Source organism: Chaetodon auriga, chromosome 8 (assembly GCF_051107435.1).
Source record: "Chaetodon auriga isolate fChaAug3 chromosome 8, fChaAug3.hap1, whole genome shotgun sequence".
In the NCBI taxonomy this organism is placed as follows: domain Eukaryota; kingdom Metazoa; phylum Chordata; class Actinopteri; order Chaetodontiformes; family Chaetodontidae; genus Chaetodon; species Chaetodon auriga.
Window position 1 is genome coordinate 15,296,516 of NC_135081.1, and position 60,752 is coordinate 15,357,267.

The window sequence follows — 60,752 nt, forward strand, 5'->3', positions numbered from 1 at the left end:
TTACCCACTCCCCCCTCTAACCGCTCCTTCTCCCCCTCCCCGACCTCCTCTGCAGGACATGAACCGGCTGGGAGGGGCGTCCAGGAGGGCACGGGTGGAAGGAGGGCAGCTGGGAGGAGATGAGTGGACGCGCCATGGCTCCTTTGTCAACAAGCCCACCCGTGGCTGGCTGCACTCCGACAGTGTGGTCAGCACCACCGGTGTGTCCTACACTGTACGGGTAAGCGACCGGCACACTCTCGCTAACCCCTCACTGAGGTATATCTGAAATATACATAAAATATCTCTTTGCAGTCTGTTTCTTTGCATATATACATGCCTCTTTCACATTTGTAGAAACTGACACAGAAATGAGGAAGGGGCGCCTCTTTCTTCCTCTGCTGTGCTCCACATGTCCAGTGGGACTCTGATGTGGGATATGTCTTATGCTAATGTGTCTCCTTCCTGTTTCCTGGGCAGTACATGGGCTGTGTGGAGGTGCTACAGTCAATGCGAGCGCTGGACTTCAACACCAGAACTCAGGTCACCAGGTGAGATGACGCACTGCTCATGTGCTGCTGGCTTTCTCTCATCTCATTTGGTGTTCGTGTATGTGGGGGCGAGATGGTAACCGTGTGGTTTGACTAGGAGAAACGTCGGTGGCGTACACTCACGCACACACAGTCCACCTCTTCTACATCTTTTTCTTTTTTTCTTCTGTCTTTGTCTGCTAGCTTACTCGCTCTCCGTCCCACTTCCGCTCTCTTCTTCTTTCTTGCTTGTTTCTTTCGGCCTGTATGTTCATGTGTGTGCGTGAGTGTATACACGCCTGCAGCTCTCCCGGCCCCGAAATTAGAATGTTCTGGAATCCTGGTGGTTTCCTTCTGGTTTCCGTGTGTTTGTCTCCGTGGCAAAGGCAAGCACCGTTGCCAGGAACGATAAATTCAATCACCCACTGCCAGATCTCATTTAATCCTCATAATCGTGAGTCCGGGAAGGTGTGAGGGTTAATGACATGTTATTGCAACACTTGCATGTCATTAATGTTTCAGGGAAGCCATCTCTGTGGTGTGCGAGGCAGTGCCCGGAGCCAAAGGAGCCCAACGCAGGAGAAAGGTACACACCACGCACACTAGCACACACCCTTAAAGGGCATTATTTATTTATACGGCTTAAGTGGGCGGCAGTGGGAAGGGTTTTCTGGATAAGAGCTAGATTTAGCTTGATTGTCCACTCTGTGGTCAGTTGGCTGTTCAGTCACACACTCTCCCTGAAACACACACAATCAGATCTGGATTTAGGCTGACTTTTGTGGTTAGCGGCTTACTCACAGGTAATTACCAATCACTCTCTGGTCTCTGTTTTCCTTTCCTCTTGTCACAAGGGAGGCTGCAGAGGTGGAGTAGTAGCTTGCGTGGAGCCAGAGTCAGGCCAAAGAAGCACTACGTCTTAGCAGACATAGCCACCAGTCTGCTGTTTAAAGACTGTGTGTGTCTGTGCACAGTTTTCCTGTAAAGCTAAAAACATCCACCCAAACAGTTCGTAAAACAGGTGGCTAAATCCAGTAGCCTGTTGTCCTCGCAGGTTTTGACCAAGGAATGTCTGGTAGTGCAGCACACCAGACAAAACACAGTTATAGGATGCAAACCAGAATAGATAAAAGCAGTCTAGTCCCTCTGATTTGGCTGGACTGAGGTTAATGTGGCTGAGTATGTGCATCCTGTCTTGATGCTGTTTTTCTCACAGTGTGCGCCAAATACTCTGGAGCAGATATGGATGAAAGCTGTGAGAATAAGCAGAGGATTGGGATAAATGGGCTGGCACAGCAGTGCTGGCGTGGTCGGGGCGACGCTCTTGGCCCAGCCTACAGTATGCGAACTGTCCTGTCTACTCCCCATTGGTCACAGTTGGCCTTGGAGACAGGATCACTTTCACAATCGCAGCTGTTCTTTCACTCCCACACACACAGGCATTTCCACACATACGCCCACATGCTCACGCACGGTCAGGGAGCACTCAATGGGCTATCAGGCCCTGTTGAAATAAAAAAAAAATGGCCAGTTGTTTTCTGTTTGCACAACTTGTTTGTTTATCACTCGTGTATCACTTCCCTCTTCTTCACAGCCTTCCTCTCGCTGTCTGACCTCCATCCTGGGGAAGAGTAACCTGCAGTTTGCTGGCATGACAATCAGCCTTACCATCTCAACCAGCAGCCTCAACCTGCTGGCCTCAGACTGCAAACAGGTTAGACTGAAACCAGCTTGCTCTCCAAGATGCTGTGTGTATTTTTCTCAAAAACAGTTAGTCAGAGATGTACCTGATGGTGACTGTCAGAGTTCAGTCTGTGCAGTTTTATCGAAGCAGAATAAACTGGAGGATGTCTCTGCTTAATGTGGTCTTAAGGATTATACACACTTATATTTTAAGATCAACTTCAGAATGGCAATTCTTATAAAATGGCTATTTTTATTTCATTGTAAATATTATTTGTCCTTCAAACTTTGTGTCACTGTGTAAACTGCATTTTTAATGTTCAGCATCATTATATCTACTAACCTGAATTATCCGCCCAGAGTAGATTTCAGGTCATTTCAGAGAATATAGTTTAAAGTTAGTTTAGTTTGCATGAATTTCAGCGAGGGTTGGGCTTAAATTCTGTAAAAATGTATTTTGACTTCCAGAAGGTACCTGGCCATAACCTACCACTCAAGGTACTATTTTTGTGATTATCAGTGCAGTGTGGCGTGTCGTTCTGGGGCATTCAGGGGATTCCCAGATAAATTTCAACCTTCTCCTCTTTGTTTGCCTCTTTTATCCTGGTTGCTGCATAAATCCCTTTTAACCATCATCTTCATTCCTGCAATGCCACAGGGGAGAATGTGATCCTCCTCCTCGACCTCTAATGAGTTAACAGCTGCTGAGAGATGTTTATTTCTTTACGGAGTTGGTATACAGCAGAGTGGCGTGTGCACCTTAGCACATGAAACAAAGAGACGTGCTGTGCACATACATCCATGCAGAAAAAAGCCTCAGATGTGAACCACACTGTGCACAGGGCATTAGCAAGTGTTGGTGTTGTTATTGATCCATCATGAGCGGTTGTTGCAGACTGTTAAAAAGGTGTTCCATCCATTGTCCTTACTTAGTTTTTATCTCTGGTGCAGTTGATGGCGCTCAATGGAGGAAAAAGCACTTTTCTCAGTAATGATTCCACATTTGTCTCTCCATCCGCGTGCTTCCATCTCACTTCCCACATACTTCATGTCACCCATGTGCTCTCCCTCTGTCTCTCTCTCTATCCTCTCTCTCTCTCTTCTTTTCTTTCTTTTTCTCCACAGATAATCGCCAATCATCACATGCAGTCCATCTCCTTCGCTTCTGGAGGAGACCCAGTGAGTCACCCAACACTCTCTCTCTCTCTCGCTCTCTCTTTCTCTCTCTCTCCCTCAGCTCAAATCTCACTCTGGCCTTTTTCCATCTTTCTTCAGCCTGCGTATCCTTCCTTCCTGTCTTCTATCATTGTCTATTCCCTATAAATACCACTCACTCCATTACTGCCTCGCTGGTTTGCGGTCCTCCTCCTCCAAGCTTGATCTCATCACTTCCTGTCATTTCTCTTTCAGTTCAATGTATGTTTTTAACTCTTGTCATGACTTAAAGAGTGCAGCTTTAGCTTTTATCTTTCTTCTTCTTCTTCTTTTCAAACTTTCTATCCTAAACCTGCCCTTCACCTTTTCCTTCCATCATGTTTCTCCCTCCCCTCCTCCCCTAACTGTCTCACCCTGTCTCCCTCAGGATACGGCTGAGTATGTAGCATATGTGGCCAAAGACCCAGTCAACCAGAGAGGTGAGCAAAAAGACACCTTCGTTCAGGCAGTATTTGACAATATAGATGCTTTAAAAATACCCGTATTACTGCTGAACTATTTTAGGCCCTCGGTTTAAGTAGAGCTCTGACCATGATCCCTTGGTACATAATTGCAAATGTTCTGTCTATATTCAGTCTCATTGGATGGTGAAACAGGTTTTGAGATTACACTTTCAGCAGATACTGTAAATAAATATGAGCAAGCTGTTTAATTAAAATCGAAATCAATCCTATTAAGTAGATGAGATGGCTCTATTCATTTATTTGTTCCCCTTTGAATTTGACACACCGCCCATTGGAGCAGACACATCACAGACCCACTGTGTAGTGTGGAGGAAGAAACAGTACGTTTACCACTAAATAGTCATAGCAAGTAACAGGACTGTTTTTAATTGTTAGGCAGGATCTGCTTTATTCATGATTATGTGTGAAAAGGTGGCTTGATTTTCCATGCAATGATGGCGAATGGAGGAAAAACTGCTATTCTTGGTTTTGTGCTCAGGAGCAACTGAAATAAAACCAGTTGCACACATGCACATTAAGGCCATTATTCATGTTCTCTATGTAATGAGAACTCAATGTGTTTGTCTAGCTGAGTTCATGTTCACGTACATGTTGCTGCAGCTTTCGTATGAGTCATTTGTGCCTCCTCTCCTTCAGCATGTCACATTCTGGAGTGTTCAGAGGGTTTAGCCCAGGAAGTCATCAGCACCATCGGCCAGGCCTTTGAACTGCGTTTTAAACAGTACCTGAAAAACCCTCCCAAACTGGTCACACCTCATGACAGGTAAATGTGAACAATGTCATTCACATTTGTGCAGAACATAACCTTATGTGTGCATTTGTCACCCATAATGTGTTTCTGTGTCTGCTTTCGCGTCGCCACTATTCTCCCAGAATGGCTCCATTTGACGGCTCTGCATGGGAGGAAGAAGATGATGAGGCTGCTCCACCTCCTGACGTCCCTTACTATAATAATTTCCCTGGAAAACAGCCTCCCCCTGGTGGACTGATTGACATGAGGACCCGCCCAGGTGCCACGCTGGTGAGAAATGTGTACAACACAACAGCAGAACAAGATACTCATATACGTTTCAGCACATCCGAACACTACTCATACTGCAATTAAGACATGACAGACTTGTAAGGAATCTAATAACTACACATCTTATGAATCAGAATTGCCTAGTTCTGAGCTGAGAAATGTAAAAGGGATAGTTTGGCTTGTGATAGACGAATCATCAACTTTAAATGGGAATTTCTTGCGTATGTACAACCCTGATTCCAAAAAAGTTGGGACTATACAAAACAGAAATAATACAGAATGGGATCACTTGCCACATATACTCAATTGAAAACAGCATAAATACAATATGTTTAGTGTTTCACTTCATCAACTTGTTTTTGTAAATATTTGCTCATGATTGGGTATGAAAGGGACATCCTCGAAAGGCTCAGTCGTTCACAAGCAAGGATGGATTGTATTCTGTTTTTATCTAGGTTTTAAACAGCATTTCATCTTTTTTGGAATCGTGGTTGTTGTTCACCAGAGTATGTCCACATGTGACTGTGACTCATTATTTGTTCATATGCCTCTGTGTTTGCAGCCTTATGGACAGCCTGGTCAGAATGACATTCACAAACAGCCGCTGCCGCCTCTACCAGGTGAGCTCTGTCTCTACCCATCTGTCTGCATCTAAATGTCATTCACTGTAAATCAGGAGAAAGGGAAAGTCGAAGGTTGACATCCAGTCATAATTAGAATGAAGTCATAGATTTAATGCACATGGCTGATGAGGAAATTTGAACATGAACCAAGCTAACATGTAATTTTCCTCTCTTTTTGTTTCTTTTCCCTTTGTTTTTTTCTCTAGTGGGAGCCAAAGAAGGGGCACGGGAACTGTTTGATGACCCTTCATACGTCAATGTGGATAAACCCCGCCCCCCAGTTGCAGCCAATGGAAATGCTCACAGAGATGCTTTTGACATGAGTAAGCGCCTCACCCGTTCTATCTGTGTTTGGAATATCAAACCAGCTTGACAAACCAAGCTAAAATGGACTGCTGTCTAAAAAGAAAGCTGCTGATTTCTTGTTAATAACAAAATGTGTTGGTTGTAATCAAAATGACCAGATTTCATGCTAACTCAAATGTGCAATTGTTCTACCATAAGTAAAGAATAGGGGTTAATTATTGACTAAAGAGATGAGCTGAGTAGTGTGCACTGTGCATTCTATATGACAGGCTAATTGAAGAGTGGTGCTGCCCACAGAAGGCAGTCTTGAAGGAAGATAAGGGAATTAGAGTGCCTTTGTCCATTACAGGGGCATTTTATGTAACATGATTGGTTGGCTGCGTAAAGCTTTTCACATTAAAGACAGTCCACTATCAGTGTATGGCACGCAACTGTCAGAAACCATGTGGTTCACTTAGATAATAGTTTTTGTTCTAAATAGGAACTGAAACAATAGGAAAGGACAGAAGTAATTTTTCTTCTATAGAGGCATTCATTTGAGGTTTTCAGCTGAGAAAACACTATAAATATCTGTGTATTTATTTCTCAAGAACCATTTGATGATGCCCTGGGGGTCTCTGGACACAGTGGCCCAAGCTCAGCAGCGCCCCCTCTGGTGCAGCAGTTGCAGTGTGAGGCCTGGTTCCACGGCAGTTTGAGCCGCAGGGAAGCAGAGAGGCTGCTGACCCGCGATGGAGACTTCCTGGTGCGAGAGTCTGGGACCACGCCTGGACAGTACGTCCTCACAGGACAGCAGGGGGGTCAGCCCAAACACCTGCTGCTAGTTGATCCAGAAGGAGTGGTGAGTCAGGGTGGGAGGAGGAGATCATGAGGGCGAGAGGGTACATGGATGAGCAAGGGCTATTTTTTAAGTAGTGTTGGATTAAACTTTTTTTTTTTTTTTGTCTTCTAGGTTCGTACAAAAGATCATCGGTTTGAAAGTGTGAGTCACCTGATCAGCTACCACATGGACAACAGACTCCCCATCGTATCAGCCGGTAGCGAAGTGTGTCTGCAACAGCCAGTAGAGCGCAGGGCCTGACGTTACACACACCAATGAAATACTCCACCAAATATACACACACTCCTGCAGCAATTCAACACAAGTCAAACACACCTTCATATGCTAGAACATATACAGCAACACTACACGTAAAACACACACACACACAAGAATCCATATACACATGCCATAGCAAAGAAAGCCAAAAAAAGAAAAAAGTCACCAGTTTCTCTGCAGAATCACTCACTTGCTGCTGTTGCCACATTTTCCTTTCTGAAAGCCAAACTGTGACCTGCAGTCCTTGACCCCACCAACTATCAGGCGCATCCCTCCACAATGGAGAAGCACTGCTGCAATTTCTCCACAGCCTACTGTGAACCAGGGAGGAGCCCTTCGCTAATTTCAGAATGGGGCAGATTTTTTTTTTTTTCCTTTTTTTTCCCAGGAAAAAACAAAACAAATATTATTGTGCGATTATGGAAAAAAAAAAAAAACAGAACAGAAGACTTTACTAATACATGGGATCGCATACAAAAGAATCGTGGAACTGAAAAGTGATGAAAGGAGCCTAAATGGGACATGGAATGAGATTTTCTGTGCTTGTCAGCACACGTTCTTTCATTCAGGGAAATGATTTCCCTCCTCAGACTGTTGCTGGTGCATATTAAGCAAAACACAAACTGGGTGGCAGTGGTTCCTTGTTAAAGAGACTGAACCAGGCTCCAACATAAACTCTCCTTTAAAGTGTCACTGGAGCACTTCAGCATCAAACCTGACTTTGTAAGAATTCTGCCTGGTGAATATGCATAAACTAGTTTGCTTCCAATCTAATCAGGAGGGCCACCCTACCCCCAGCCACTCCCCTTTTAAGGACTTTTAACAAACTTTGACCCCCAGAGTGATACCTGGTGATGAGGGAAGCCTGTATGCAAAACTGGGGACTGCTATGCCAATGACCGTCTTTTATGTTTTTGGTTTTCAACTGTTATCCTGGGACTCGTTTCTTATTGGACATTCTGCGTTCAGGAGGATTGAAAGAGCTGTATCTCCTTCTCCTTTGTAAACACTGATAGGCGCACCTTTATGCCACACACGGTCTGCACCAAAGAACATGAACTTGGTTGCTAACAGCAGAGAAAGCCATGGCAATTATCAACATTTATCTGTCTTGTGTGCTTACAGCAATGGGAGCAAATTTAGAGCGGAGGAAATGCATATTAAAATGGGCCTGTTTTAGAAGGGAGAAGAATCGAGGTGATTGTGCCTGAATGCTGTAAATTATTGTCACCCACAAACACAATAACTAGTGCATTTTGGGAAGCATAGGCCACATCACTTTTGGCCTGTTGCTTTTCATTGACTCCTTAGTATGTGTTTGCATTGACAATCTGTGGGTTCTATCTTTACAGAGCGTTCTGCCTGAAAGCAAAAGTAGAGTAGTTAAAGGAGATCCCTTTAAATGATGGCCAGTGAGAAATGTTGAACAGTGTGAGCAATGAATTTCCCTCTGCAAAATGATGCAAAGTATGTCATAGTAACTGGTTAAGTCATTTTTGTGTATTGTGATGTTGCTTTATTTCTAAATCACTTGAGGGAATAATGTCCTTTTAAAAAAAAACTGAACATAAGGACATAAATGTTTTCGGAGCATTGCTAATGATGAAGTGTTTAAGCCAAATGTTCCTCCTCAGTGTACTGTTTTCACCAAGTTTTGAGAATGCGGAGGGAGAATTCACACGGTCGTTTCTCCTCTCCTCCTCCTCCTCCTCCTCCTCCTCCTCCTCCTCCTCCTCCTCCTCCCTCAGTTCATGAAGTTGGGTTTTCTTTTGTCTTTTTAATCGTGCCTTGTTTCTTCAATGCAGTCACGTCACTTCAATGCAGTCACCTTATGTACTTAATTCAAATGTAGTCGACTACAGGAGAATCTCACACAAGCCTCTCAGTTAAACAAAGACTCTGCAAAAACGACACTCCAATAAACACACACAAACCGATCCAGTGATGGCAATCTCCTCTGATGCACATTCTTGCATTCAGCTTATAGTCACAGATACTTGATGTCACCATTTGGGGGGTTGTATTTCTTGACCATCTGTAAATAACATCGATTTTTGACTAGTCAGCTTGCTATCGGATTATTGTTTTCATTGTTGTTTATTTAATGACTTATTTGAAAAGTAAACACAGAGCCAGACACCACAGCACCGAGGTAGCTCTCCTTACAGCCAATTGAACTAGTCAAAGAGAAACATGAGATGGGATCTTTCAGCCTAAAGCTTAACCGTCAACTAGTACTCAGACCCTGAAGTGGGCTCATGTGTAATCTTACATGCACACTCACGCACACATACCAGAGCGACAGCTGGGTCAGTCAGAAACTCACACTCACAACTGCCTATTCAGGTGTTTGTAGGTCAGAGATAGGAAAACCAGAGCTTTAAGTTCTGCTGTGTGTGCCTATTTGTGTGTGTGTGTGTGTGTGTGTGCGCGCTGAAGCAGTCCCACCTGACCTTCTGCATCATTAGTGAACTCGTGTTATCATCGTTTCATCACAGATGCCTTTGTTGCATGAAAGTCCTTTCGAAACGTGTTTGTTGTTGGTGGTGGTGATCGTGTTGATGATGCTGTTGTATTTTTTTTCATTTGTGTTTTTGAAAGCCAAAGGTTACTTTCAAATAGCGTGCACAGATATTGATTTTTACTTTGTATGTTTTTGTTTCAATACTGTTTGTTGTTGTTGTTGTTTTTAGGGAAACATGTTGGTTTACACCTGTATCTGAAAATATAGATTGCATATATAAATACATATATCGTTCATCTCTCTGTGAGTTTGGTGTTTGATATAAGTGTGCATCCAGCCTGGGTATTTCCACTTTGTTTAATAGGCTTTTAAAAGATCCCCTTCATTTTACTATCAAAGAACGACAAAAAAATCCCCCAAAACTGCGATGGAAAATGAAACAACAAAGCACACACACACCCTGCTAGAAGGTATCACTGCCTGTCACATGCTGTCCTGAACAAAGAGTGGGGTGTAGTGGGGGGGCTGTACTGGAGCTACTGGAACTCTCCTATTTGTGAACAGATGAGGCTGTAACAGTAGGGGGCTGATTCAGGGCTTATTGGAGCCTGGGGGAGAGTCTGTACAACAGAGGGGAACAGCGCACAGCAAAGGTAAACAAGGCCTTTAATCAATCAGCGGATGTTTGAAAGCAGGGAACAGTCGAGAAAAAGCAGGACGTGACAGCCGACAGTTTGTATAGGAGGTTATAAGTAGAGGAGCTAACTGTGCCAGGAATACGAAGCAGACCTCAGCTGTTGCATGGGCCCAGTCTGATCCCATTTGTCAGACCTCACCTCTTACTTCTCCTCATCGTCTGACCTCCTTGCTGCCTTTGCTTGTTTTCCTCTCTGGAGCCATGCATCCCCAGCGTCCTCTTCCCCAGGCCATGCCCTCCTCCTCCCTGGGACAGCACCTGCGGGACATGGCCATGGGTCTGGGACGAGGCAAGAACTTCCTGGGTGGAAACTTCGCCTACAGTTTCATCCAGTCGGTTAAGGAGTGCCTCTATTTCCTCCTCTGCTGCTGGTGCATCAAAGAGATCCTGGACTGACAGACTGAGACAGAGTAGATCAAATGGTCAAACATTGATTTTCCCCTTTTCTCCGTTGGCTCCTGTAGTGTAATTTCAACCAGCTTTTATTTCATCAGGAATGGAGTGTTTGATCAGCGCTGCTGGCAAAGCATTGGCAAGTATGAGTCTTGTCTCATATGACAACAAACTACCACTTGAGCACATAGCAAAATCAAATCTTTCTAATTTCTATAATGCAATTTATGTCGGCTACTGTTTAAAGTGAGGTTCTCATTTTTCAGAAAGCAGCAATTTCAATGAGGAATTGTTTTACTAAAACCTTAAGTTGTGTTCAAATATTTTTATGTCTGTGTTTCAGTGTCTACACTCCATAGGATGCTCCTCTTAGGTTCAAGGACACACACTTGCACATTTCCGGATGCTACAAATGTTCATTCTGAGACAGGGTCAGAGATTCCTGAGTTCAACCCTGCTGATCTGAGATCTGGAGGAATGCCCCCCCTGATTTTCACTGTACAACACAAACTGGTGTGCAATGAATAAAGTAACTAATGAATAGAAAAATATTACCTTTACGTCTGCATTTTTGTTCATTTCTTTTTGACTAATCTTATAGTTAACATATACTGTACAGCTAAAAAAAAAAAAATGTTTAGATGTCGAACTAGCCTTTTAGTTTTGTATTTATTCAATTTAGCAAAGTTTGCAAAGTAGCAGAGATTAATGATTAATTGATTCATGTATTGAACAAAAATATAGGATACATGTACAAGCTTACATGGGACAAGAGGATAATGTGACTAAAGTACCAACCTGGAATCATCCCAAGCCTGTGGACTACCAGCATTAAATATCGAGGACTGGAGACGTGTGCGAAAAATAAAAAATAAAAATAAAAAACTTTATGTATGTAAGATATACGTCTTACATACTCGCCATCACCTGGCGTTTGTCAATCAACTTGGAGGCTTCCCCAGCGAAGTACAGTGACGCCGCATTGCCATTGGTTGAACTGGAGGATGAGAGGCGGGATCAGAGCGAATACTGTCTGTGATTGGACGAGAGGCGCGTGGCTCATACAAGTTCAGGAGATACATTCTAAGTTTCTAAGTTGGATGGGAAGACTCGGGAGTATCTGCTGTATCTTTGACAGACTGGGGTGTGAAGTAAAGCGACGGACCGTGGTAAGCATGACCTGAATTTGGCTCTAACTCACAAGTGTTTTTCTAACAAATTCACTGCATTTGTTCTGTTGTTTGCTCTTCCCTTGCGTCGCCAACGTCGTTTCAGGCACTTTTTCCTGGTTGCTCGAACCTAACGGTTGAAGTAGAAAGTCCTGTTTTAACGGCTAATGTTCACTATGTTTGTGTTATTTGAACGCTTTAGGGATTTAACCTGCTCACTTCCGCTGGGGTTCGACACGTCTAATGAGTGTTTTATCTGAGTTCAACTGTTTTTTTTTTTATTGTTTTTCGAGCCCATATGACATGAGCAGTCAAAGGCTTCACACCCCCTCCACTCTGAAGAGTTAGTAAAGCTAATGTTAGCTAACGCTACATAATCATTTGGTGGACTGCCTTCTTTTTTTCAGGATGTCTGTGTGTGAGCTGCCGTGAACAGGCTTGTTATGGTGCTTTTGCTGACAGCCTTGACGTTGCTTTCCTCATGGTCTGTCCTGCAGTTTGTCCTCCTGTCCTTTTTTGGTCATTTTTCCCTGCTGAGATCAAGATAATAAGTTTAGGCCTACAGCTGCAGTCATATATTTGGCTGTTTTTCGCTCTAGACAATAAACAAGCGGCTGCAGTTGCCTAATTTCAGGTGACACTTAAAGTAAACTGAAGGCAGATTATTGTTTGTGGAGGCCGGGTGTCAAGTACTTGTAAATAATGATGGATATGAATATATAAAGTTATGATGTGATCCAGCCTCCCAAAGCTAGAGCTTTATAGGTTATATTAGATATTACTTATAGAGATAAGAGAATAAAAGCAGACTACAAGGCAGTGAAAATATTTTTTTTTCTCTGTTAAAAGCCATCGGCTTTGTGGTGCATTTAGAATAATCCTTTTAACACTGTCCTTAGAATACATTTCTGCCTCTTCTGTGTTCCCCATGGCCATCTTCTGTGTGCTCTCTCTTTCTGTCTCTAGTCAGTCTCATGGCAGCTATATTTAGCTCGTATCTATTTAAGCCATTCCACTATATGCTCCACAATGCTCCGAGGGCCCTAGGCTAGATTCAGAAGACTCCTCTTGGGAGACACTCGATTAGGAGACCTAAATTGCGGAGCTGGGAGAGAATTGAATTTGGGGAGTGAAGTGTGTCATTACCCAGACGATGTGGTGTTAACTTGAGTGGTTAGTTCTCTCTGCATTCACTGAAGAAAGCTAGACCACACATAGTAAGTATGTATTTCTGTTATGTCATCCTCTTAAACCTTGAAAGAATAGGCTTTATATAGCCGTATTATCTGATAAGGTGGTGAAATTGAAATGCCAGCCTGTTTCTGTTATAGTGCTTTTGGTCTGGAAAGAATCGTGTGCCACAAACGTAGATTAAGGAAAAACACTTGCACCAAGTGTTACGGTAAAATGTGAATTTACTTAGTAATGTACACAAATGTACTTTCAGTATACAGTTGACTGGTGTTGGTTGGTGGTTTGTAGACATATATTAACAGACCAGTAGCTTTGAAATAGACAGCCCATTTTGCTGTCTGTGTCTCCAGAATAGTGCTGGCCTTAGTTACGGGTGTCTCTGCCAAAACATTTCCGAGCTAGTCAAAAGCAAGGGTGACCTAAAGGCCCACAGCGCAGACAAACTACTAATGAAGAAGTGAATGGTCCCAGGGAACTGGACTTCCTGCACACATGAACACACACACACACACACACACACACGTATACACATACACACACATACACAGGCAGAGGAACAACAGGTTACAGTAGCTCCTTTATTGGCAGAATGGGTGAGGCTGAATAGCAAAGGCATGTATTCAAATCCTGTCCGAGGATGTAAATTTTGTTTTTTAAGCTGCAGTGCTCACAGTGTCACCCTGATTATGGACTGTTGGCCGGCCTCTAGACAATACACCTGCTCACTTGGGATTGTTAGCCCCTTCAGTATGCACATCGTTAACAAACCACAATCCTCCATTTCGTCCACTCTGCCAAGTTTAGGTTTTACCTTGTTGGAAAATCACAGTGTTGATGCAGAGGGTATACAAAGAAGTGTAGTATGTTCATCAGTTTAATTTGATTTCTTCTCAGTGAACTACTATTAATTGTGTAATCTATTCTCTGTGTTCCTCTTGTGTTGCAGGAGACAGGCAAAGCCTCTAGGGGGCCATGTCTGGTGGTAGCAGTGCTAACAACAGTTGGACCATCCTCACTCCTGAGGTAGCACCACTGTCTTAAGAGTATAGGAATATGTGGAATCGCTGTGCATGACCTCAATGAAAATGCATTATTTTTAAAAAAGAAAACTCCTTGTCCCAATTCATTTTCTTTTGGGTCACCTGGATATGAAGTGGGTTCCTGTAATAAGACATTCTTTGTTTCTTTTCTTTTTTATGATTTAACTATTATTCTGAAAGTTCCAAAGATAGACGGTGTGCTCAGATTAGCCTAGATTTCTCCAGCTGTAATATTTAAATGGAATGATGTTTTCGTGTCCTTTGACTGTCTCTTGTTTGTCTTTTTGTTTCAGGAAACTGTCACTGAAACCCTGAGGCCTTTGGCTGTGGAGACAGAGCACCATGAAGACAGCGTCACATCTGCAGCAGGTGTTTGTCACAGTAAATTTGAGGATTGTGAGATTATTTATGGTATAGGAAAATCTCAAATCTGTTATGATTTCGAGCCTTAAGTTTTGCTTGCTTACTTTTGCCCATTTTCCTTGTCTGATAATTAATCAAGTAAAACTTAAAAGTCAAAAATGATATACCACATTACCATAGCTCATATTATGTATTATGCACAGTGCTGGTAGGTATCCCAAGTTAGAATTACTTTATTTCAAAGACTCACAACTGGAATTTGTTTAAACATTGCTTTGGAAATCTCCTTTCTTGCTTGCTCGGTCTGTGTTTGATGAGCCAGGTTCTGGGGAGAACCAGCCTGCAGGTGGTGCAGAATCTGCAGAGGTGCTCCCTGTGGAGGGCCACCCGGTAAGATAGCAATACACATCCTTTTCTGTCATGTTATATTTATTGCTCAGTTGAATATGTAGTTCTGATATAAGGGATGATGCCTCACAAGGTGTCCATTATCAGGAATTAATGGATAACAGGGAGGCTCCGCATGCCAGGCGGTTGCCTCTTTGGAGTCGATTAATTCCTGATTATCGCTGGCCTCTTGGGGGCATTATCCCACTTATACCATGGACGCTTGCCAGAGAAATATGTGCCATAACTCAGTTTCCCTGGTAATACCTGAGGGTTTGACTAATAGCTGTAGCAATCATTACCAACCCATAAGGTTCTTATGCACTGTGAACATACTACTCTAGTTAAATAGGATCTTGGATAGAACTTGGCAATGGGAGATATTTCTAGTCCAGTCAGCTCACAGAACCCTTAGAAAGCTAACATAATGCTAGCAAGATTCATAGAAGATAAAGATTCTATAGCAAATGGGATATAAGATGATTGATTATGTGATACAATGGGTGAGGATCGGTGAGGTTAGACAGGCAGTGTACTTCTTGCAGCTTGTGTGTTACAGTTGCCATCCTGTGGTGCTCAGAGGATGAGGCACTAAAACATTACACTCAGTGTTGTAAATAAGATATTGAGGATTTTTGTCAAGGTTCAGCTCAGGGGGAGGCTGGTATTTTTACTGCTTTTCCTTTAATGTTTAAGTATTTTAGATGCAGACTGTGCATTAAATTAGATCGGTGACCAAATAGTTTTACTGGAACTACTTAGCAGGTGTCCATTAACAGAAATAAATGGACACCCTGCAGCCAGTTTGAATGAAGTTTTCACCCAGACTGTGGTATAATGGCCAATGAAGCCATTCTACTTTTTTATTTTATAAATATACCATGGTTTGGGTGAATACTCAGCTCTGAATTGCCAGAAGATACACATTTAAACTGGGTAGCATTCAGGAGTAGTTGATTCTGATTGGCCAGTGGGTGTATATCCACATTACCACCTTCGAATTAAGTAGATTCATACCCAGAAGATGACTCATTATAGCTGTTACCAGGCGACAGCTTCATCATGGAGTTGTAGAATAACTAAATAGATAAGAATATATACCAGGCTTGTCTCGGACCACGAGGTATAAGGCCACAGTCAGCGGCGACCTATTTTAATTTGGTGTAAAGACAGCAGCTACTCTGGCTCAGTTCAAAGGTAACAATACTCCTGGATTATTGTGGACTATTTATTGGCCATAACTGGTAACTTCCTGGAGTTTCCACTGGTTGCCTGGCAACTGGTTCTAGCCAATGAATAGTCTGACATGACCCAAGTAAAACGGTGAATTGTCCTTCAACAGCATTATTTTTTGTATGAATTAAACAAGATATACAGTCAGGTATAATTTATTAATTAGTAAGCTGTAGAGGTGCTGGTAGGTGAATTTTGTTATTTTTGGACAGTGTCAGGGTAGATCCCTTCCCCCGTCTCCATTCTTAGTGTAGTGGTGTAGAACTTCTCATCTCACTCTCTGCCCAAACTGAAACCTTTGACTGACACTGACTTAAGTTATCTGATTCTTATACACAGGTATCAGAAGAAAAAACAGCCGAGCTAAGTGGAGACACAAGCACAGAGCAGCACACCTCCATGCCCACCGACATCACTGATGCCCCTGTTCCCACCTCTTTAGAAGGGTCCAGCAGCTTTGTCCCTGGCAGTGATGCACACAGCCAGTCAGAGGGCCTACCTGAGGGCCCGGCACAGTCCAACCCTGACCCTGACTCATTTTCTGACTCCTACACCCACATAACCCCCTCCCCTGATGAGCCCCCATCCACGCTACTGAGCACAGAGACTCTGGGAGGGTCGGAGTTCACACATGAGGAAGAGAGGCACACACAGGAAGGAACAGTGCATCCGCTAAATGGGGAAGGGCTACAACAGGAAGTGGGGGATACAGACCTGTCTACGAGGACGACTGACATAGGGAAACAGGCAGGTATGAACAACAAGACTTCATCATTACATTACTATGAGAATAACTTCAGTATCAGTTTTTATGTGTATGTTATTTGATACGTGGTAAAGATTATCACCTGCTATGTCTGTATCCTTTCCTTAAGCCCTATGTGCTATTTGTGTTTGAAGTGTACTTGGTGGACCAGCTGGTAATGGAATTGTTCAGTATCTGGGCCAGGAGGTTGTCTGGAGAGGTTGTGGTTGGTATGAGGCAGGGAGCATGATGTGACAGAGAGACTTTTAGCTGCATGACACCGCAGAATTAAATTGGCTTCTGAGGGACTTGGACCTCTAAACTTTTTTGTGTGTAGTGTTTTTGCTCTGCAGGTTTTTTTGTTGCTACAGCATTAAAAAAGGAGTCTTCTTTCTCTGTTGTGCATTTCTTTCACAGACTTGTTTACCAGCTAGAGTTCACAGTTCTTTACAGCGTCCTTTTATATTACTGTCCCTCAGTAACAATAACTTGTGATGCAAGTAATTTGGAAGCTTTAAAAACTGAAGTCCAAAATGAAGCATTTGAATCACTTTCCAGATGATTTATTCAATATTTAATGCATTTATGTAGTTTAAAGGAAAATGAGGACTGGCAGTGGTGCAAATTATCCAGCGTGTCATGCACAACAGAGCCAATAAAGAAGCAAGTCTTACCTCCCATGGGGAGTTTTTTCTCATACTGCAGCATCAGATCGGTTACAGCATCATAGCTGCTGTACTATCTAACATTAACTATGTAAGTGCAAAAGCAAAATTGTGCACATGCCCAAAAATGTGCAACAGCTTTGTAAAGTTAGTAAATATGGCAGAAAATAAAACTCTTTGATGGATACCTTCATGTTAATTTAGCTGCTGTTTTGAACATTTGGGTCTTGAGGTGTACCCATGAAATAGATTAAACCTGTAAATTACAAAGACACTGTGTATCATAATATACTTTAACAACAGCTTTTCATACGCTTCCCTTCCGCTGCTCCAGACTCCCCTGTGGATTCACAGGTGGGTGAGGAGAGGACTGAGAAGATAGGAGAGGGGGGAGAGCCAGAGGTGAGGAGGAGGAGGTCTCTCTTGGCAGCTCTGGAAAGGATCGGAAGGACAGAGGAGGAAGAGGAAGGAGAGGAAGAGTTTCAGCTGCCACAACGAGAGGAAGACAGTGGGTTCTCTGTGAACAAGTGCATCCTGGGTGCTGTCATTCTGTTGGGCCTTGGCACCATCTTTTTTTCAGGTGGGCATCCCCATATGACCTTTTGAGAGGGTAAAAATCCAGTTTTAGTTTTGCCCGTGACTGTGTTGATGTTATTTGAAATGAGTTTTAAGATCTTAATGTGACTTTAGTTAGAGGAAAGTGATGAGTTACTACCAGTAAACAATTTGAAGGGTGCCCTGAGACTGAGGTGTATTATACCTGCAGGTGTCTTCATGGACCTGGATGAAGGTAGGTTGTGTGTGTGTGTGTGTGTGTGTGTGTGTGTGTGTGTGTGTGTGTGTGTGTTTGTGTGTGTGTGTTTGTGAGAATGAGTGCTTGCTTGCCCACTGCATGTGTTTTTATGTGTGAATGCGCATGCAGAAAAAAGTTTTGATAGACACTTTTCAAAAGAGCTTCACGCTTTTAAAGTGTGGTAGTGAGTGTGTGAGTGAGCGAGCGAGCGAGAGTGATGTATGCACTTTTGCAGTGTGGTTTATTTGCTGTTGTTAACTGAAAACCTTGTACCACATCACCACTCTGCATCTTGTGAAACACCTGATTTTTTTTTTTTTTTTTTTCCACATTTCCTTTGACATGATCAGTGTAAGCACTTTGCAAGAACATAGAAGATAAGATCAAAGTTTTAACTGAAAAATTGCAACAACAACTTCTCAAATAAGATGTCTTTAAAAGTGCAACGTTTAAGATATGGCCAGAATTTTAAAGTGCTCCAAAACTGAGCATTATCAACAGAATGTGAAGAAGTAACAGTTCTGACAGTCTGTCAAAGGCATCAGTGTGTTGTGTTGCAGAGATATCTACTGAAGTTGCCATGCTAACCAGCGAGCCATGGCCTTGTAATACCACTTTGTACCTCAATAGGTGATAGTCTGATAATATAGCAACAGCTATTAGCTACAGCCAAGGATAGCTACAGCAAAGAGCACAGTGAGCAGCACTTAGCAGTTGCTCAGGTAATATGCGACTTGTTTGGAGTGACCCTCGGCAGGTGGCCATATCTTACACATTGTACCTTAAACCATTCATTTTGATTTTAGTGGTATTATACAGTATATATGTCCACTGAGCTGAGGAGTGCACATTTTATTATAATAGCCTGTATTGTTGTTGGACTAGATGCCATTTTCTCAGTGATATGAAATGGAGCATAGAGCTTTTGGTTCTGTTCTTTGACCGTGTATTATTCACATGAACATTAAGCTATGCATAATGCATTTTCAGAGAGTGACTATGGTGCAAGGGAGCTGAAAGATGCAGAGTTACCAGGAAAACAGGTCAGCCTGACGTCAATTTGTCACTTCTTTTTTCTCCTATTCTGTCTGTGTCCTCTTTGGTAAAACTTCTATTCAGTATAATGCCATTTTGCGTGTACCCATTTTTATAGTACAATGAGTACCACCACATGATTTGTTTTTCATGTGTTGTGCTCAGTAGGAGACCAGCCGCAAGACTTGCAAAATTACCGCTATTGTCTACCAACTGTGCTTCTTGGGACTTTTGTTCTTTCTCAGTCTACACGTACTGTTCTCACACTTCTGTGACTAGTCTGTCTGGCAGTGATAATTCTGAGAACTCATTTAAAATCTTGCCATTGTGTTCTACTGTGTGTGCAATTTTGTTGACAGGAGTGGTTCAATCAAGATGTTCCTCCACCCCCGGTAGATGCTGACAGTACAGAGCTTCTAAATAAGTTAGCCAAAGGGAACCAGCAGATTTCTGTGCTACAAGCCCAACTTCAGGTGTGACTCCATTCTGTCTCTCACATTATCTGTCTTGCGTGTGTATGGTATACATATATACATGAATGTGTGTCTGGGCATAGACATGTCACCGAGTGTGAAATATTCTCAGAGGACCCTCTTGTCCTGCTCTTTTTTTTTTTTAAACAGGCACAGAAAGAAGAGCTAAAAGTAGCCAAGGGACAGGCAGCAGAGGGAGCAAAGGAGCGGCTGCTGTGGGAGGAGATGGAGAAGGAAAACAGTAGGTTGAAGAAAGAGATGGCATCTGTCCCTGTCCTTCAGAAAGAGAACGAGAGGATGAAGAGAGAGCTGGAGTCTGTCCCGGCCCTACAGAAAGAACTAGAAACACTGAGATCCACTGTGACTGAATTAAAACTCTCCTCAGGTACAAAGGGACAGAGGGAGGAGGTAGGGAGGGGATGTGGAGGAGGGTAGACGATGTAGAAGAATGATAGTTATTAGACAGTGAGGGAAAGTGCAGGGGGTTTCCTCCTTTCTCTTCTTTCCTGTTATTCTCACTTGAATGCTCACACCTCATCTTTGTAGTTGTACTGACTTATTGTGTTTCTTGCAGGAACCAGTGAAGGAGCTCAAGCACCTGTGAAGCACGCTACATCGCCCCCCAGTGGCCAGCGAGAGGACAGCATGCAGAGCACAGCTGGATCTATAGAGAGACAGCCAAGGAAGCCATGGGATGACCAGAGGGAGAAAAACAAAGATATGAAGAAGGATAAAACTTACATGGGCGAGAAGAAGGATGGGAAAGTGAGAGAAAAATCTAAGTGGACGGAAGAAGAGAAAAAACAGCGCAAAGATGGAGGTACGACAGAATGGAAAAAGGGAAAGCATGAGCAAGGAAAGTTTGACAAGGATAAAGATAAGGAATTTAAGCAAAAGAAGGAGGAGACAAAAAAGTGGAAAGAGAAGGACTTGAAGAAAGAAAAAGCAAGCAGAGGTGATGAGGGAAAGCCATGGAAGGATAGGGAAGGTAAGAAAGAGTGGATAGAAAAGAGAGAGAGAAAAGAATGGAAGGAGGAGAAAGACTGGAAAAAGGCAAAGCATGACAAAGTGAATGAAGGTAAACAATGGAGGAGTAAGGAGGAGAAGGATTGGAAGGTAGGAAAAGACCATGGAGAGAAGCACAAGGGCAGGGAGGAATGGAAGGGAGAGAAGGAATGGAGGAACAGGAAAGATGACTACAAGGGAAGTGGCAGAGAAGAGAAATGGGAGAGAAAAGATAAGAAAGAAAAGGGAGAGAAGAAAGAGTGGAAGAAAGACAGTGCCTGGAAGAGTGAAAATGGCAAAGATCAAAGTAAAGAAGGGAAATGGAAAGGTGAAAGGAAACAGTGGGAAGAGGGCAAAAATCATGGCAAAGAAAGTAAGTGGAAGGATGAGAGGAAACAGAGGAACGAGAATGAGTGGAAGAGTAAAAATGATAGAGAGGATAAGGAATGGAAGAGGAATGATGAGAGGAAGCAGTGGAATGAGAATGAGTGGAAGAATAAAAATGGTAAAGACGATAAGGAATGGAAGAGGAAGGATGAGAGGAAGCAGTGGAATGAGAATGAGTGGAAGAATAAAAATGGTAAAGATGATAAGGAATGGAAGAGGAAGGATGAAAGGAAGCAGTGGAATGAGAATGAGTGGAAGAGCAAAAATGATAGAGAGGATAAGGAATGGAAGAGGAAGGATGAGAGGAAGCAGTGGAATGAGAATGAGTGGAAGAGTAAAAATGATAGAGAGGATAAGGAATGGAAGAGGAAGGATGAGAGGAAGCAGTGGAATGAGAATGAGTGGAAGAGTAAAAATGAAAGGAAACAGTGGGAAAACAAAGAAGAGCAGTGGAAGAGAGGAGGACAAAAAGAAAGAAAATACAATGGAGATGTGAACAAGGACACATCAAGCTCCCAGAAACACAATGATGAGCACAGATTTACCAGAAACCATGGCCACGAGGAAGAGCATCTGTGGGGAGACAGGAAGCCTCCTCACACACACCGCCGACTCTCCCTGGAACAGCCTGAGTACTGGGTCCAGCAGAGAGAGCGCCTCCAGCACAACCCCAAACCCCCACAGCATTGTAACTCGTTGGAGACCTGCGCCCAGGCTGAGGGGCTCCTGCCTGTCCCCTTCCCGGAGTTCGAAGCCATCCTCCAGTCTTACCTAGCCAAGGCAGAGGAGGTGGGGGTGGATGCTTCCAAAAGAGAAGAGCTCAAAAAGCTTGCCACCGAATTCTTCAAGGATGGAGTCTTTGTTCACGACCAGATGAGCTTTCAAGATTTTGTCGAAGATTTGGGAGATGTTTTGGAAGACATGGTGGAAGGAGATGACGACGGTGAAGAAGAGGATAGCGCCATAGAGGAAGAAATGGAGGAGTTTGAAAAGGAAGTCCTGAAAAAGTTTTCAGTGCCAGGAGCTGGAGAGAAAGAGGGGAGACCCAAAGGGGAGTGGAGGATGGAGAGCGTGCGAGGACGTGGCTGATGAAGGCATAAACCTGATGGATCTGTTAAAAGTAGGCAAGAGCAGTCATGATGGATGAGATGTTATTCAAAGGGAACATTTTGTATTGGACCACAAATGCTTACAAGTATGCATTTATCACCCTGTCATGCTTTCTGCGGGATCTTATTTTACCCCCTCCAGGTGTTGTTCAACTTATGATTTGATTCGCTGTTGTGGGTCGTTCTGTATTTCACCTGTGCTCATGCACACACACTAGTGCTTTAGTACGTCAGTACACCTTTTGCATAGGGGAGATTAAACCTGCTCGATGGAGCTGGATGTTACTCTGCTTTGACTCTCATCTAAGAGTAGATGCCGTAAGTCTTATTCACACACAACACCTCTTCCTCTGCAAACAGCACTGTGCACTGTTTAAGTCCACATATTCACATATCAGGCCTGTACCTCCAGTACTCCATCTGTATGTATTAACTGATTGAGTCTTATAATGTCAGATTATCTTAAGATCATTAACAGTTTTTATAAAGGGTGGAGTGAACGTGACCTGCTGAAAAACAAAAAAAAAAAAAAAAGTGAAAGGTTTAGTGAATATTTTAAGTGAAATTAGATAAATATGCATTGACTTTGTCCTGAATGTTTGTACATATTATATTAAATGTGTTTAGGAACTATGCTTAAATGCGGAAACATATAATTAACTTATTTTATAGAAGCAAAGAAGCAATTGATTGGCACATATGATCTTGACATGTTGAGCATGTATGTCTATTTTCAGGTACAGAACTCATGTTGTGCACTAAATGTCCTTAATTGTTGTTTTATCATGAATATTGCAAGTGTTTTTATTGATTAGGTTGGTCATAGGAAATAGATTCGCACAAAAGCATGTTTTCTTTCTTATCTGTTTACACTTTAACTTATGAAATGTAGCTGATTCAAAGGGCCTACAGATAGTTTTTCAGGGGGTGTCGATGCATAACCACACACTGTGTGGCGGCACAGAGAACTTTGTATAATTAGGATTCATATTTGGCCCCATTACTGTCATAAGAGCAGAATAATAAATTTGTTTCATCCCAGTGATGAATTAACTTGACTTTGTCTTCTTTTCTTTCACTTCCTTTGCTACGTTTTTGTTATCTTGAGAGAATTTCATCTGTAAATATTTTTTAGACCAATTTCAGGTCTTCATGCTTCATCTGAATTTGATCCTGTTGGGTTTAGAAGTCCTGAGGATTGTGCACGCTTAGAAAGAAGGTGAGGTCGTTGGTTTTACTGAATGTTAATAACATGGCTGCTTGAACAATTGTTGCACTCATTTCTGTTGAAGGCCAGTCGAAGCTATAAAAACTTGTGCCTTGTTTGCTGACAGATAAAACCTGCATGATGTATTACTGTGAGTGCTGTTGCAGAGGAAATCAGCTCCTCTGTGATGCCTGACTGATGTTAACTTCATGTTCTTTCTGTCCTCAGGGATACTCTTGCTGCTGTCCCTTCCTTTTATATTCCCCATATCTGGATGGGTGGAACAACAACTTGGCTGATGATAGCAAAGAGAAGGGAGAGGGTGAGATTGACTATGATGGCTTCACTTTATGCAGTCACAGAGGCTGTTTTGTCTCAGTGGCTGGAGACACGAGTTGAATATTGAAACTTGTTACATAAATACTGCTTCTCTGTATTAGATCTAACAGGAATAACTGGATCTCTGCATGTGAAAAGAGTTCAGATTTAACCATTCACAACAAAGAAAAGGTGTCATTCCACCCTCCATTCCTCATAATGTGTGAACGTTGTGAAACTGCCATTCTGTAGCTTCAGCTGTAATGTCGCACACACACAAAGAGAAACATGCATATAATCTATACTGCTTCCTTTGTGGAGAAGCAATGTGTCATGCAGGTTTACATTCCTGAACGCACACTTCTGGGTAATGAATAACTACCGAATGAAGTCTGTGAAAGGAGACACTGTTATAGAAGCAGTGTGACTTTAAGTACTGGGGGTTTTACCAGACTTCCTGCATTAAACTATCACAACTAATCATCATTTTCATCTTTGATTAATCTGCTTGTTTACCATTAATTGTTTAGTCTATTCAATGCAAAGACAAACTGTAGAAAATGCTCAGCACAATTTCCCACAACCTAAAGTGATGTCTTCAGATTTCTTCTTTTGTCCAACCAACAGTCCAAACCCTAAAGACTCTCCAATTACTATCATCAACGACAAAGAAAAGCAGCAAATCCTGACATTTAAGAAGCTGGAACCAGCAAATGTTTGACATTTTTGCTTGAGAAATGACTGAAACAATTTGTCAATTGGCAAAAAAGTTGCAGCTTCCTTTTCTTTCAATCAGTTAGTCAACATTGCAACTCTGCAGGAACCTTTTAACGCAGAAAATGCACGTACTCTCAGGGCCAAATACTGGATGAGTGGGCAATCAAGGAATTCAAGAAGTATGAATTATGTTTTGAAATATAGACCAACAAATCCTTAGACACACATACACCTACAGCTAATCATCAGCCACAAGACATTCATCATAAGGCAACTAGCAGCATCGCCCCATGGAAAACCGAGGTGCTCTTATACCACTGTGTATGATTTCTCAGTCCTCTCTGTAAGTCATTTATTATGTGTTAACAGCTGCAATCTCCCTCCTCAATGATGGCTCAGGGAATGGAAAGAGAAGAGCTGTAGACTGCTGTTTCAGGTGTGTGTGTGTGTGTGTGTGTGTGTGTGTGTGTGTGTGTGTGAGAGTGAGAGAGAGAGAGAGATGCAGCTGAGACAGGAAAACTAGGTGAGGGCATGTTTGGATGATAAAGCCATCGCGTTTGTTAACACTAACTGCCTCCCTAATATGCCAATTGTGCACATCCTGTCAGAGCTTGGGCTTAAATAATGTGACTTCTCCGTGGTGAAACCCAAGTGGCTCATTCTGAAAAGTTTTTGCAACTCAGACTGTATAATTATACCTGATTGACTGCTTACTTTTTGCTCTTTACAGCATTTCGCTGACAGTTTCACACTCATACGTAGCAGGAGAAAAATGTGAGGCTATTTTCCGTGCGTTGGCACGAACTGAGCAAAACATTAAGCAATTTGTGCGCGCACATTGTAATATGTCTAACCGGTCTTAACTCTGTCAGTCTGAGTTAGTCATCCAGTAATCTGTAACTCCTTCCAGAGACTAGTTACACGCTGAAATTGCATCTGAGAATGCAGTCACGTCATGGAAAAAGTTTGGGAAACATGGTTTACTTTTTCACTGATTGCACTGAATACTGTTCAGAAAGCACAAACTGTGAATATATAGAGAGAAATTAGTGAATGATTTATCATCTTTACTAGGAGAGGTTGGCTAGAAAAGGACCAGGAAGATGTGTGTCCTCACAACTTACCCACACGCACACACCTGAGTTGGTGAGTCTCTGTGATTTGTGTCATCAGATCAGATTGAGTTAAAAGTGCTGTTGTTTCTCTTCTATCCATCCTCCTTTGAACTTAATCATCACAAGATTTCTCATTTTTATCCTTCCTGAAATACTGGCCGAGGATCCTCCCTGTGCGCCTCTTGACTTGTGATGGAGGCTGCTATTGGTGTGCTGGTGTCCCAGTTCAAGGCGTATGCTGGCAGTGATGGTTCCTCTGACACTCTGAGCAGAGATGAGTTCCACAGACTGGTCACATCACAGCTGCCTAACTTTGTCAAGGTAAGGATGTGGTGATGCACTGGCATAATGTACCTGTACTTGACCAGTCCTCGGTCCTTCATTACCATAAACAGGGACACTTGTTTATTTTGTGTTCATCGTACATACATCATCCCGCTGTGGTAAATACCCATGCATACACCAAATGTGTATTAATCCAAGATAGAACTCGACAAATGCAGTATTTATTTTGAGTAACATTTCCTAAAACCTACAGTGCCAAGCTGCTTTATGGAATCACTTAGCTTTGTTTTAAGAGTAAATCTATTTATTTGGGGCTCAAGATCTTTACCTTAAGCAGGAATGAATGAGTTTGTGGCTGAGAGCTGCTGTCAGACTTCAGAGAGTATTTAGAAACAACCTATGTGTTACTGTGTTGTTGTTGTTGTTGTTGTTGTTGTTGTTGTTGTTGTTGTTGTTGTTGTTGTTGTTGTTGGTGGTGGTGGTTTTTTTTTTTTTTTTTTTTTGTCTTTTTGTGGAATTAGTTGACAATGACAAAAACAGAATATCACCAGCCTTATAAAGTTATAAGGCTGGTGAAGTTCTACACTCAGCTACCTGTTTGTAAGATTTGTTGTCCCCAGCAGTTAAATTGATGCAGAACAATCAGGAGGATATTCTAAGTTTGGCTCTGAACCTCTTTGTTTACCAGACAAAAAAAAAAAAAAAAAAGCTTTCACATAAGGGTGGATTCATACTGAAATGGGTATCATCTGGATGCCACATTGGCCCTTTTTGCTCTGACCATACAGTATAATTAACTGTTAGTCATACTTGTCTTCAAAGGGCTACTTCTGTGCTTTTACGTGGGCAGCTTTCAGTGCATGTGGCCTTACTGTACTTGAAAAGATAATCTGAAAATATTTTACTCTTGCCTGTGACCTTGAGCAGAAATGAGCTGCTGCATCTCATGTTGGGACAGGATAGAACTCCACATTTCACACTGCGTTACACAAAAGCAATGAGCTCATCATAAAGAAAGAGTTGCCACCTTTTAGGGACTTTGAAGTTTCACTCCAGTCTTGTCTGTTGGTTGTGTTGTCTGCACTCTGTGTGTTTAACCAGAGCACAATGGCAGAAAGTAGTAGTTCCTGAGGCCTAAAAAAAAAAAAAAAAAAAAAATACAGGGCTGCCTTTTCTAAGTGTGGAAAATTCCATGTGTTTTCAGTTGCTTGAACAGTTGAAATAATCACTCTGCCCACTAGGTGGTGACAGAGCCATAGACCCCGGTGCCAAACCACCTCTGCTGATGTTGCATGAATCATTTAACTGGTGTACGTGCCAGTGGTGTCAGCTTGCCTCTGTCTCACTGCCCCACACACATAACCAGTAACTTCACAGTTGGTCCACACTGACTTTCCCTTTGTCGTTTTTTTTTTTTTTTTTTAGCCCTAATGTTGTATCTTCCTGTTTTCCTGCAGAATGCTGGTGACCCCACTGCCATCGACCAGCTAATGAGCTCATTGGACAAGAACAATGATGGAGAGCTCAACTTCCTGGAGTTCTGGCACCTGATTGGGCATCTCGCAAGCAAACATGGGGGGTTCGGCCAATAGAGTGTCCTCAGATACTCTCTAACAGTTCCATGTGTGTTACTGACTTGTCTATGAGCCCTACAGTTTGAGAAAATGGGAAAACAGCCAAATGGAAAACACCCTAACGTCTGTTTCAACTGCAGAATGCTGCGTTATTATCAGTAGTCTGCATTTCCTCTCATCCCCTGCCTCTCACCAGCGACTGCCAAACTGGCACAGGCTCTGTCACAGAATACTATTTAACAATTTCAGCAATATTAGAACCAGTCCTGGCTGTTTCCCTGCACGCGCGCACACACACACACACACACACACACACACACACAGCACTCACAGAAGCACTCACAGCTGCCTGTGCTTACAGGTCTATGAGGGAGTTGCAGAATGGGAAAGCACTGTCTGAAAACTGAGAGTGTTTGCCAGCACAATGTATTCTTGGATTATCTCAGTCTTGGAAAATGCACGTTATGCTGTCTATCTTCTCCATCCAGGACCCAAACATGGGTGTGGTGTCGGCAGAGCAAGACTTAAAGTTTAAAGCTGGAAATGAACAATAAAGAAATGATCAAATGTCAAAAGGCGCGTGCTTCTCGCTGCTCAGGCCTCCATTTATTTAGTCAATTCTTAAGTTTTCTTTCCAGTGAATCTTATCGCTCTCTTTTTCCATTTTCTGCACAAGTGAGTAAAGTTTCAGGGTGTGGCTTGAATACATCTGTCTGCTGGGAAAGCATCGGACACACGCGCACTGCGATGTGAGCGCGCGCTTGTTCTTACACGTTGCGAGAACGTGCAGAGATTAATGTGCAAATACAAAGCAGACAAAGGGGGGGAAAAACTGAAAATACTCATTAATCCATGTTAAAAATATCTGCTCAGTTGTCTTGAAGGACGGAAATGTTTGTCAGAAAATGCTGCTGAAAAACTGCTGTGTTGCTCAAGCTGCGCCCCTTTCCACATTCCTCCTCTCCAGGCACACGCCCTATGACAAGAAAAAAAAAAAAAAAAAAAAAAGGTTGGCTGGACTGAGAAGTTAAATCACGGAAAAGATATGTGTTGCTGCTTAATCTTGCTCAAGACTGAAGAGGATCTGTGAGAGAAGGAGAGCCGCTTCCAGTGAAACAGCTTCTTGCCTTTTGTTTTCTTGTCCTATCGGTGAGTCTGCTTTATTCTCATTATGAACTCTGTGCTGTGGACGTTATTGTCCATCAGTTCATTGTGCAAATGCGTCCGTGATGTTTTCTTGGCAAAAATGATCAGTTTAGTTTATTTCCTCCACTCTGTCGTGAATTTTGCATGAGTAGCGAGCGTCTCTTTTGTTGTTACCCAGCTTGGTGGCCACAGGGATCAGGTTCTCCTTCTTGGTAATCGAACCCCAATCCCTTTACACTTCCAGAGAAACCGGAGTGTCCAGTCACGTTTACTTATTTATTTGCTGTGTGTCAGTCCTGCCTGTGGTCGCTCTACAAATTGTCAGGATTAGTTCGGGCTAAATGTGAATGTGGGACACGGGTAAGCCCCTGACATCTCCGTTACGCACGGCTCTGACTACCTTTGGCATATGCGCCGAGGCCGTTTGCGCCCCGTTAAACAGTCATATTGTGGTCATTGTAACGGCGGTCAGATTTGGCTCTTATCAGTCTGAATTATTAACGTTTTGATAAGACTCCGGTAGCGAGAATCGAATGGCGTCCACCTGGTGTAGCTAATGACGCGGAGGAGAAATAGCGACCCGGGCGATGACAGGTAACATGCTCATGGGGGAAGTGAGTCAGTCACACCTAGCGCAAAAGAACAGGAGCAGGGTGGAGCTGATTGGCCACTGGGATTAATCAACGCTCATGAAGTAACGGGTGCCAGCCCAGAGGACTGACCCTTTGTGGTCGGTCTGGTGGAAACCTCCCTCAGACACGAAAGATACGTTTTGGAGCATTTTGGGGGTGAGGGGTTGGGACTGGTTCAGGCTGGGTGGGCAAACCTGACTTACCTGTAGACCGGTTCGTACTTGTCAAACCCTAAAGCTATAGTTGCAACACAGACTACGGCCGAAACTCCAACCAACGTCTGCACAACTCATGACTTATTTGGGAGGTGCTATGCACAGACACTATGATGCATACATGTGAACTGAGAGCTTATCTACAGTGCCTCTTTGTCACAGAGCGCAGAGATACAAATCAGATGATACATCACATAATATGGCAGAAGACACGTGAATTCAGATTTAATTTTCCTTTGTTTAACTCGATAAATTTGCGGGAGATATCTGGCCAAAACATGGCAAAATGCGGATAACAGATCAACAAAGTAACACTAAGCGTGTTAAAATAAACATACAGAGTTTTCTGAATTCTGCCAATGATGTCACATTCCCTAATTTGATGGTACATAACATTTTACCATATTAACATGAAACATTAAACCAAATTTCAAACTGGCTAGTAAAGTAGTTTCCAGTGTGTGGATCAGGATCCTTTAAGAGGTGACAAGATATGTCTGAGGGATGGCAAGAAACAGGATAGGTAGGTAGAGGATTAGATGTCCCTCTAATCCTTGTCACCAGAGAATTACTGGATACTTTCACAACTTTGGGCTTCCTATAATGCAAAAATAGCACTCTTTGGTTAACCTGTTTATAATCCATAAACATACGCCCCCGGAGACGATGAGCTCCAAGTGTCTCGAAGGTTGGGAATCATTGAACTAGCTTGTGTGTGGTGCAAAAATTCCAGCAAAATGATACCAAATTGACCAGAAATGCAAATAAAACAACACACTGCACCCACAACACAAGCATCCATTACACTTGAGTCATCATAATCACCATCTCCACGCCCTGTAAGTGAATGGATGCGCTGAGAGGCTTGTAGGACATGTGTGTTCTGCACACACTCGCAGTATTCCACCTCTCGCTCTTATCAGACAAATCCGACTGCATGTTCCTTTCTACCCATTTGTAATTCTGTGGCCCCGATGTCTCCAGTCCTGGGTTTCATGTTCATCTCATTACACTCGGAGGAGACGCTAATGGATGGGGGCCTGTCAGGCATTTTGATACATGGCCTGTACAGCTACAAACACACTCAGACGCTGGTCCGCCTGCTCCCGTGCTGCTGCTGTTCGTCTTGTACACGGTGTTAGGAAGGTGTGGGGACAATTATAGTAACCTGTTAAATAATAATGAACAGCATGCTGATGACAGATGCTCACTTGTATGTAGGAAAGGGTTGTCTGCTCACCTCTGTGTGCATGTGTGTGTTTGTGTGTGCTGGCATGGCAGGGAGACATGAAACAGAATCCAGGGTTTGGGTGCCTGCTCTCACTCACCCAGTAATTAGGTTAATGCAGCAGAAGTCCTAATTGGTGGCGTCCTTCATAAGCTGTGTGTGTATGTGTGTGTGTCTTTCTATCTTTCTGTCTGTCCATTAGTATGTCTTTGTGTGTAGGTTAGTGTAGGTGCATAGTGTGATCATTGAGCTGTGACATCTGTGTCAGATGGGAGATTTACCAGCTTCTACAGTTACTCCAACAGCATCGCCAGAGGCACCCATCATCATTACCCATCATGTGCTGCCTCCTGGTACTTTCCAATACACACTGGAAATCCTGCAGCAAGGCCTCACGCCACACTGCTGTGATACTTATCGACTCGACTCAAGTATCTGCTGCATTTATTCAGGCCTTTTATATTTTGTGAGAGCAGTTGCCTTCGAGCTAATGGGAGCAGAAACTGAGAGGATACATTAGGTTGCACATGCACTGGCCATACCTCTTACAGGCAAAACATATTCAGTGTCTCAGTTCCATCCGACAAAATAAATGTATGCGCTTCATAGTAATTCTCATAGTCCACCATGTTTGATGTTATACACAAAATCAGCAGCTCTGTCTTAATGTCATACTGCATACCAATAATACACAGTATTTTAGCTGCAGAGTGTGCTGATCTTGCAAGTGTTGTACACAGCTAAGTACATTTATGACTGCACTTAATGTATATGGGACTTAAGTACTGTATTTAATAATTTGAGGTACTTGCACTTTACTTAAGGTTTTTCTTATCATGGCACTTACTACTTCTACTCCTCTGCTTATCAGAGGGACATGTACTTTTCACAATGCTACACTTTGTTGGATGGCTTAAATTACTAGTTATTTTACAAATGAAAGATTTCTACATTCAAAATATTTGAAGATATGAAAATATATGTGTGTTTGTTTGTTTTGTTGTCGCTCTGTGTTATTGTGACGGCCAAACAATCAATCAGTTAATGGAGAAAATAATCAGAGGATGAATCTATAATTAAAATAAGCAGCTCCGCCTCAACCATCTACAACCGCACAATCCTGCTTTTACATCAATGCATAATAATTGGAATGATTGTAATGGAATTAGATAATACATAATAGTATAACAGTCACAGGGGGTATTTTCTGCATAAAGTTTTTTTTTTTAATACTACTACTTTTTCATACATTTTCTTTATGATGCTTATATGGATGGCAGACTTTGCAAAGCCACTGCCAATTAAACGCCACAAACAGACATCAGCATGTGATTTATTAGGTTTTTTTTTTTTTGGTTTTGTTTTCTGTTCCTGGCTCTGTTTTATCACCATCCGCAATTAGTTTTAATATTTTGCAGCTGTTAGCACAAGCAGCTCCTTTGTGCATTGCCTTATGGAAGAATAGTGTACATCAACAGCACACTCAAAAGTTTGTTTTGTTTTTTTTTTTAGCATGCATTAGGTTTTGATTTGATTTGATTTTCTACAGTGAAACTCAAACAATGCAAAGGAAAAAAATCTGCAGTTTGGATTTGGGACACAGCTTGTGTCTTTGGAGTGATGTCACTGTCACAGAAACTTCAGAGAGAGAAAACAGATTTAATACTTCTTTGTGTGTGTGTGTGTGTGTGTGTGTGTGTGTGTGTGTGTGTGTGTGTGTGTTCGTTCGTGTGTGTGTGTGTTTAATCTTCCCCGAACTTTCTCATCATCACCCACTCTTTATATTAATTTAATTCATTTCTTTCTTTCTGTGATTAGTTCCTGTGTTTCATCCACTCTGACACAGCACTTCTGTTTTGCAGCAGACATTTTGACTCGTCATGACAGGAAAAGCACAGGTGACACGAATTACACTGATGATGGCCCTGTTGCTGCGAGGCATTGCCATTAATTTCATTATTAACACATGTGCTCTTCCTCCATCAAGAGCACTCTCAAAACATCTGTGAATAAGTGGACTTTTTGTCACTTCTGCAGTGTGTGCACCACGATTCAGAGTAAGCGATTGGTGTGATTCTAGATTTGACATCCAATGAAAGCATAAATGTGTTTCCATCTAGCTTCTGTCCTTCCTGCACTGCAAGTTCCAACCAGCAATAAGCCGTGAGGAAATGAACCAGAACTGCTCGTCTCACATGTTCAGCCGAGGATTTAGAGTCTGTCAGTAACAGCAGCATTAGATGTTTCAGGCTAGTCTGATCCATTGGAGGCGCGTGATGTTTGTCAGCTCATACACGAGCACAGTGTGCAGTGTGTTCCTGCAGTCCGAGGGGAAGTGTGCTGCAGCAGACGACCAGCAGGCAGTAATCTGAGCTTGTGGCCTCCTGCTGGCTTCTGGGGATCAGATGTCCTCCGTCAGAGATCACAGCTCCCATTGTGTTTACTTCAGAGACTCCCCTCCTCTTCAACCTTCCATCACTCCGTCGCTCTCGCTCTGTTTACTTCAGAGAGCCTCCAGGCTCAGCCCCTTCCTCTCCTCCTCTTCTTCTATGCTGACATCACCTGTGTATCTCACCTTACTCACATGTTTATGTTCACATCCAATTCCAGTTCAACACCAAAAAATTGCATTTGCTTGCTCATTATGACTTAAATTGCATGTCAGATAATTTGGCTTTATTTGAAAAACAAAGTGTCTTTTAACTGAACTCACTGCAATTTGTGTCATTAAGTTTAAAATTATATCGCACATACTGAATGAAGTGAAATGTTGCAACATAGCTTGATTTTAATGCATTATATATATATATATATATATATATATATATATATATATATATATATATATAGTGATTGTACAGAGAATCCTCAATGTTGTTCATTCAGCTGCATAAGCATCCCAAGGTTACGCTGTCCTCTCCTCTTCAACGATGCATTCAATAACTGAAATATTTATCCACCCAATGTGAAAATTATTTTATATTAATGCAGTTCATGGGAGTTGCACCCACCGGCGTGATGTGTGAGTGTCTGAGATATAGCCTTATCTTTCTTTGCCACTTCCTACATTAATTTCTCCTTTTGGCTTTTTGTCTCTTTCTCTTTAGATATGGAGGGAGCCATTAAGACGCTGGTGACCACATTTCTTACTTCTTCCAAGGGGAAGGAGGGCCTAGATTCGCAATCCTTCCAGAAACTGGTAACTAAACAGCTTGGCAGCATCATGGAGGTAAGTTTGCTGTTCTCCACCATCCTGCACTGTATACAAATAATCCATCAGTGTTTTGCAATGTTGCTATTAACACCCATAGTACTTCCCTTCTGGTTCTGTGCATCCCTTTGTGCTCAGGATACAAACAGCTCCTCCGCCATTAAGGAGATGCAGCGAGGACTGGATGAGAACAACGATGGAAAGGTCAGCTTCCAGGAATACCTCACTCTGATTGGCTACTTGGCCAACTCCCTCAGTCAGAGCAAGTGTGGATCCAGTGCAGATGCTTCATAGATGCTTGTGAAGCTGCAGTGTTTGGTCAACCAACAAATTGTTTTCTTTTTTTCAGTCTGTCTAAGTATCTCATCTCATTCCTAGATGTTCCAAACATCAAGTATACATTTTTTTTTTTTTTTTTTTTGTTACCACAGTCCGTACGGTTCAGTTAACCAACCAGTTATATAATGCTCTAAACTTACACCTTACCGTCTGTCCAGATTGACCATTATTTTACATTGATCTCCACATTGAAGGACTCTGAGCTGGGAGTGTCTTTATTTACACCAATTATACAGAGTATACTTACTGTATTTTCAAAATAAAAGCGTTATATAATAAAACTATATTGTTTGTAGTTTTTAATTGGTGTTTCATCTTACTTTAGTTGCATTTGCATTTTCATAAAGTGTCTAATTGTTACCCATTAGCTTCGATTAAAATTCTGCTGGTAAACCCAATGAAATACTGTATGAGTATAGTGGTTTCTCTGATATGGTTTGACATTGTCCCACAGGCACTGCTGCAATGATATCTGCCCCTTCTACAGCTACCAGCAACACTTGCTAAATATAGCTGTGACATCCCTGACTAGTCAAACTCAGCAGCCTTTATATGCATAAAGTATTGCAACGAGATCCTGACATACAGTGTACGCCTCCTATTGTGCACCATCCTCCATTCTGCAACACAATACATACACACATATGGTGCATTCATACTGCGCTGCACCACTTACTGACACAATATACTGCAGCAACGACACAAACAAGAGGATGCACTTACCAGGATGGCAGATGAAACATATATGGCAATACAATGACAGCGTTTGTGCACTTATGTTTGCTTTAATAAGCATAATCTCTTACATTATTCACTCAAGTGTACTTGATTGTATGTGTTTCTGTGTTTTTGGTCTTCATTTACTTTTCATGCCATCCATTATAATACTACTAAGTCTGATGGGCTGGGGGAACTATTAAAAGCATGCACCTATGCACTGGTAGTTGATCCTTTTTCATGTGCCTTGTGCATGCATGTAGCGTGTTTTAGAGCAGGAGGTGTGAATGTGTTTGTGAAAGTGTGCATGTGTCCCTGCATTTGCACATTTGCCTTTGTGTGTGTTTTGCAAAGTCTTTGTAAGGGGATTTCTCTGCATGGCTGCCAGGTCTGATGGTTCCTTTCATCGGTGCTACACTAATCCTTCGGATACTGTATCAGGCTTGACCCCCCAACCTCCTCCAGTAAACATCCTATCCCCACACATACCCCAACACCCTTTGCTGCTTAAAACCAGACACATTTGGATAGTTATTGTTATTCATCTTTGTCTTGGTGCAGTATTTATTTTAGCACTCCCTCTAAGCCTTTCCTTTGTTTTCAATTGCAGAACAAAATTGTTGCCCAACCAGGTAGCAGGATCATTCACTGTCAGAATAGCGAGCAGTAGCACAGTAAGCGATACATCGCTGTCACCTCAAGATCATTCGTTGTGCTCAGGAAATGCTGTCGGTCGGGTGTGTTGAGCTCATCAAAGTATGAATGTTCCAGTCTAATTGCATGTCCCTCCGGCTCACTGTTCACACTGTGGTATCTGCTGAGTTACTTCACTCACATAAGAGAATAATAAGAGTACATTAGAAAGTATACAAGAGCAATTGTGGTGTGGCCTGTGGTCATATTATGGGTACTTTTAACAATTAACTTCATGGCTTGCTGTAGTTAGTGTACTGTTGGTGTTTTTGTCAATATGTCATCTCTGACAGACAGTGCTATGGAGGGGATGGGGGGGGGGGGGGGGATCCTTCAAGTGTCCATTCAGTGGACAGCAGGTGTCTGATGCGTAAACAGAGAAGGAGGAGGACAGGAGATGGGGGGATGGGAAGGAGGAGAGGAGCAACAGGTGGAAGGAGGGAGAGAGGAGGAAGGGATAAGTGGGATGGGTGGAGTGAGGGATGTATTTAAGGAGTTGTCCTCTTCATCCTCCTCATCAGTCGCTCTTGCCTTCTCTCTCTGCACCTGACCGACAGGCCAGCACTCGACCTCCACTCAGGTAAGAAAAGATGCAGAGGACAGACTTCAGCACTGAAAGCTGTGTCTCTGCATTTCTCAGAGACTGTTTCTTGTTTTTTTTTCTTTTAAGCTGATATTTGGGGTGTAGCTAATGCACAAGGTTATCTGTAGGTGGACTACATGCTGAAAGGGCAATTCAACAACAGAGACAGGAAAAGTATTCTGTTTACTCACTGATAAGTTATGGAACTTTTTCACATACAGGGCTTGCCAAAAATGTCTTTCTGCTAATTTTTTATGCCACTGATTCATGAGTATGTACACACTGTGTCTACGAGGAAGAATAGATGTAAGGTGTGATTGACAGTTAGGAAAAGTCCTCACAGTTCAGAGGTGATGTAGGTTCAAGAAAGGCAAGGACTTACACCTGTCTTTGGTGTTTTCTGCCATCCGGCTGAACCAAAGTAAAAGCCAGATCAGGTTGCCTCTGTGTGTCCTGGTTACATCTCCTCCACTGGTTGGGCTGTTTTACCAGCTTAGAGTTTCACTCTTATCAGCTGGCTCACATGTCCGGCTGCTGACTATGTCCTGACTCCCAGAGGCCCTCTAGCCGAGGCAAAGCAACAAACAGATTGAGGATCAGTTTATCTGTAGCAAAATCTTATCAGGTCCACCGGCAGAGAGGAAACACTCCTGACAAGGAAACAGAGCAAACTGTGCAGGGTTTCCAACTCGGCCTCTCCTGCCATGAGACAGATACGCTTGGACACCACATGGACGATCAGTTTGTTGCTGTCTCAGTGATAGTACTGTAGCCTGTGATTCAGTTTTCTATTGCTGTTTGTCCATTCATCTGTCTGTCTGTCTGACAGTGTGTCTAAGAGAACACTGAGAGAAAGAGTGCGTGCAAGAGAGGGCGACCAAGAGTGTTTAACCTTGATTTGCAGCTGACTTGCCCTCCATGCTCCAGAGAGCAGATTTTGCAGGAGTGTTGACACGGACTGCTCCTCCACCCACCCCTCATCTTATTCTATCCTTCTCCAGAATGTCTTTGCCCAACTCAGAGAACGCCTCCACCCTGGAGAACGCCATGCAGCTCATGATCCAGACCTTCCACAAGTACTCTGGAAACGAAGGCGACAAATATACACTGAGCAGGGCTGAGCTCAAGGAAATGCTTACCACAGAGCTCGGCAACTACCTGGGGGTAAGGAGACGCATTCTTAGGGATGCAAGATGCACACACAAGTTTCAGAAACCAGATCCAGCCTACATCTCTGTATTATATCTTCCCAAATGCAGAATGCCCAGGATAAGGAGGCTGTGGATAAGGTGATGGGAGACCTAGATTCCAACAACGATGGGGAGGTAGATTTCACCGAGTTCATCATCCTGGTCGGAGCTCTTACTGTGGCCTGTAACGACTTCTTCCTGGAGTACAACGATAAGCCAGAGAAGAAGAAGTGAACACGCCCTTGGCACAAAGATGTCCGCTCTGCAAACCCACACACTCCAGGGAGGAAACAGTTAAGACAGGAGAGAAGACTCACGAAGGATATCCTGTCATGGACTTCACGTGCACAAATACACACATGTCTAATTGTCACTTCAGCAGTAAATGTTGGGTGTTTGTGTATTTGTCCGCAATGTCCAATGCATCTATTACAAACTGTATTGTGAAAATCTGGAGAGTTTAAATCAGTTTCAGCACCTGTCATTGTTGAATATGTGAATATATCTCTCTTCCTTCTTTCCATGTATTTTGTAACACACTCAAGCAAAGGAATTTCTCCCTGGAAAGAATAAATGTGACCTTTACTCAAACAATACTATGTTGGTTGCACTTTTTTACAGCAATGAGAATGAGTAAGAACATGTGATGGGCACCAGGGGGCAGCAAGTGGCCCACTATCGAATCCAGCTGTCCTGGCTAAGGATTATTGCATTACCTTTAATTTGCTTTGTATAAGCTGGTACAGCACTTTACTCCAGCAGTGGATGGATGTAGATTAGAGATAGATCTGTCGATCACTGGCAAAGAGACAGATCTATGCTATCTATGCTATAGGGATGAAATATACAGCAATATGAGTGGCCTTTACCTCTGTTGTGGCATCACACAGTTTCTCTGCATCTAAAATATGTGTGAGGTGCACATGATCAGGTACTGACTGTACCCATATTCCTGTTTTTACAGCAGAATAATGAGAACTTGAAGTGACCTTGGTTGGGCCCTACACCCATGATTGTTTAAAAGTCGTGCTTCCTAGAAGAAGAAAAAAAGCACCACTGGAGTGTGTAGGTATGCGTGTGGGTGTTTTGTGCGTATATAAAAAGGAAGTTACCAGCCTCAATATTAGAAAGCCAGGAAATGGTTCTTTCTTTCGTCCTATCCTGTGGTGTAAGATTAATGGGAAGTTTGGGTAATACAGTAATTTACAGATAGGTCACGTGTGTGTGTGTGTGTGTGTGTGTGTGTGTGTGTGTGTGTGTGTGTGTGTGTGTGAGAGAGAGAGAGAGAGAGAGAGAGAGAGAGAGAGAGAGTGAGAGTAAAAACATGCCACGCAGACACATACTTTGATTAATCTGAACCTACAACCTTTATTCGACTGGTTTAGGTGTGCACAGGAGCAGATTTGAGAGTCAGGAAGGAGAAGGTGAAAGATGGAGAGGGAGCGTAATGAGAGAGGAAGTGAGAAGAAAGGAAGGAGAGTGGAAAGGTCAAAGAGAGAGAAAAAGAGTGGACAGCAGCACTTAGTCCGTGTGGAGCTGTGCAGCCCACAGTTTTCACAGGTCTCTGATAGGCTTTTCACACTTGTTTGGGATCTGCTGGGGATCCCTCTGGGTAATCCCGTCCTCCAGAGACAGAGAGAGAGAGAGAGAGAGAGAGAGAGAGAGAGAGAGAGAGAGAGAGAGAGAGAGGGGCAGCTCCCAGTCCAGGACTGAGCTGCAGACTTGGCCACATGACCGTAAAAAGCCGGGGAAACTCACAGAGAGTGACAGTGACTGAGGATTAGACAGTATTTTTTCAGTTTTATAGTGGCTTTCCTATGCAGTAACAACACTAACAGTCTTTTGCCTCTGCCTATCCTGCGTTATTCCTCCTCACTATCTGGATTGTGCTTGCTGTGGTCAGATTATCCTGTTTTTTTTTTTTTCCATCTGTTGGTCCTCGGCCGCAACATCATCATAAAACATTTCTACTATCAACTTGTAACATGTTTTGCCCGATACCTTTTCTTCTCTGCTTATGATTCTGCATCTGTAACATATTCTATTACTACTTCATTGTTAGCACCCTTGTCATTTCTCTCTTGTTAATTGAAAATGTAATTCATCCCCCACTCCTTGTGTGCCTGAAAAGGCCTTTTGCTTCTCGCTTGGTTGTCTGGCTGGGGAGATTGTGGAAAATATGACAAATCAGCCAGTCCACGATGAAAAGGAAAACCGCCGAAAGGAACAGGTGTTCAGAGAACGTAGGTAATCAGGATTCAAACTGGACTAAATGTCAGCAATGTGTTCATCCGTGGAAAATCGGATAAAGGGGAGAGAAATGGAGAGAGGTTGCCAGAGATTAATAGAAAGGAGGGGGAGACGCACATACGTATGCTCTTCTGAACATTGTATCTGACAAATGTGATAATGCATGGGGGTATGGGGCACGCATACACATACATACACACACGCATACATGTATACATATGTTCTGAACATTACATACTGAAATATGAAATTACATATTAATACACATAATATCTTAATTCCCATGATGAGATTCCCATCCCTGCATCAACTTTTCCAATACTGGTCTTTGCTCCATCTCAGCTGCACTCCAAACACGGCATCTGGGAGAAATCATGTTCCACTGTCCATTATACGTATAGGAGGTCCTATCCACCATCTTGGCTCAGTTTCTCAGGAGCTCGACTCATTTCACTGCAGCTGTGCACTATGGCACAGCAGGCTGCTGCTGTTCTCTATTTAATGTGCACAAATCTCTAAGGAAAAAACTGTCCATGCATAATCTATTACTTTATCCGTTTGACTTTCATCTAATAATGCAACCTGGCTCTGTCTTTCATACCCGTCCCCTCTATATATTTTCCATCACAATCTGTTGCTTGTACACATATTGTGTCAGTGTGCGCATCACAGGCTGTGTAGTACAGTTTATATCACATTCTTGTTTAAGCTATACAATCATACAACACACCTTAGCCTCTCTAACAGCAACAGACCCTTGCATGAGCTAACACATAGAGAAATCTTAATAATATATTCCTAATGCTATACTGTGGTAAGCTGTTATGCTATGATAAAATATATTGAATCAGTTCACTGATGTAGTGGATTTCTGAAAAAATAAAATAAATGTATAAGAACCTAAATATGAACCTCCCTTCCCTTTCTGATTAGCTCCTACTGACATCAGTCAATATTATGAATGAGTAATGTCATAGTTGAAGGCGGGCATGTGTCAATTAAGCAGTCAGCGTTGCATGGAAAGTGTTGATTGGCTGTTGTAAAGTTCAACAAGGAGTAAATCAGAGCAGCTTCGCTCCCTGACTGGCTGAAGAGGAGAGCAGGGAGGGACCTTTCCACCAGAAAGGGGAGGTCAGTCCATTAAACATCTGGAGAAAAAACTGCAGGTAAGAGTATGACGGTGTTTTCCTTTTTCTTTTCATACAAGAAAAATGTTGTTCTTTGCAAAAAATGTTACTATAAAGGTAATGGGCGTGATTGCTGTTCAGTTCCAGTTCTGGTTCCAGTTCGATAGACACAATAAAATCCAGACTCCCCCCACCCCCCACCTCGAGCCCTTGTCCTGCTGTGCTGATTGGTCGGGGGAGCTGTCTGTCATCGTGTGTGCGGCCTGCCAATGGTCAGCCTGGCGGGCTGGTGATGGTCTTGACTGTGTAATTCTGGAAGAGCGGCTGCAGAAACATACCCATCGTGCCGAACACACACACAAACACAAAGATCCACAGGAAGAGGCGGTCGATCACCATGGCAACGTACTTCCAGTCCTCGCTCACCTGTGGATGGGGGGGAGAGCAAAAGGGGTTTGGGATGGCGTGAAGAGAAAGATTAAGGCGAGCAGACTCACACTCTCTCACATCCTCTCATTCTCTCTCCAGCTCCTGCTCAGCCTGTCCCTATGCAGAGGGTTAATGGAGGTGAAGGGGTAATGTGAGCGGAGACTTGCTGGGCCACACAGCTCTGATGAGGTCTGACACGACTCGAGGAGGAGGAGAAGGACACGAGAGACGAGAGACAGTGATGGAGGCCAGGGAGACAGAGGGCGCTGACACTGTAACCCCTGTGATGATGACTTGGGGGGAGAGGAGGAGGGGGAGGGCTGACATGCCGTGCACTGTGCCTGGAGAGGGAGGATTTTAAAGCGGTCGGCATGGCAACGGGGTGGCAACTACGTCGATGATGGACAGAATTACGGAGAATTGTTAATTCCCGCGTCGGTTTCTTTCATGCCAGGAGAGAAGGCTGGTTTCCTGAGATGCCTTGAGGAGAAGCAATAAAACACACCACCCTCGCTCTGCTGTCTTGGTTCCTCTATTCCAGCCGCACTCCTCCTCTGTGCACACGCCATGCCGCTGCTATAATTACATGTCTGTGTTGAATATTCAGAGGCCTATGATTGCGTCACCGGATCTGTCTCCTTTGCTTATGGTCTGGTGTAGTCCCCCATGCGCTTCAAATGGCAGAGCTAAACGACACTGCTGCGCTGTTCTGTCGTCACTATAACTCGATATGGCACTGAAAGGACAGATCTGTCCCGCTCAGGGTGCTTTACGCTATGATTTTATACACACAGAGACAAGATAATAATTTAGTTTAATACAGAGGATACATTGGCAGGCTGGTATCATCAACTGATTATCTCTTTATCACTGTACATTGGTATTTAAGTGTATGTTGGCAAGAAACTGCAGAGCATTAAACTGTAGGAATAAAGGATTTATTGGCAGCATCACTGGTCTATATACTTCGTCTTTGTGTTTTTGAGTGTGCCTTAAAAATTAAATTTGCTTCATGTGTTAAGTTATTCAAACCTACAATTGTTTTCTGACCGCTTGGGCTAAAAAAGCTGTGAACTCACATAGATATTATCAAGTTACTATCATGTGAAAATGTCACCTAATCACAAAGCAACATCTGTCTGTCATCTGGCTGCCCGTCCAGTGTTTACCCCCTTTGAACTCTGTTTTAGTGTCAACTGAACCAGAAACATCAGGTTCTTTAGTTCCTAAATGCTTCACTATATTCAGCATCTACTCGCTGCCCATGACTATCTGTTGTTTGGTGCTGGGCAGGTAGTGCACAGTGGAGTATCAGCTGCAAAAGCTGCCCAGTGTGTCTGGAAATGATGCAGATGATAATAGAAAGAGTGAAACAGAACAGAAACGCTGAAGGACCAATGAGCTAAAACAACAGAGCTGAGGGGAAATGCAGAGTCGGGTGATAATTCAATTATCAGTCAATATGTTGTTATCTAATTTTTGTTCCTCTTGAGTATCAGTCTTGCTATCACCCTAAGAGGTCTCCTGGTTGAGCTCTGATAAGGAGCAGCAGAGACTAACTAACAGTGCAAATGGTATCGTACAAATAAGACACTACTCACGCTCTGATCATCGTCCTCGCTCTTCATGTGGTTGGCGATGAAGCGTACTCCCTCCACAGCCTCCTCAAAGCCCGGACAAGCCTGAGCCAGCAGGGCCTGAGTCAGAGCTGGGCCTCCTGTTGCTTGCTTCCCCCGCGGCATGTTTCCAGAGCCCCCTTCCCGGCCCTCCCTCACCCTGTTAAGACCATCCATGGATCCGCCTCCTGCGCCCCCCAGATCCCCACCAAACTGTTTAACGGATGCCCGGTTCACATAGCAGGTACAAGGGTCACTGTCCTCCTTGCCGAACACCCCTGTGGGGCCTCCGTTCCCGCCGGCACTGCCTAACCCGAGCCCCACCATCAACGCCCCTGCCTCCCCGCTGCGCCCACCCTCCTTCTGTTCCTGAGCCCTCCTTCTTTGGCGCAGCCGCTGGCGCTCACAGCTGTTCCTGGGCTGGCGCATGAAGAGCAAGGCAGGAAGCTTGTTGAGGAATACCAGTTTAACCCAAGGGGGCATGGTGTGTGTGGTGGGTGAGCGGTGGTGTACGTTGAGCACACACACACTTGTGACGATAGAGAAAGTGACCAGGACCATGGTGAACATCAGGTACTTCCCCACCAGAGGGACGTCTAGTGAGGTGGGCGGGACGATCTTGGAGATCAGCAGCAGAAACACAGTGAGCGCCAGCAGCACAGAGATGCAGAGCGTCATCTTCTCTCCGCAGTCAGACGGCAGGTAGAAGACCAGGATTGCCAGCGAGGTGATGAGCACGCACGGGATGATGAGGTTGATGGTGTAAAAAAGAGGCTTCCTGCGAATGATGAAGTCGTACGTGATGTCCACGTAGGTGGGGTCAGCTGGGTTCTCGTTTCGTCTGCCTGGCAGGGCGATGATGTCCCACTCCCCGCTGGGCGTGAAGTCGTCCATGCTGGCCACGTCAGCACGGAGCACCAGATCGATCTCGGTGCGGTCGTAAGTCCAGGAGCGGAAGCGCAGCGTGCAGTTCTGCTGGTCAAAGGGGAAGTGCTTCACCTCAATCTTACAGGCGGACTTATAGATGGCCGGGGGCAACCAGAAGATGCTGCCGTCGTAGGAGACCACCGCGTTAGAGTAGAACGACACCTCATACACCCCGTCAGCACTGAGAGAGATGAAGAGGGAGAAGAGAAAGACAAAAAAATAGGAGTGTCAGACGTAAACAGAAACATTTGTGTGATTACTTAATTGTTTCCAGAGGCAATATTTTTCCCTTAAAAGCAATGGAACTTGACGCATCTTATTACGCAATACAGCTCTAGGACACACACACACACACACACACACACAAACACATACACACAGAGGTGGAGGTTAAAGGGGTTAGGATCTAAAGTGTGAGAGGGCAGCAGGGTCACACACACCTGCCTCTGCAAACACAAGGAACATGATGAACACGTAGTCTAGACAAGAAACACGGCTCGGAGGTCAGACCAGGTCGAGTTAAACAGCTCGAATTAGACACTTCGGTCAGAAGTCAGCTGACAACATTAAAGCTGTAGATTGAATTTCCATTTAACTCAAGTTTTGTCGAGAGAACCAATTACTGATGGCTGATGCTGTGACACGTGCAAGAGGATAATTCCTAAGTTTTCACTGATGGACCCACCTGATGAGCTACACTCTACGAAACACCAACTTTCCTGCAAATGTAGATACAAAATCAAACTGAAACATCAAATTAGCAGCTGGAGTGCTGCAGAGCTAAGCCTCCTGTTTGGTGACTGACAGATGTTTGATGCAGTGACAAAGACTTGGGAGGACAGCGTGTCCACCTGGGGTCTGTGGGATTAACGGGATCGTTTTATACAGAGCTTGGTGGGTCAGGGACCTTCTAATCTTTAGTAAAGTAAGGAGTGAGGCAGGGAAAGAGGAGAAGGCCAGACAGATCGCTGTACTCCAATGAGCCGATTTACATATTGTAGGCTGACACTCAGTTTCCATTACATTAGGACAAGTGGTCTGCAACATCCTTTCCTCCCTCAGACATGCAAATACTAATTAGAAACTAACAAGACGAGCTTCTCCACACACGTGAAGACGTGTGCCTTATATAATGCATTACAGTGGGACACAGTCAACTGCATTGCAAACTGGATTATTTAATGTTGTACTTTTTGGAGTACATTTGTCATATGGTTGATTTTAAACACATCAGACCTACACAAAAGTCTGCATCAACAACTGGGCAAAGTGGGCAATGACCCTTGAGCCCCAAAAGTCCTGTGTTCACTGTCAGGTTTTAGGGAACTAGATGAACTGCAAATTTCATCTGGGAAGTTGCACCACTCGAGTAAAATCTCAACTTGCATTCATGGTCCCAGTGTTCAGATATAGTTAAAGGAATTAATTAAAACTAGACCTATAGTTTGCATTGTGCTCCCATGTTGCATATTCCTATATAAATTGGTGTTTAATTAAATTACTGCAAAGTATTCCAACTGCAGTACCAGCGGGTTTTTTGTGTGTACCCTACCTGATTGGAGATTCAAGGTGACAGGGTGTATACACAATGGACAAAGGGTGGGGCTGTGGATGGAGGTCAACAAGGGCTCAACAGCAAATGTTTGCCCAAGGGCCCCCTTATAGATTCAGCCTGACCTACACTGTAGACATGGCCTGTGGGCAGTAGAAACTGAATTTATAGCTCCTTATTTTAAAAATGGAGTGGTGCAAATTATACTACAGGTCATAGACAGACGGTCCTGGAGTTTTTTATCTGCACACAGCACACATTTTAAACAAGCCAAATCAAAGAGCAGTTTGTGTAAATATGTACAAGTGCTTCTTATCTGTGTGCATCCACTGTGCCTGCATGCATCTACTGTACATGTATTATCTATCTGGGTGTGTAGTGCAGATGACTCCATCTTTGAAGTGTCTCATGAGACTTGGAGGTACTATATAGTAATGTAGCATGAGCAATTTGAGCAGATTACAGTGGACAGATTCAGTCATGTGTGACGGGCTGGCATGTATTACACAGTAAAATGTCTGGCATTTAATTGATGTTCTTATCCAAAGTGATTTACAATGGCGGCAGCTGGATCAAATCACCTGGGCGTTAGCTTTAAAACAGCATCAGTTTGATATGACATTTGTAAGTGCTTTTGTTGTGCATGTTTTTGGGCCCATGTGTGTCTTCTGAGACCCTTCTGAAGTGAGGACAGGAGGGCGAGGGAGTGACTCACTTGTTGTAGAGCACCACGTCAGGCAGCCAGATGTGTTTTGAGGGCAGCCTGACCTTCATCATTCCATCAAACTCCTCAGGGACCCAAGTCAGACGATAGTCCTGCCACTCCTGAGGGCCAATAAAAAACAAAATGCTTAGTCACTCATCCGCCAATCACACAACAGCAAGAAGACATCTTGAGAGGGAGAGAGGAGAAGGTCTGTCTGTCTGTCTGTCTGTCTGTCCCTCTGTCGGTCAGTCGGTGGTCAATATGACACATCACATGAGCCCGGGGAACATCCTGTGCTGCCTGTCCTTCTACGCTTACGTCACACTTTTAACTATAAGCCAAAGGGAGAGAGTAAAGCGCTCGTGTCAACTCTGACCCTGAATGGTCTTTCAAACGCACCCAGCCATGAACCAATCAGCATGATTGAAATGGCATCTACAGTGACGCTGTTCCTGTGTGTGTGTGTGGGTGTGTGTTTGTGTGTGTGTGCGCGCATGTGTGCACAGCAAATATCTTCCTGTCCTCTGTGTAACCTACTGTCAAAGACAGCATTATCTTGTTGAGTGTGTTGTGGGTCAGTCACTGACACTGCTGCACTGAAGCCTCTGCGCCCTGCAACAGCAGCTCTGTCTGGCTCTTCCATGTTAAGGCCATATTGGAGCTGTAATGCCCATGCTAGGTCGTCTGCAGTAACTTTGATGCATTACGGTCATTACGGTTCGTCTTGGCTCAGACAGCTGTCCTTGGCTCCCCTACTTACAGACTGCGAGGGATCCATAGAGCACTGATGGTCATTCCATGCTCCATTACATGTCATAAATCCTAACTTGCTCAGGTGCAAGTGTATGTGTTTGTGTGTGTGTGTGTGAATGTAAGATAGAAAAAAAATGCAAGAAGTAATAAACAATCTAATCAAAAAATACAGCATTCATTCTGGTGAGGCTGTGCACAAAACGCTGTTTAGAGAACTGTCATCTGTTTCATACGGATCTAAATTTAAGTCCAAATCGAACATATGTCCGCGTAATATGTTCTGACACCTGCCCTCAAATTCAAGTACATATGCTGACAATGTGTGTGGGTGAACACATTTATATACCTAGTGCGTGTACATGTGTACACCTACATGTTCTACCATGTTATAGGCCTCAGCTGTAAGCATGTGAAGAGCCAGCCATGTAGAAGAGGGTCGCCGCTCAGTCAGTCACATTGTTGTGTCAGGTTAATGTCGGTCTCATGCAAACTCACAAACAGCCCAATTCATCAACTGAGAAAAAGGGGTTCAGCATTTGTGCAACACGCTGTCAGTATCATCCGTTATCTGTGTTTTGGGAATAATGAAATCTGTGTTTCCTGCTCATAAATTTCAGCTCACTTCTCATATTTCTCCTGTCAGATTTGGGGGTTTTGCAGATGCATATTGCTCGATGTCTCTCTCGCTGTTTTGACACCGGTCATGTCAGTTCTCAGAGCTGCTGCTCCACATGAGAGGAGAACGGATTCGAGTCTGACGGCAACGACCAGTGAAACACACACAACACAGGGACGCATCTTTGGACCGCTGCTCATGTGCTGTGGTTTACTGGTGTAATAACACTGTGGTCCATGATTATATAATGTAAATCAGCATGTATAGTGGAGTATATCAGAGAGCACTATTCAGTGTCCCTTCATCCAAGTCTCTTGTGGAACGTGATAAACTTGCGCTGACCTGGCAGTAAAACTGTAAAATCTAAGGTATTTACTATATTTTAACACTCTTTCGACTCATTTCTTTTTCTCTGTGCCGCAGAATATTTACTATGTTAGGACGGTAAGATGTGGAGAAGTCTCACCTGCGTTAGCCAGACATTGGTGGTCATCACCTGTTCTCTTTCATGCTGCAGAAAAATAAGGCAAATACATTACAAACTATGATTAAAAGGGGTGATTCATTATAGCACTTCCAACCAGCTGAAGGATGTGTGTGACAGATTTCTAAAAAATGGCATAAAATTGATGCATCAAAGCCGAGATATCCTGACTTTCTGTGCCTATAGTCTGAGCCGAGCTTTAAAAACACTGGATCTGACACTTTGCTACATGCAACATGAAAGCATCTTTTATCCCTCACATCATTTGTAAAGCTCTGTGCAAAAAGCAAAAACTGAAGCCTTCAAGCAGAGATAACCCTGATGACATCACCAAAGAAGACACTGCACAACTGTTTGAGTAGTTCTCACACTGATATACGACAAGCACATACAAATACATATAAAACCATATAAACACACACACACACACACACATATATACATGTACATACTTTTTCTTCCACCAATATTTTATTCTTAAAATGCTGCTTAAGTAAGACTTTGAAAATAGGCTATAGGTGCGTAACTTCTTCCACCACTGCTCCTGTGTCTGTTTTTAAGATACATTTCTGAGAATGCTCTGAATAGATTTCCATGAAACGTAGTGAACAGATTGGGCCTTGGGCCAAGGACCAAATTATGAGGCTGACTTGAGGTTTCCTGGGATTTACATCATTAGACAACTTTCTTTTCAGCCTTAACCATGAGACCTGAATACAAATCATTTCTGCAGAGTCCAGAAAGTCTCCAGCAGGAGTAGCATTAGTCAGCTTTAGTCCAGCTTTTGGCACCTTACAAATTGTAACTCATATGATATTTTGCAGTCTTTTTTAACCCAAACTAAAGGATGATTTTCATGCTGGATCGTTCTCGTGCTGTGAACGCTGCACACAGATTCAAACACCAGCCCGGTCACGTGCACACTCACCACACTGATGAGCTGGGCCAACGACACCATCAGCTGCACAGTAACCAGCTCGGAGCCATTAGTCGCAGGACGGATCAGTTTGTTGTAGTGGGCTGGGTTTAGGAGATGCTCCACCAACCGCTCCTCTGTGTCTGCCCCGAGGCCGCCTGTAATGAGAACACATTATCATCATCGTCATCTGCCTGTATTGTGAGACAAAAAAATGCTGCAGCCATCTGTGTCTCTCTTGGCATTTTTTTAGAAAGACTTTTATCATATCGGATGCAATCGTACAAGAGCAGGAAATCAGTGGTGCTGCTGAGTTTCTCTGTTTGGCCACTGCCCTCACTGCTAGCATTAAGAGCCAGCTATCCATGTGTACTGAGAATGCAAAGCCTTTGAACCATGGCATTACTCATCACTGCCGGCTGGAGCACGTCAGCACAGCTCGATACACACTTCTTACAAGATCTGACATCATAAGAATGAGTCAACCAGTCTGAATGTCTCTATCGCTATCCTTTCTGTCTCTATCGCTCTCTTCGTGCCTCTCTTCTGTCTCTATCTATTCTCCTCTGCCGTGTTGCACCTCTCCCCAACTGCCAGTCTTTTGTAGCTTTGGGTTATTTTCACCCCATCTCCTGTCTTTCCCCCCTCACTCCCTCCTGTCCGCCACCCTTCTATCTGTAGCAGACTGTAGTCGTATCTGTGTGAGCGGTCGAGTTTGGGCAGAGCTGTCACAACACCACACACAGGAGGAGAGCCGTTTTGCTGAGAGACACGATGCACAGGGAAAAACAACTGTTCTGCACCTCCTTCTTCCTTCCTGTCTCTCCTGCTATTCACTCCCTGTCTCTCTGGCATCTGCTCGCTCCTGAGCTGCATCTTTTCCATCTCGCTATTCCCTCACACGTTCCCCCTGAAGATAAACACAGGCTGCTCGCTGTTAACTTGGTATCAATGTTGTCATATTGAAGCCTGCCATTTTAGAGGCTATTAACGGTGCAGGAAAACAAACACGCCAAAGCTGATGTGTGTAAAATTAGCACACAGTTATGCTTCATTTTGATTTTTTCAAAATTTAGGACAAACCTCAAGATGAGCCCTTTTGGTTTAAAGAGCGTCCTTATACGTGACTCAAAATAATATGAAATACAATGCAAAGAAGCAAACAAACCCTATCCAGCATCTTTATTAAAACCCCTTTTAGATGCATCATGTGCCCAAAACAAAAAGGGACAAACACTTGCATGACCAAACACAATTTGGCCAAGAGTCAAGCTGGAACATTGCATTAATCCACGAGTCGATCGTCTGGAAATCAAGTCGATTATCAAACAAAAATACCAAACAATCCTTCGTTCAAGCTTCTCCAATAAGAAGATTTGCTGCTTTTTTCTCTTTTATATCATTGCAAACTGAATACATTGAGTTTAGTCTGTTGTTCAGCCAAAAGAGCGAAGTGGAAAACATCATCTTAGCCTTTATGACGAGCACTTCATATATCAAATGATTAATCGGTTAATAAAATAATCCTGAAAAATGAAAACAATCGTTTGCTGTCTGGTGACGCAAAAACATGTAAATTAAAAATGGAAACAGTCTAAAAATATACTGTATGTGTTATTTTTCACCATTTTCCTGCCCCTCTGCATGTTTCTAAGCTCCTCTCTGACACTCAGTCCTCCCCCTCTGTCTCTCCACTGATCTCCACCTTCCTCCTCCCCTCCCTCTTGGCCTGGAGCTGCTGTGCTCACTGAACAGGAATGATAGCCTGTCTGTCGATCAATGAGGACTCTATTCATGCCCCGTAAACTAAACACGCACTCCCTGCCCCCCACCCCCCTTTTTTAATCTCTTGCTCTTTTTCCAGCATCCTGTCTCTTCCGTCTCATTTTCTTTTACTTTTTCTCCGTCTCTCCATCATCCAAGCCGGCCCATATTTTCTCCTCACTCCCCTGACTATCTCCATCGCCCTCTCCTTCCTGTTATCTCCATCTTCCCGTCGCTGACAGCCACTGTCCATTTATTGCCCCTTCCCTCGCTAATCCAGCATCATCAATACACATCCTGTCAGCACATGCCTGTAACATCCCAGTTGTTTGTTGCGCACACGCGCCAGTTTGCTTTTTACGTGCATGTGTGTGTGTCTTTTTGTGTGTACGCGTTCATGAGGGAAATAAGCATTACTGTCTGCGTCTGAACCATATGAGTAATGTATATTATTCCCAGAAGCACAAGGCAATAACACTGTCGGATGAGACGGAAAGCTAATACAGTTCACTTAAACAATGATGAAGCAGGAAAGGACTGCATTTCCATCAGCCATGCTCATAATGTAAATGTTAGTTTCATGCTCAAACTAACTAGACAACAACTTAAAAGTCTTACTAAATTGGCAAAATGAGCAATTCTTGTTTGTTAACAGATAGTTTTGCTTTCTATCTTATATTGGAGCATCTATGCACTTAAATCTGAGCAAAGATGTTTTTCCTCGAAGCTCATCAAACTGAGGCCAGCACCTCAATCAAACCTTGTAACAGGTGAGCGCTGATTCACTTCATCTGTGACATCTCATCGTTTGAGTAGCTGCATTATTTAGTAATCATGTGCTGTTTTTCATAACCAGCACTGAAAAAGCTCCCCAGTCAACGACCACTGAAGATGACTGATACCAACTTTACAAGGAGCCAAAACAATGTCAAAGGCCAAACGGATTCAGCTGATTGGACACAAAAGAAGTTTTGTGTCCAATTACTACAAAAACTCACATGGGCTGTGCTTGAACAGTTTACATATTTTCCTATCAACTACTGCACATAATAGAATAAAAAAAGTCTGGCATATGTATCCAACTACATGTATGTTGATGCACATCCAAATCAGGATGCAGATGAAAAATATCTTAAACATTTTTTGTTATTAAAATAAAATCTAAAGGACTGTGCAGCCTCGGCTTACATATCCACTCTCTGACTCTTTGTATTTTCTGCTTATTTTTAGCTTTTACTAAAATATTTGCATGCATGGGCTCAGGATGAAAGTCTAGACTAATATTTTACGGCACTGAGACAAATTAATGAGCCGAACAGAGAGCGTAAGTCTGTTCTGGTTTTTCTTATCTCAAGCCTGCAAAAAATATCCACACGCTCCAGCCTGATCGCTGCACAAACATGTTAGCCCGGCTGCTCATCTTCACCACTTACTAATGCTTCAAAACAAAGACCAATCTCTCTCTTTCTCTGTCTCCACATGTGACGCTCTGTCATGCTAAAGGCTGAGCTGAGTGGTTGTAATGTTGCTGGTAGCTCAGGTAGTATTCTGGTTGTTTTCCGGTGCAAATATTGCAAACTTAATGTGACACTATGAATATTTCAGCAGGGCTCCCCATTAGACTCTGGAGCTGGGGAAGTTACAAACCACCATACATGTGCAAAACACACACACACACACACACACACCTCAGTGACGCAGCACAGGAACAGATTCGATGGTTGACATGTTCAGCGTTCGATGGCTTCACAACTATGTCTGTCTCTCGTTCCTTCCTTTAAATATCCACTGATCTTTGCATGCTGATCGACCTCAAAAACAGCGCAGGCCTTATTATATCTTTTTCACTGTATGCACTCACTTGTTTGATCATATAAAATCAGAAATCATTACATTTTACAGCGTTTGTTTGCAGTTTACAGAGCTACTTAGAGGCCAGAGTCCACACACGCTGTAAAGACAAATGTGGAGAAAATGAGGGCGAAGCGAGAGCTAAATTGAATTATCCCGCTAAGACTATTACAGTGATGATCTCTATTTATACAGCTCACTCAAATGAGAAAAGGTTGGAGGGAAAGCAGGGTCGCTCTGCGCTCTTCTCTGCGCTCTGCCAAAGAGGCTTTTTGGCTGCAGATGAGACCTTTTATACTGAAATATTCTTAAATCAATAATGGAGAGATCCATTGATCTACTGGCAACACCCAATTGGCTCTGTAGTGCCCATAGAACTGAGATATTAATATTGATCCTCCATTCAGCCGCAATATCACAGCACTTCAAAAACAAAGCCATCCCATGGTGGACTAACTGAGAGTGGAAGCTTTCTTGTCGCTAAATTCAACAAACACAGCAAAGAAAAGTGAAGCCGGTTGAGTTTGAGCTGTGTTACTGATGATATGCATTTCATATGCATCCACTTCAGTGCTGTGCTTAAATCTGAACAACACATAAGGTGAATGCTGTTACTAATGTTGCATCAGAAATTAAATATGAAAATGGAAAAAAAGATGCACACAAATGAACAGGATATAACAGCAATAAGTACACAGAGACAATAATATCAGAAGCACCTGTTAAATTCTCCATAATTTCTTTTTATGGGCGAAAGGTGATGGCACGAAGACAATCACTTTTTAGACAAATGTTAGAGTATGTACAAGTTTATTAATCAGTAGTCGATCAAAAGAAAAGTGATCTAGTGATCTGTTTTACATCATGGTAAATTGAATAGCTTTAGTTTGGGGCTGTTGGCCAGACAAAATAAGACCTTTGAAGACATGGCCTGTGAGTCTGATGACATGACGGTTTCATGATGTGTTATACAGACCAAACAATTAATGGAGAGAGTAATTACAAAGATTAGCCAATCAAATTAAAGTGGGAAAAAAGAGAGAGAGTAAAAAGGACAGCAGCGTGTGACTGCTTCGTTAAAGAACACATTTTAAACATTTTTAACTTCCAAAACTCCACAGGCCCATCATCACAAATGCTTAATGTGAAGCAAAGCATTGATTCAATCATAGAAATAAAAATGTACTATTTTACATGAGCCTGCAACGCTCTTTTTCTAATTCTAGTCATGTTTGTAGTGATGCTAAATGTTTTTGTTATAGCGCAGTAAAAAAAAAAAAAAAAGGCCTTTTAGGTTTGAATGTTTTTGAATATATAAGGCCTAGTCAAACATTTTTCGACAGGAAGCTGTTAAAGGGGTTTGGACTACTAAAGAAACTACAGTTGAAAAGCTACAGCCCTGATTTAAAACGTCCAGAAATCCTCAAACTGGGAATATAAAGTGTGCTTTATTTGTATTATTTACAGCCCAAGGCGCTCAGCTGTTGGATGAAAGACGGTACAGCTTTCCAACTATGGTGCATATTTCAAGGATTGCAATAAAATACATCATTTGAACTGCATAATGCCTCTCATAACAGCTATTATTTGAGCTATTATTTGGATACCCATAAATCCTGAGGCCGTGTTATCACCAGGGCGAAGCCTGCTGCCAGACAATAACATGTGTACATGAAGAGATGGGAGGCCTCCTGTCTGTGCTGCAGAAATGCTGATCACAATTATAACAAACGTATCTTTTTTTCTGCTCTCTGTAAAAGCGCGACTTTGTGTTGATGAGCATATTTTACTGCACTTTTCCAGGCCAGTGAGCCTCTAGATGTAAGATCACCTCTACAGTGACTAAAAGATAAAACCGTTTTTATCTCTCATGCATTATCACCACAGGAGGCGTTATGTTGAATACACCTCTACACACACCTGCACCTACATAAGTCTTGCCTGAATGTAAGTCAACCTTGTTCTTTTTTTAAATATTCTTAATAAAACTCTTAACTTTCCAAACGCTTCTTATCTGCCTCTTCTTCTCCACTGCTTAAGTTTCTATTAAACCTCTGTGCTCTCCCTCTGCTTCCCTCTAATCTCCAGGGCCACACACTGCTGTGCGCTGTTGCTACTACTGCTGCACATTCATTCACACAAACACACTGACTCACGCACACACACGCACACACACACACACAATCTTGCACAAATCACACATGAGAGCACACAGTTTTACACACGGAATCACACACCTTCTCACATACAAACGCAGGCCTCTGTTGTGTGACTGCTGCACATTTATAATCGCAGACACAGCCCCTGCCCGCCAATCTGATCTTGTTGCTGCTGTGTATTGGGAGTCAGTCCAAAGAGATAGAGACAGAGCAAAATGAGAGAGCGAGATGAAGACAGAAAGTGACAGAAAGCGAGAGCGAGAGAGAGAGAGAGAGAGAGAGAGAGAGAGAGAGAGAGAGAGACAATAGGAGGGCTGTTGTAATGTGCAGGTTGAGATGCTGCAGAGATCAGTGGGCTGGAACAGTGCAGCAGGAAAGTGATGACAGGCTAAACCGACTGAGCAGAACTTTCTAGACTGTAGCACTGCCAAGGAAATGGTTAGTTGATATTCACTAAGTGCATTCATAGAGCGAAGGACAAAGATTATGGCGCATGCATACACTCACACAGTCACACATGCAGGGAGGACGACTTGGCCGTGCAATCAAACACGTCTTTTTTTTTTTTTTTTAAGATGCAACTGATTAAAGCTCGCTGTGAAACCAATCCAAGCACACTTTCGTCCTCGGTTCATCAGACTGTCGCACACCGGCGCTCCATATCCACTAACCCCCTGCATCAGGTCAACGCAGCACCACAGACCTGTTTATTATGCATGGCCTGCAGGGGAAATGACAAGAGACATCCTCCTCACACAACAGGATGGCCACATCCTCACGGCAGCCTCTCAGACAGGTGGTGAAATGTCCTTGAGCGTCCTTGCACAGCCTCTGACTGTGTCTGCGTGTGTTAGCGTCTTATGTAAGAAAGTCTTGTTTTACGTCTGGAGGTGTAAAGTTAGGACTTTTTCTGCTTCTAATTCCATCGCAACAAGTATTAGCTCTGATATTGGGTATTTTCTTCCCGTCCACTCCTCTTAAGCATGAGAATGTAAGTTAGTCTGAGGCTGCGCACATGCCGTCTTTTGCGAGGAATCGTTATGTGATGTGCTTCTTCATGGGGAATCTCTATCATAAGCTGCTCCAGGTGTGTGCGCGGCCATGCGAGCGTGCGCCACTGAGTATATCTTCAAACGTGTGTTTTGCGTGTGTTTGTGTGTGGATTGAGCTTATAGTCTCTGAGGATGATGCTAATCAGATTTTCTTCCCTTAAGGGAAGATGACTCATTAGTACTCCACTGCTTATGAAGCTCCTTAAAGTGATATTTCATGTTGGTCTCTTTTGGTGCACATACCTCTGTGTGAACTCAGGAATGATCAACCAACAGAAGAGATTGCTCGGGGGAACCGAATATTATGCACCGACTTTGGAGCAGTTCCATAAACAAGACACATTCCTGCCACATTTGATCTGCTGTTAGTTAGTTCTGCTGGTTGTTTTTTAATTCATCTTTTCTGACAGTAATTTATTTCATTCATTTTTCATTAATTTACCAGGAGACCTCAGCTTCTTAAGCTATACGCATTTTACTCCTGCACACTTCATATTTTTTATGTATTTTGTGCACTCTTGTGAGTATTTAGCGTCTTATTTTTGTGTGCCTTTACATCTGTAAAACACTTTATACTTTTTGAAATTAAAGCTTCGCTTAAGCCAACTATTATAATATAACTTGAGTTTGCTCTGTGTACTGAATGTATCCATGTTAGCGTCTGGAACTAAATCTGAAGATGGTGCTTAAAATATTACTTCTTATCTCTGAAGGTATATCTGTCTTATTATCTGTTTTCATAACTACAAGTTACTTTAACTAAAGTCAAACCTAACCCTACGATTAAAATATTACATGTTGCTTTTGGTGTGTGTGTGTGTGTGTGTGTGTGTGTGTGTGCGTCTGGAGCTGGTGCTTGAAATGATAAATGGCAGGTTAATGGAGGTCAAAGCACTTGATCTGTTACTGTATGTCCTTGTCCCTGTTTCTGGGTGAGTTGTGATGAACCGCGTGGTGTAAAGCTCTCCTTCTGCGAGTGTGTTTGTGACACAACGAGTACGAGTGTACGTGTGACAGAGAGAAAGCAGGAGCATGTTGTCGCCATGGGTGATGATGAACAGTCAATGCGAGGCAGATGGCCAGGCGTGTGTGTGTGAGTGGACGGAGGTGTGTTAGGGTGTGTGGTTATGGCTGTGCTGCTCTCCACGGGCAGTGATGCGCAGTCTTTTTGCTTGGAGGCACTGAGTTGGCCTCTTCCCTGTCACTACTATGGATTGGCTGAAAATATAAAATCAGCTGATGTGGTTTTTTTTTTAGTTCTGCTTGAGGTAAACTCTCACTGAGCAGGAATCAACACCAAATTAGAGCCAACTTATGGAGGTAAAACATGTCCAAACACCCGAACAGATATACACTTAACACATACCTCATTTGCTCTGAATGCACTGCAGCAACAGTGTCGTAAATAAGACTCATCTACTCAATGCACATCTTCCATTGAGCGAAAAAGACCATTAATTTGTCGATGCTGTTGTACAGAGGCAGAAGCTTTTCCCTACTGCTGAGTGACACATCATTTGCCCTTTGATGACAGGATGTAGAAGTTGTTTTAGCTCAACCTGTCTCTCATTAACCTGCCCACTCAATGCAAGACCTCAGTGTTAATGAGAGGGAGAGAGAGGGGGGTGGGGGGTAAGTGGATGATAAATAACATAACCCCCCCCCCCCCATCTTCCCTCTCTCTCTAATGTATATTAAGACAGAAAGCGATAAGTGATGCCACAATGGCTCAGAGGATTTTTTAAAGGTAGGTTAATGCTTTGCAGATTGCGTGCTCATCGGCAAAGACCTGCTGTGTGTGTTATTTCCTGCAACTAATTAATGTTCAGCCAATTAGCAGCGAAGACAATATGTGTGTGCTACATTTACATGCTTTAAAATGCCGCAAACGTCTTCAAAATAAGTACAGCAGGAGGCTCTTCAATAAGTCCATACAATAATATAACTGATACAATATCACATGGTGTTACTTTATAAAGTAAGGCCTTTAAACGCACTATATAAAATACAAGAGAATCCATACATTTAAGGATTTCTATTTGATTTGGAGGAATAATGTTAGCTCTTGCATTTGCTAGTGTTTCTATATTGTGCGCATGTGATATATGGAGTGGGCAACATTTCTCCACTACATCATTCCGTCGCGCTCGCTGCTGTTATGAAAAGGATGGTGACACAGCAATGAAAGAGTCCTTTTCTCCACCTCTGCCTCTCCTCAGCATCTAACCACTCCTTTTGTTTTCCCACTCCCTCAGTACTTTGAAGAAACCTATTCAGAACCCCCGAATTCGCGAACGCGCGGTGGGTTTGGCCCTGTGAAGGAGACGATGCACACATACGCGCGTCGATGGAGCCATTATCAGACGGACAAGTTACTCACCTCCCGCAATGGCGAGGAGAGCCAGCAGCAGCAGCGTCGGCCAGCCGTCCATCATCTTACGTGCGTCCGAGCGCGCTCCGAGCTCGCAAGGTGTTCACCGCGATGGAGAGGCCACCCCAAGCACACCCGCAGTGTTGCACCCCTCCTCTGCACGACCCAAACCTTCCTTCAGTCTCTACCTGGCATGGTGACGTCGGGGCTCTCCGTCGGTCCACACTTCTTCGCCCGGAAAGGTGGGGGAATAGAAATATCTCGGCCGGGCCAGGTGTGCTCTGCGCTGGGTCGTGCGGTGCTGGCTGTCCGTGCTGAACGCCGCTCAGCGATGCGACGCGCTGGAGAGGCGGGGGCGGGGCGCGCGGAGGAGCGGGGGGCGAGGAGGCGGGAGGGGAGGATGTGGCATACCTCAGAGCCTCCACAGCTCGGCGAACGATGCCAGTGTATTCCCCGCACAAAGTCACACATCACCATATAATATTCAGCAGTCTTAGGCAACGTACAGCGTGTTTGTGGTGCTGATAGTGACTTTATAGCGACCTTGTCAAACTTAATGACATCCCTCATCTCTGTCTGCTTTATCTTTTATATTAGCCTCAGGCCAAATCGTTGTGGCAGCTGTGGTGTTTTATTTCTTCTAAAATTTATTTTTCATTGGGAAGCCACAAGGAAATATAGGCTATAAATGTAATAACATCTATACTAAGACCTTTTTTTCCATTACTAGAAGCCTACATTTAGAAATATAATCAATCAGGATTTGGACATATACGACTGTAAACATCACAGTTATGTACACACGTCTGACACACTTCACATCTTTGCCCATTAAAATAGCCTCATACCGCCTTCCTTTCCAGGACTGCCTGAGCCTAATGTAGTCATTATTCTGTGAATAATCTTCACCCTCTAAAAGATGGAGGGTATGTCTAGCCTTCTCTTATGTGATCTCATCCCTTTTCTACCTTTCCTCTGCTGCTCCTTATCTTTCCTTAAATGTGTCTTCCCCTCTAGGTCACCAAAGTAACCTCTAATCCCCATTCACAAAGTCAACCAGACAGGAGCCAGATAGGAAGATGAGGAGGGAAGAAAGAACATGCCATGTGCGGGGAAGGAGTTAAGAAGGAGGTGTAGCCAGGTAAACATAAATTGGGATTAACATATAGAAGCTTGCTGCTCATTCTGCAACATGCGCCCTCAGGTCATGCTGAGAGTGGATGATGATGAGAGGAATATAACAACTGATTCGGGTGATGAGGGGCGGAGGGAATGCAGCAAGTAGAGAGGGGTATAGGACTCAAAATGCAAGAGGGAGGGAGAGGAGGGGAGTCAAAAGAACGTGGGAGGCAGGGAGGGATGGATGGGGGAAGAGTAAACTAAGTAAACAGGAGTGCTGGATGGAGGGAGGAGGCGGTTGCCGTGGTGACTAAGAGAAAGCTCCAGGAGGAAACGACCTGTTTCTCCTTCATTTTGTCTATTTTCATCACCGACACACACAAAAAAGAGAATACACATGCGCAGCTGGCCCGCAGCACACACACGCGCACACACACTCGTGCATAAATACACACAATGTATGCACACACAAATGTACGTGTGCATGCACACACAGGCAAAACTCTTCCACTGTAATGTCTTCCTCTCTCGTGCTAGCTCCTCTCTCCCTCACTCTGTACAGTCCTTTCTACCTCTCCTCTGCAGTGAATGAGCTGACCTGACAGTGCTCCTCCTCTGCACTGAGTGCTGCGAGTCTCTCCCTGAATTATTTAAAAGCTGGGACCCCCACAAGTGCTTGTCTTCCCCCAACACCCCCTCACGCTCTCCCTCCTTCTGTCTCTCTCCTCTTTCCTCTGTCCCTTCCTCTTCGGCTGTCATTCTGTCTTCGGGTGGCTGCAATTACTTCCTGTGATTCTGTCATATCTGGGCAACACTTTGATCAACAACATACAAATCCAATCTGCGAATCACAGACTCATTAACAGCGTAAGACAAAGTGTAAGACATGATTGCTTCCACAAGCACAGCGCTTAAAATTTTTGAGGATTTTTGAAGTTTGTGTTACTTTCTTTAATATGTTTAACAGGCAAATATTGCAGTACATTTTCGTTTTGTAATATTGGTCAGAGGGTTCATTTTAAATACCAAACATATGATAAATTGAGCAATCTAACGGTACAAAAAGTAGTTCAAATTAGTTCTGCCTCAACTAGATGCCACATCAAAATTCTGCTTCCAATAATAATCAATTAAGCGGGAAATCTTTTTGTAATTGCACTTATGTAACAGTTTGAATGCACCACTTTTATTTGCATTTTTATATTTCAGTGTTGCTCCTGTTACTTTAGTTAAGGATCTGAATACTTCCACCACTGATACATTATACGCTCATGTCCGGAGTGCAAGCGTTAGAAATTATGCATATCATATCTCTCCTGCGAAAACCACGTATCTCCAAAATGTGGTGAGCTATGAATAACAGCTCTGTTTTCAGCTATGTGACAGTGCAGTTTTGAGATCCGCCAAAGGGTTTTTAAACGGTTTGTCTAAAGAAGTGGGGTCTTTTTCTTGGCCCATAAATGAACATCTTTCATATTATCTGAAAAAAAAAAAAAAAAAGGAGATTCATGGTTTTTACAATGCAACGTTTCCAAAAAACCAACTGACAAACACTGCAAGAATCATGTGTCCAGCACCCCGGGCCTCTTGTTTGTTTTGACCTACTTTGTGATTTAATTAAGAGAACATAGAGGACTAACCACAACAGATCACACGGATGGAGGGAGGGGTTATAGTTAGTGGTGTCTGCTGTTGTGTAACATTGCCATTTGTGACACGGTGGGCAGCAGGACAGCCGAGATTAAAGATGGCACTTCAACCGGAAAAGCCTGGGTTCAAGCCCCCTGCTAAAGTCAGCCTCTGCCTCGCTGAAGACAC

The 60,752-nt window shown here is 43.3% G+C and overlaps 6 protein-coding genes across 12 annotated transcripts in view; 5 read left to right on the top strand and 1 right to left on the bottom strand.

Annotated features, from left to right (window-relative positions):
• Positions 1–7,367, top strand: part of shc1 (SHC (Src homology 2 domain containing) transforming protein 1) — a 19,943-nt gene extending 12,576 nt beyond the window's left edge. For 2 of the 4 annotated variants that reach the window (XM_076736738.1, XM_076736737.1), the window contains 12 exons: positions 56–220; positions 460–530; positions 1,032–1,095; positions 2,104–2,223; positions 3,318–3,371; positions 3,775–3,826; positions 4,508–4,634; positions 4,745–4,892; positions 5,455–5,512; positions 5,722–5,838; positions 6,412–6,662; positions 6,774–7,367. In XM_076736738.1, the coding sequence (XP_076592853.1) occupies positions 59–220; positions 460–530; positions 1,032–1,095; positions 2,104–2,223; positions 3,318–3,371; positions 3,775–3,826; positions 4,508–4,634; positions 4,745–4,892; positions 5,455–5,512; positions 5,722–5,838; positions 6,412–6,662; positions 6,774–6,902 (1,353 nt within the window). In that variant the 5' untranslated portion in view covers positions 56–58 and the 3' untranslated portion in view covers positions 6,903–7,367. Of the gene's footprint in view, positions 221–459; positions 531–1,031; positions 1,096–2,103; positions 2,224–3,317; positions 3,372–3,774; positions 3,827–4,507; positions 4,635–4,744; positions 4,893–5,454; positions 5,513–5,721; positions 5,839–6,411; positions 6,663–6,773 lie in introns of all 4 variants that reach the window. The other 2 variants (XM_076736734.1, XM_076736736.1) reach the window with 2 other exon arrangements.
• A 4,150-nt stretch (positions 7,368–11,517) lies between these two features.
• Positions 11,518–23,130, top strand: pbxip1b (pre-B-cell leukemia homeobox interacting protein 1b). Of its 4 annotated transcripts, none has more exons than XM_076736697.1 (11): positions 11,518–11,643; positions 13,784–13,860; positions 14,171–14,246; positions 14,563–14,630; positions 16,200–16,611; positions 17,605–17,850; positions 18,037–18,060; positions 19,054–19,106; positions 19,458–19,571; positions 19,722–19,956; positions 20,146–23,130. In XM_076736697.1, the coding sequence occupies exons 2-11, from the start codon at positions 13,810–13,812 to the stop codon at positions 22,050–22,052; spliced, it is 3,186 nt and encodes a 1,061-aa protein (XP_076592812.1). In that variant the 5' UTR covers positions 11,518–11,643; positions 13,784–13,809; the 3' UTR covers positions 22,053–23,130. The 4 variants fall into 4 exon arrangements, with proteins under 4 accessions (XP_076592812.1, XP_076592815.1, XP_076592814.1 ...); XM_076736700.1 differs by having other exon boundaries at positions 19,722–19,812; XM_076736699.1 differs by lacking the exon at positions 18,037–18,060.
• A 2,491-nt stretch (positions 23,131–25,621) lies between these two features.
• On the top strand, positions 25,622–27,669 carry s100w (S100 calcium binding protein W). The gene is made up of 2 exons (XM_076738096.1): positions 25,622–25,750; positions 27,172–27,669. The coding sequence occupies exons 1-2, from the start codon at positions 25,622–25,624 to the stop codon at positions 27,304–27,306; spliced, it is 264 nt and encodes an 87-aa protein (XP_076594211.1). The 3' UTR covers positions 27,307–27,669.
• A 652-nt stretch (positions 27,670–28,321) lies between these two features.
• On the top strand, positions 28,322–34,333 carry LOC143324328 (protein S100-A13). Its single transcript, XM_076736702.1, has 3 exons — positions 28,322–28,437; positions 33,617–33,738; positions 33,859–34,333. The coding sequence occupies exons 2-3, from the start codon at positions 33,619–33,621 to the stop codon at positions 34,012–34,014; spliced, it is 276 nt and encodes a 91-aa protein (XP_076592817.1). The 5' UTR covers positions 28,322–28,437; positions 33,617–33,618; the 3' UTR covers positions 34,015–34,333.
• Positions 34,334–37,054: 2,721 nt separating this feature from the next.
• Positions 37,055–37,675, top strand: s100t (S100 calcium binding protein T). The gene is made up of 2 exons (XM_076736933.1): positions 37,055–37,216; positions 37,312–37,675. The coding sequence occupies exons 1-2, from the start codon at positions 37,055–37,057 to the stop codon at positions 37,474–37,476; spliced, it is 327 nt and encodes a 108-aa protein (XP_076593048.1). The 3' UTR covers positions 37,477–37,675.
• Positions 37,676–38,585: 910 nt separating this feature from the next.
• chrnb2 (cholinergic receptor, nicotinic, beta 2) lies at positions 38,586–58,179 on the bottom strand. Its single transcript, XM_076736931.1, has 6 exons — positions 57,825–58,179; positions 48,631–48,776; positions 47,685–47,729; positions 45,859–45,968; positions 42,650–43,772; positions 38,586–41,045 (listed from the first exon to the last, which is right to left on the bottom strand). The coding sequence occupies exons 1-6, from the start codon at positions 57,877–57,879 to the stop codon at positions 40,893–40,895; spliced, it is 1,632 nt and encodes a 543-aa protein (XP_076593046.1). The 5' UTR covers positions 57,880–58,179; the 3' UTR covers positions 38,586–40,892.
• Positions 58,180–60,752: the final 2,573 nt, after the last annotated feature.

Excerpts from the sequence above, each read along its gene's own strand:
- LOC143324328 (XM_076736702.1), top strand. The coding sequence starts at position 33,619 with ATGGAGGGAGCCATTAAGACGCTGGTGACCACATTTCTTACTTCTTCC. Across the intron at positions 33,739-33,858 it reads AGCTTGGCAGCATCATGGAG|GATACAAACAGCTCCTCCGC; the intron begins GTAAGTTTGCTG and ends CTTTGTGCTCAG.
- pbxip1b (XM_076736697.1), top strand. The coding sequence starts at position 13,810 with ATGTCTGGTGGTAGCAGTGCTAACAACAGTTGGACCATCCTCACTCCT. Across the intron at positions 16,612-17,604 it reads TGACATAGGGAAACAGGCAG|ACTCCCCTGTGGATTCACAG; the intron begins GTATGAACAACA and ends CCGCTGCTCCAG. Across the intron at positions 17,851-18,036 it reads TGGCACCATCTTTTTTTCAG|GTGTCTTCATGGACCTGGAT; the intron begins GTGGGCATCCCC and ends TTATACCTGCAG.
- s100t (XM_076736933.1), top strand. The coding sequence starts at position 37,055 with ATGTCTTTGCCCAACTCAGAGAACGCCTCCACCCTGGAGAACGCCATG. Across the intron at positions 37,217-37,311 it reads AGCTCGGCAACTACCTGGGG|AATGCCCAGGATAAGGAGGC; the intron begins GTAAGGAGACGC and ends TCCCAAATGCAG.
- chrnb2 (XM_076736931.1), bottom strand. The coding sequence starts at position 57,879 with ATGATGGACGGCTGGCCGACGCTGCTGCTGCTGGCTCTCCTCGCCATT. Across the intron at positions 48,777-57,824 it reads TCTCCTCGCCATTGCGGGAG|GCGGCCTCGGGGCAGACACA; the intron begins GTGAGTAACTTG and ends TTCTCATTACAG. Across the intron at positions 47,730-48,630 it reads TGGCCCAGCTCATCAGTGTG|CATGAAAGAGAACAGGTGAT; the intron begins GTGAGTGTGCAC and ends ATTTTTCTGCAG.
- s100w (XM_076738096.1), top strand. The coding sequence starts at position 25,622 with ATGGAGGCTGCTATTGGTGTGCTGGTGTCCCAGTTCAAGGCGTATGCT. Across the intron at positions 25,751-27,171 it reads AGCTGCCTAACTTTGTCAAG|AATGCTGGTGACCCCACTGC; the intron begins GTAAGGATGTGG and ends GTTTTCCTGCAG.